The sequence below is a fragment of the Orbicella faveolata genome, unplaced genomic scaffold, assembly GCF_042242905.1.
Source record: "Orbicella faveolata isolate gen_17 unplaced genomic scaffold, um_ofav_v1 contig_1, whole genome shotgun sequence".
Classification (NCBI taxonomy): Eukaryota; Metazoa; Cnidaria; class Anthozoa; order Scleractinia; family Merulinidae; genus Orbicella; species Orbicella faveolata.
The window spans coordinates 6,357,010-6,428,513 of NW_028301536.1; the positions used below are offsets into that span (position 1 = coordinate 6,357,010).

At 38.7% G+C, this 71,504-nt stretch overlaps 4 protein-coding genes, 2 long non-coding RNA genes and 1 pseudogene across 8 annotated transcripts; 4 read left to right on the forward strand and 3 right to left on the reverse strand.

The window, feature by feature from the left end:
- Window positions 1–3,438: 3,438 nt before the first annotated feature.
- Window positions 3,439–22,367, forward strand: LOC149117857 (uncharacterized). The gene is made up of 3 exons (XR_016206411.1): window positions 3,439–3,667; window positions 21,360–21,419; window positions 21,735–22,367. It is a non-coding gene; the product is annotated as an uncharacterized LOC149117857 (long non-coding RNA).
- On the reverse strand, window positions 5,130–11,905 carry LOC149117858 (uncharacterized). 3 transcript variants are annotated; one of them, XR_016206405.1, is made up of 5 exons: window positions 11,511–11,905; window positions 9,269–9,353; window positions 6,831–8,871; window positions 6,187–6,390; window positions 5,130–5,864 (listed from the first exon to the last, which is right to left on the reverse strand). It is a non-coding gene; the product is annotated as an uncharacterized LOC149117858 (long non-coding RNA). The 3 variants fall into 3 exon arrangements; XR_016206406.1 differs by lacking the exon at window positions 11,511–11,905 and having other exon boundaries at window positions 6,831–6,951; window positions 8,748–8,871; window positions 9,269–10,895; XR_016206404.1 differs by lacking the exon at window positions 11,511–11,905 and having other exon boundaries at window positions 9,269–10,910.
- Window positions 18,008–19,774, forward strand: LOC149117859 (uncharacterized). The gene has a single exon (XM_089286707.1). The coding sequence runs from the start codon at window positions 18,484–18,486 to the stop codon at window positions 19,609–19,611; it is 1,128 nt and encodes a 375-aa protein (XP_089142833.1). The 5' UTR covers window positions 18,008–18,483; the 3' UTR covers window positions 19,612–19,774.
- A 6,449-nt stretch (window positions 22,368–28,816) lies between the features above and the next one.
- LOC149117860 (uncharacterized) lies at window positions 28,817–30,289 on the reverse strand (annotated as a pseudogene).
- Window positions 30,290–32,213: 1,924 nt separating this feature from the next.
- LOC110042359 (phosphatidylinositide 4-phosphatase SAC2-like) lies at window positions 32,214–54,649 on the forward strand. Its single transcript, XM_089286725.1, has 25 exons — window positions 32,214–32,420; window positions 32,548–32,628; window positions 36,123–36,259; window positions 36,933–37,079; window positions 37,477–37,533; window positions 38,402–38,524; window positions 38,928–38,984; window positions 40,232–40,409; window positions 40,725–40,792; window positions 41,830–41,941; window positions 43,027–43,094; window positions 43,598–43,636; window positions 43,942–44,027; window positions 44,592–44,669; window positions 45,321–45,441; window positions 46,343–46,471; window positions 46,760–46,830; window positions 46,990–47,036; window positions 48,122–48,317; window positions 49,267–49,338; window positions 49,447–49,520; window positions 50,043–50,165; window positions 50,666–50,753; window positions 51,535–51,871; window positions 52,851–54,649. Exons 1-25 carry the CDS (start codon window positions 32,324–32,326, stop codon window positions 53,799–53,801), a joined length of 3,537 nt encoding a protein of 1,178 aa, XP_089142851.1. The 5' UTR covers window positions 32,214–32,323; the 3' UTR covers window positions 53,802–54,649.
- A 5,544-nt stretch (window positions 54,650–60,193) lies between these two features.
- Window positions 60,194–63,157, forward strand: LOC110042368 (putative G protein-coupled receptor No18). Its single transcript, XM_020747731.2, has one exon. It carries the CDS (start codon window positions 60,370–60,372, stop codon window positions 61,447–61,449), a length of 1,080 nt encoding a protein of 359 aa, XP_020603390.2. The 5' UTR covers window positions 60,194–60,369; the 3' UTR covers window positions 61,450–63,157.
- Window positions 62,196–70,964, reverse strand: LOC149117861 (uncharacterized). The gene is made up of 7 exons (XM_089286735.1): window positions 70,890–70,964; window positions 69,434–69,587; window positions 68,902–68,929; window positions 67,700–68,240; window positions 66,255–67,175; window positions 64,795–65,566; window positions 62,196–64,604 (listed from the first exon to the last, which is right to left on the reverse strand). Exons 2-5 carry the CDS (start codon window positions 69,582–69,584, stop codon window positions 67,095–67,097), a joined length of 801 nt encoding a protein of 266 aa, XP_089142861.1. The 5' UTR covers window positions 69,585–69,587; window positions 70,890–70,964; the 3' UTR covers window positions 62,196–64,604; window positions 64,795–65,566; window positions 66,255–67,094.
- Between the last annotated feature and the right edge of the window lie 540 nt (window positions 70,965–71,504).

Below are 71,504 nucleotides of genomic sequence, written 5' to 3' on the forward strand. Positions count from 1 at the left end.
TTTCTTATGGGGCGAAGGGTAGCGAAAGAGGTTGAGTTTTAAGCTAAACAGGTAAGAAGAAAAACAAGTTAACCAAACAATGAAAAGCACCATTTAAAATATTACAAAATTCAATAACAACACGTAGAAGATTTTTAATTATTGGCATAGTGAATGAAGAACTCCCTTATATTTACGGCCTAGGCACAAGTTTTGCATGAAAATCATTAATTAAATCTTATTATTATTATTATTATTATCATTATTATTCATTATATGATAGTAGTATTGGTATTAGTTGTAGTAACCATGATATCATGATTAGATACGGAAACATGTTTTACAGGTTTAACAGACATCAAATTATGTAAATATTATAGCATTTTGTAAAGCTTAGCTGTAGTTTTTGTCACAATAAACACTCCTCTTTTTTATTATTACTATCATTATTATTATTATCCTCTTTAATTGATTTCAAAATACATTGTTTTGCAACATTGTTTTGCAAATTGATAGGACTGAATGTGTGAAATCAAAACACTGCCAAAACGGTAGCTATATAGGACATCGTAGAATTTTCTTAAGAATGTAATCTGTGGACGCAGTGTTCTGGGCACGAATATGCAGTATACGAGTGAGTATGCAGTACGGGAGTGAGCGTCCTGCATAGGAAAAAACAAAGCAAAATAAAACAAAACAAAAACACAATGCAGGTTAATTCCATCTCGAGTCTAATTCTGTTTTTCTTTAGCTGTGTTTCAGCGAAGAGTCCAAAATTTTAACCTCTGAAATTTTTGACAAAGTAGTTTGCTTTTGGTTTAACGAGAATCATTTGTAAACTGCGCGAAAAGAGAAGGAAAACTGAACATAATAATGAATCGCAATCGATCCCCTCTACTTTAATGTTTAAGGAAAAAAAGAAAACATCTTTGTCTTTAAACAAACTCAAGTAGTTTTATAAACACAACCATGAGCACTGTGCGCACTATTTTTTTTAAACGGCACTGTCGAGAAAAAAAAAAAGGTTTTCCTTTGACAAACAGCTCGGAATAAGAGACATTTTCAGCATTGAAACGCATCCATTGTTTAGCTTTAATTTTAATTAAGAGCAAACGTTCATAAGAATCAAAAATAGTTCGGTAAGGCTTTAAAAATAGAATTTACCCTACTGTTGCATATAAGTAGGCCTAAGTAAAAGTAAAAACGCTTTGTAGTTTTTTTTTCCTTCAAATATCTTGATATTTCCGAGAAAAAGGACATTATTGATTTCACGTCTAGGCATCAATCAAACGAGTTCTATCTGGGCTGAAAATTGACCATTTTCATTCAGTTCGCATTTCGCAACTATTGAGCACAGAAAAGTTGTAATACTACCAGCTTATAGCGGAACTATTCCTTGTCCAAAAAAGCCCAGTCTCAAGAATATTGGTTTAATCTAATTATTTCGCGGTAAACAAAACCAAGCTGTTTTCCAACGATGAGTTCGTCAGTCGGTGAAAACAATTGTCATTTTGACCATGTGCCATGTCTCGAAATTGCAAAAGATTTTAGATTCTAACTATACTAGGATAGGTCTTTCAATATATGTAAAGTTTAGTTTGGACACATGATTAGGCACTCGTCAAAACATTATTCAAATCATACACGACAAGGAGCTATTTCTCAGAAAGAAATAGTGTTTCGTTTCCAGAAAGATATTCAAAGTCTGAGAAAGGTTGGGGTTTCGATATAATAGGGAGAGGGGGATATGTGCTAATGCGCCGCTTTGCACCGCAATGATTTGCGCTCCCTTATATCGGCTATACAGATATGTCCAGCGTTAGCCCAGCTCCTGAACTCTCCTTTCTTCCCGCCCCGTATAGGGGCTGAACCTGTGCGGGCGAAAAGAAGTAAGTGTGATTCCAAATTAAGCCGTGAGATAAACCTGGTTTTCACTTGACGTCACTAAAATTCAAACTACAAAACTATTGATCTTCCTGAGATTTTACTTTAATGATGTATAAGAGTAGCTGAAAACTAATATTCATACAAATTTTCGCTCCGAATGGGTTCTTGGTTTTGTATTACACTACGCTTGAATTTCTAAGTTTTTGCGTGACGCGGTATTTACATGACGGCCTAGAGAGCTGTCATGATGGTTAAAAAAGTGACTTATTGCGGGGAATTTGGCTATCTGAACAGTTCATGTCTTAGAAAAAGTATTATTTTAATGTTTTAGTGTTCCTCGAGGGATAAATTCACGCCTTTGTAACAAAACTCAGTGCCAGATGTTTCTGATGGTTTCCGGCCGCCATGTTAGTGCCCATACGGATGGGCACCAACATGGCATCTCCATACAAATCTCTATAAATTTGGGTAAAAAAATTTATCCGCATATCTCGCGTAAGAAAAATTGCTGTGATCAGAATTTTGGCGAGAGTCTGCATGTTTATTTTCTTTCATTTCCCAGACTCTGGACTTTATCTATCGACCGGTTTTGATTTCTATTTTGATCTATTTTGAATTGCGTGACACTGAAAACCAGCAATTGGCCTAAACTGTTACAGTATGTGTTGTTGTGGTTCCCAATCCCGCCATTAGTTATTGGCCTGACGTAGTTAACGACATCTGCGGCGAAATCCGTAATCTGAAGATCCCGGTTTTTAGTTATAATTTTTAGTTACTAATGGCTTAATTTGGAACCACTCTCATCACATACTGTAACATTTTAGGCCAATAACTAATAGCTTAATTTGGAACCACTCTCATTACGTACTGTAGCATTTTAGGCCAATAACTAACGGCTTAATCTGGAACCACTCTCATTACGTATTGTAACATTTTAGGCCAATAACTAACGGCTTAATTGGAACCACTCTCATTATATACTGTAACATTTTAGACCAATAACTAACGGCTTAATTTGGAACCACACTTATTACATACTGTAACATTTTAGGCCAATAACTAAAGGCTTAATTTGGAACCACACTTATTACATACTGTAACATTTTAGGCCAATAACTAACGGCTTAGTTTGCTAGTCGGTAAATTTTTGACATTTTAGGCCAGTAAATACTGCACCGACCGTGGTTAGTGGCTTAAAATGTTACAGTATATACTGTGATAACAACATACTAAGCCGTTGTCTGAATGCCCATCTTCGATGGCTCTGCGTCTCTTATTTGCAAATTGTCCAGCAAAAGGACAATTGCACACAGGGTAAGGGTAGAGTGGGAATTATTTCCGAAAGAAAAAACGTTAGAATTTTTCCAATATCTCGATTTTAGTTCCAATTCAGGGCTTCCTTTCTTAGGTAAAGCGATTAAAATGCTACACACGAACCAGGTCTTTGTGGCTTAAAATTCAAACAAAGAAAAGTAACTCTGAAAGCTCTGAAATCCCGATCCGCACCCCCATGTGAAATATGTTGCAACGTACGGGTCTCGGATAACACATCTTCGGTCAAAATGGCGGACTTTCAAACGTCTTCAAAATGGAAACCCGGAAGTCGCATGTGGAATAACGCTTTAGCAGTTACTACTGGCTTAATCAAACGACACAAATAACACAGATAGATGATACATACAGGGGACTTGGCAGTAGCCGTTTTTCGTCAAAGTCGGATATGAGTACTGACAAGAACGCCGCTGAAAATTATATGCAGGGAAAGAATCAGTTTGCAAGATTCAGGATATTACAAACCGAGGTAGGTAAACATGTTATTGTTATGTGTATGTCATTTATACTGCTTGGTAGTGCTGACGTTTCGAATTGAAGTAATATACCGATACGATGATAATACATTTGGTCACGCACTCGGAAGCTGCTGGCGTGATTTACTGTCTTTTGTGAACGATTTTGAATAACTTTTTGACGAGTGCCTAATCATTTGCTCAAACTGAACTTTGTATGTTTTGAAAGACCTATCCTAGTATAATTAGAATCTAAAATCTTTTGGAATTCCGAGACATGGCACATGGTCAAAATGACAATTCTTTTCATCGACTGACTAACTCAATTTTGGAGAACACTGGTTTTGTTTACCGCGAAATAATTAGACTAATCCAATATTCTTGAAATCGTCCTTTTTGAGACAAGGAATAGTTCTGCAATAAGCTGGTTGTATTACAACTTTTCTGCGCTCAATAGTTGCGAAATGCAAATCGAATGAAAATGGTCGATTTTCAGCCCAGTTGGAACTCGCTAAGGCCCAGTTCAGACGTCGTGCTTCTGCCGTGACGAACTAAATTGGAATTGGGTTCGACTGTAGTACGGCAGGAAAACAACTTTGATTCAGACGTCGTGACAGAGTCGAACCAAATTCAGGATACACTGATTCCTCGTAACAATTCTCCTGCTAGCTCCCCGTGAGAACGCAATCTCGCCAAAATACGTTAATATATAGATTTAGGCCAGCCTAAAAGCGGAGCTCCTCAGTTATTTTTCGGAATGTTGTTACTAATGAAAATAATCCAACATGTATGACGTAAATTGCGAATGATTTAATAGTTTCAGCCGGAACTAGTATTACATCAGCAGATCGAGGTGTAAGATGGTGTGATTATGAAATATAGAGCAATGATTGCAAGGATTTCTTGGAAGCCACCAAAAATCTTGATCACAGAACAGAACTGTCTTCTGTGCTTTTTGGTGGCATTTCTTGTTCTTTCGTACCTTATTCAGAAAGACAAGGCATTGTTATTAATCATTATATTCTTCCTTAGTTAACATGGGGACTTCCACACAAAAGAAGTTTACACATTTTTTTTTCTTGTGGGGACTGATTGAAATGCAGTGGTTACAATATACTCAGTCCCTGAATCTCTACCAAGTGAAATCTCACAAGAATACCAAAACAGTATACATATGTGAAAAGTTGGAAAGTTTTGTTTTCTAACTTGTCCCCAAAGATACATGTAGCCATCTTCACTATTGTATGGAGTCTCCTCCTGCTGGAAGGGTTTGCAATAAGCAAAATCACCCTCGCATGAATGGTACTTACGATATTTTTTTTTTGCTGATCATGAATACTTGCATAGGCTTCTAATAATAATTTTATTATTCAATTTCAATGTGATTTGTTCTTTTTCTCGACTGGCATTGTGGACTACAACAGCTGTTATTGGGTTCCATTAATTAATTTTGCTATGATTAAATTATACCAAGAATTATCAGTAAGCTAAGAGGAAGTTATATTATGTACATGTATTTTGTCTGCACTACACAACCAAATGCACTCCAAGGTTATCAGGCATAGGTACATTTGTCAGAAGAGCCCAGCATATCCAAGATATGTTTTGATTGACACATCAGTTAAGATAATTTACAGCAAAATGGCTAAAAAATACATCAATATCCTACATGCACCAAAGCCAGACATGGTGTTATAGGGCAATCATTTAAACAACAGATTGAAATAATTTATAAATTAGAGAACACTATTTCTACAACAGAATGGAACAAATTAACCTTATCGGACATTGCGAATGGCAAGGCTGTCTGTAGAATGTCACAAATTTCTCAACCCTTTCTTTCTACAAAAATGCTAATCCTGCAACTTTGCTTAAGACCCAGTTCTCCATTTCGTGTTGGCAAAATATCAATTTATGCCATGTCCAATGCAGATTATCACAAAATTGATTTAAAAGCTCAATAAATATCATTTTAAAGCCAAAAAGCCAATTATTTAAACCATGAGTAAATTATCTCTAAGAAAAACTGATTAATTTAAAAGGCACTTAAAAATAATTAGTTAATATGTGTTTCTTAATAATGTAATGCAGTGTATCTGTCACAATGTTGCAGCTATGATATTACTACAAACAGGATGGGTTGCAGAACTGAACCTCCAAGTCAGTTTATTCAATAAACTTGGTGCAGAATCTATAATCCCATCAAGTTGTCTGTAAATACAGAGAAACCAAACAAAGCATTACAATCATAAGTAATGAATTACTGAACTCTTTTACGTATGAACAGTGTATGTTCCATTAATATTGGGGATCTCTCAGAAGCTGCATCCATGATAAATTAATTTGTTCCCAGATGCATTCATTTATAGAACATTTCACAAATTAATATCTCTGTAATAACAGTGATGTCTGTGTTCTACAACAATTAGTACACAAGAAAAATACACTCAGTAAGATATTGTTTACAATAAAAATCAATGCCTATAAGCAATCATAAGGACCTTAAATTTATATTTCCTCAGAAATAACTCACCAGGACATGGTTGCTTTGAAAATCTTTGATGTTTTAATACAGGCTCCCCATCTGTAAACTGTTCATATATTGACTGACAGGAACAGGCATGTAATTCCTTTCTTTGATATACAGTGTACTTCATTGTTAGTTGTTTACTGAGTGTTAGTAGTGAATCAAATGCTAGGGGTTGGTACTCCAACTTTCACTGTGGCAGGCTCTGCCCTGAAATACAAAGCAAACTTACATAACTGTTATGAACTTCGCCACTTGCTTTCAAGAGCAAATGCAATTTGCTTCAAACAAGAAACTGGAACATTGAGGGTTACAACAATGTGCACAGTCCCAATCACAGGGTCATCCAGGCTATTTGGTTGTACATATAACTGCACAACTGTATATGAGTTCAGCTTCCAGAAGAAAATCAGAGTTTGTCAGGATAAATACTGATGTTCTTGCTTACTCAATGAATGAATGTGCAGTTCCAGAAGATATTCACACCCAACACCCATTCATGGCCAGTCTTTAGAAATTCCAAATTGAAGTATTAGGAATCAAGAGCTCTAATAGAGAAAAAACCTCCATGTGGGGTATGAATCTTTTCTTGAAGAAAACAATGTCTGAGAAATCATTAATTACAAAATAATGTTTAAGAAACATCTTACCTTTCAGAGAATTTTTAATCTACACTGTCTGGCCAGTTCATATATTTGACAAGTTGACACTGGGTGTGTTTTTAAATTTGTGCCCTTCAACATCACATTACTATGTAGTAGCACTGGTCAACTAAAAACAGCATAATTTGGTTAATTAATATACACTGTACATTATTAGGTTGAAATATTGGTGTAGATTGTTGCACATCAACAGATACAGAAACTATTTGCACCTGAATCATAACGAGTGAAAAATCGTGCATGAGACATTTACATGTACATGTAACAGCCCTCCACCTCAGAACCATCACAGATATGATATGATATTTTTAAACTCTCTGAAATTTCAGATTATTCAAGATTAACATATGCACATACATCATCTGGGGCAACCCTAAAACACTGGATTCATTTGGAAACCGAAATCCAGAATCCAGAATCTGGAATCCGGAATCCGGAACAAAAAACCAGAATCTGGAATCCAGATATTATGAATGATGATAGAAATAATTCACTTCAGCAATGTCTAATAAATAAATATGAGCAAAAATTATTTTGTTGTTATTTATTTTCTTGGCTTTACTTCAGCCACAGACTGTAATTGCTAAAAAATTATTGACTAGTTCTGAACAACCCTTAGCTATATTTCTGGCCCAGTTGTTCAAAAGCTGCATAAAGCTATCCATTGGGTACATCACTATCCAGTCAGGGTTACTGTTTTTTTGGGTGGATAGAGTTACTCATAGCCTGCGAGCAGGCTCTGGTATCTGTCTCTAGTGTCTGAGCAGGCTAAATAGGTGTCTAGTGTTTTTCTGCATTGGCATGTCACCAAGAGTCTTCATGCGACTTTGCCACTCACGCCCCCAGCCCAAACACGAGAGCCTGCTCACAGGCTAAGTTACCCATCTTTTGTTCAAGCTGGTGCTGGTGAGAGCCTGCTTCTTGTCTAGATCAAATTGCTCTGAGAAGACTGGTGAGCAGCACATTAACAACGAACTATTATAGGCTATTGCAGTGAGTTTCTGGCAGTCTTTTAGCATCTTTTAACAACATGTGGTCTGATCTGTTAGCAAGTGAGAAGCAGACGGAAGTAAGTGTGCAACATTTCTACAAATTGTTTTAATATGATGGCCGCCAAGAATATGAAAGGCTGATTTGTCACAGTATCAGTGTGGAAATTGTGTTAATCTGGAATTGGTCTTGTATCTGTCGGAAAAATCAAATTTCATATTTAGACCAGATGGGTTAGCCTTTGGACTTCGAAAGTGGGTGGCGTGACTGTCAATGTACAGGGGGCTGCCACTGATGGATATCCTGTTCTCTATGACATTTTCTATCTTGTTCAGTATCTACTAGACATAAAGGATAAACTTATACTCCTGGTAAATTGAAGATCACTTATTAAACAAAATGGCAATTACCAGCAAGCTTATTTTAGACACTCTCAAGGTGCTTGGAATAAAATTAAGACGCACTTTACTGAGATTCTCATAATCATAGCCCTCACTAAAAATAACGGTTGCACAATTTCAACAGACGGGGAATTTTTGTTTCAAAAAAGGTTAAGTTTGAGGTCCTTTTTACTTCGCAGCTTACTTTTTACAGTCGAAAAGCTAAGCAGAGCAATTTTCATGTATTTGAAGAACTTATTTTCTTTGATTTGTGGATTCCGGTTTCCAGTTTCTGGATTCCAGTTTTTGGTTCCAGATTCCGGATTCCAGTTTCTTGGTTTTAGGGTTGCCCCATCTTTAACAGAGTGTTTGCTTCACATTCAGTTTACACATGGCTGTTATCCAGCGTAGGCAGACTTATAAGCTTTCCTTCAAAAATATATTGCAACAACTATTGCATCTTTCATTACCTATTCTTGTGATGAAATGACACAAAATCCAAGAACAAGAAGTCATAAGCATAAAACTAACTTACGTGGTAGTGTTTACAGTTCCTCTTACTGTCTGCATATGCCGTCCATAAACTGGTGCTGCCTGGACAATGTACTCATTATTTTTCTGATCACACCTTTTAAAATGTCACTGTTATATAATTTGTCCTGAAAAAGCAATACATGAAATGTTATGCCTTTGGCACTCACCAAGTACCTTTACATGATGTATAATGTACACCATATCAACATTCACAATTCTTTTTACTCTCATTCTAACTCTTTTGTGTCATTTTCCCTCACTTGAAGACAGGACTTCCACATTAGGTGATAATTTGCCTCTGGAATCTCTATGAATTCACAGGGAGTGATAACAATTAAATCGTGACTAATTTTAGCAAAGGAGGCGTTCAAATGTCAGATTTTAATGCTAAGTTTATACAGTAACTTTACATTACTCTTCGTATATATATATATATATATAACCTCTCAATTATTGCACTTATAGACAGAAGGTGTGCTGGGGGAAGAAATGTTCTAAACTCTCTGAACTTTTCTCCCTTACCTGTAATAGGATGACCATTATGAACTACGGTTTGTAACCAACACCAACATCAGGTTATGTATACACATGTATATTTTGTTGTCGTCTGTAATCATAAAAAAATAAAAATTTAAAATCCTCCATAAAGTTCATACTCAATAACACTGCTACATGTAGTGCTGTTACTGGAATTCAATTTAAGTGAAACTGTTGCAACAGCTCTGTCAAAATTGTTTGTAGCAGTTAAGGCAGGATAACAGAATGTACATGTTGCACACAGCAAAGGCTAGAGATACACACATGTTAGTTATCAGTTAGGATTTGGTGAGCTTCTGTGCTGTAGGTATGGTGGAAAATAATAGATTATCAGAAATGAAGGTTCCTGAGACATTTTGACAGCACTGAGAGGAATTAATGTCATATAAATTCACAAAAGAAGTTCTTGCCCTGTCCAGTTCTCTGTAATAAAAATACAATTTACATACAAGTCATTTATTATATATGGTTTGTGTTTAAAGCCGATATAATGCACACTCTGATTGGCCAATTCCAGTGCATTATTTACATTTACATGGTATACCTCAGTAAAATCATAAAACATTGTGTGCGACTAAAATAAAAAATATAAAAAATAAAAAATAAAAAGAAATGCCTAATTCATAACAATTTAAAATACTCAACACTAAAACGAATGTAATTCTTTACTTGAAAATTATTCTCCCATAATGCCCATGGGCCAATTACAGGCATGCTAAAAAGTCCTAACACAAAGTAAAAAGAAATTAAGAAAACTATTGCTTTTTTCCGGAAAATTGTAGCAACTGAAGACAATGATGGAACACTCTGAGAGTGCATTCTATCAACCTGATGAGATAAAATTTAAGGAGAATAGAGAATTCACAAAGTTATATCACAATCGAATTGGTACAGGACAGGAGAAAGGAAACTGTACAGCCAGGAAGAAACTGAAACTTTCTTCGACGAGCAAAAAAGTATGCATGCACAACAAAGAAAACAGTCAGTGACATTCATTTAATAAGTTAGTTAATAGAAAATTAGTGTGAAGAAGAGAGCAGAGAGAGAGAGAGAGAGAGAGTGGAGATAGGAGAATGCTCTCTCCAACTAAATTGTGTATATATGTATGTAAAAGTTATTCTTATTACCGAGAAATGGTCAGGGCAAGAACTTCTATTACACTGTTCAATTTACCGAGTTAATTAGTACCATGTCCCTTTTTAGGAACATTTCCATATTAAGTGTAAATACCGCATTGGGGAATAACCTCTTATTAACAAAATAGGGTCCATGTACCCCCAACCAAAAGCAATGGCACAAATAAAATGAAATAGCCAATCAAAATCAAAGCGGAGCTTTATTTGCAGACAGGACTGCCATGCATAATCGTCTACTCGACATTTTGGACTATATAAGCATTTCACCAAACCGAACTAATTGGACAGACAACAAAATAAAACGAGGAAATCTACATTATAAACACAAGATGCATATCACTACATCTGAGCTCGAGTATCAACAGCAAATCCCTTCTCAATGAAAGGTGACCGAATAAAAGAGAGGATAAAGAAAATTCATTTAAGCTTGCGGTGTTAAAGTTTAAAAATTATTCACGCTTAAATTTGAATATTACTGAGAGTCTGTATTTTTGCCGAGACTTAGTTTAGCTTTGCAGTCATTTTATTGACAGTAGCTTTACCAGTCTTCAACGAAATTAACCTCGGAATTCACAAAAGCATTTCGCCAAACCGAATAAATTGAACTAACAAAACGAGGAACTCTCCATACTTTGTAATCACAATATGCAAAAATTAAATTTAGCAAATCCTGTTCGCTTCGGCTTAAAATGGTTTGTAGACCTTCCTTGGTTTTCAACAAGAGAAGAAGAAATTTTAGCAGTCTACGAAGCGGCAGTGCTAACTAACTCAGAGAAAACTTCAAAACTCGCCCGGCCGTGTCTACAAGTACGGTTTTGGTTAAGCTTATTTTTAGACGTGAGGTTATAAGCTTAAGTTGACGACGAAAATCGACAGAAAACTTAATTTGTTTACAACTTACAGCAACCTCCAAAGCGACCCACGTGTTATTGTTTAGAGACGAGCGAAATTAAAACGATGCAATTTTTAAAATCTCTTACAGCATGGCTTCAAATAAGGAAGACTTTTAATGGCTCCAATTGAAAATAAGCTCATATCGCCGAGGCAACTTGTTAATTTTCATAGCAAAGGCAACAACAAAAGTCACTTACCGCAAGTTGGCAATTCAGTTCGGCCAGTGTAAATCTCCCGGGAAGAAACTTGCAGCAAAAGTTGTGAAGACTGAACTGAAGTTATATTTTCGATAGATCAACGAATCAACCACTTCTTTCCGCTACGTTTACTGTTTTGTAATTTCCCTAAAACACTCGGGCACGTTTGATTTCTCTTGTTCATCACCTGACCAAATCAGGTGACGTTTGAATTTTCTTGCACGGCTGCACAGCATCACGTTCGCGCGAATTTTGAACTTGGCCATGGGGAGTTCGGCAGTCTTCTGAATCAATTTGTCGGGTGCTTTCGCCTCCTTTCTATAGCCCTCGTTAGCTTTGGTTCACGGCATTGTTCGGCATTGTTTCACCTCCTTTCTCTAACCCTTGACTAGCTATAATTCACGGCATTGTTCAGTACTGTCTCGCTTCCTTCCTCAGCGCTGGCCCGCTCAGTCTTTTTCGCCATCTTCTTCGCTACTTCTTTGCCTGTTAATTCTTGCTTTCTGTTTTTTGCTTCAGTGCAACCCTGTCTTAAAAATATGAGATCAACCTCCGCTATCGTTTTTCTTTAAAAATCCCGCCAAGAAAAATGGCATTCTCCCGCTACAAACCGAGGGTGCATGTCTCTGTCAACCTATTAGCTGGAGTATGGCCGCCATCTTGCGCGACTCCGTCGTCGTCGTCGTCGCCGTCGTCGCCGTCGTCGCCGTCGTGCGTACGCGCCCACGAGCAATACCGCTAGCCATGATAACCATGAGAAAATCAATTCATGGGTTTCCTTTTCTTCCCTATATTGGTATGGGGCTCCGCTTGGCGGCCCTTCGGGCCGCCGGAGCTCCGCTATTACAATTTATGAATTTGTTTAGCGCGGCAGAAGGTCGACCTTTGAATCGCTGCCGTGCCAGAGTCGTGTAGCACGGCAGAGCTTGTCGAACTTAATTGCTTACCGAACTTAATTCAAAAGTTTGATTCAGACGCCGTGCTTCTGCCGTGCTTTTGTCGAACTTAATTCCTGAATTTAGTACGGCACGGCAGAAGCACGACGTCTGAACTGGGCCTAAATTGCATGAAATTTAGTCTGAAAGGTAAATCGTAAATGTCGCTTTTCTTGGAAAGACAAAACTATTTCAAGAAAAAAAACTACAGCCTGTTTGCACTTTTGCTAGGGGCTAGCTATATCAAAATGCGACCGAATTTGAGTTTTCTAGCGTTGCCGAAGAAATTTGATTTTGTTTGATTTTTGTGGGTGTTTGCTCTTAAAAAAAAAAAAAGAAAAAAAAAAAAAAAACGGTTTGAAATGATACCTTTAGTCTGGACGAAAACGGCAATAGTGATGATCCCGAACATAAAAATTGCCTGTTTGGCCATTACTTTCCCAGTGATGCATCTGAAGGCCTAAAAGAAAAAATAAAATTCATTACAGTCTAGGCCAGAGCACTGTAGTAAAGTGTAGTGTAGTGAAATTACGTATGGTAAAGTGCAGTGGTTAGTGTAGTGCAGTGCAGTACAGTGCAGTGTACGGCAGTGCCGTGCAGCGCAGTGAAGTATAATTTTCTTTTCTTGTTTTGTTTTTTTCCATTTATAAATATAATTACAACACAACAGTGTATGAGGCAAGGAAGCCCAGATAAGCTAAATCAATCAATCAGTCAAACTTTATTTAAAGAGGGTGACATTTTTAAGTGTCACCCTCTGTAAAATAGTTAAAACTAATGAACTTGTGGCCCTCGATAAACATTGTTACAATTTAAGGTGGCTGAACACAGTTTTTGATACCTGTGTTTCATTCACCTTTTTCTCTAAAACCCTTGATCTCTCGGTCGCCAAAAATGGCAGCAAGCAAGTTAACAACACAAACATTGGTTTTTTGATAGTTAAGCTGACGTATGTGCCGTTGCCATGACGACATGAATAAATATAGACAGGCCTTTAAAATCGGTTTTGTTTATTTGTAGAAAATCTAGTCATTAGATTTTCTTTATAATTTGCATGCAACAAGCTTGTAACGATTCTCACAAGTTAACACCATTTTGCCAATAATTTAACAGAGAGTTCTTTAATTATCCTTTGTTGAAGGTTCACTGGAATGTCTAGAATTTCCTTTGTTAAAGTTCAATTATTTTCAATACTCCAGTTACTTATTTTCTAAAGTATTTTCGTGCCAAATTTCGTGAAATTCTAATGAGTGGTTCTCGAGAAATAGGCGCATTTCCGAGAGTGCAATTTTTCATTCAGTCGCTCTTTTTTGACTCACTACGCATGCGCTGCATTTAACTGGGTTCTTTCGGTAACAAAGAAAAAGCTGAGAATCGCTGGGTTCTTTGCATTGTTACCTTTTCTAACATATCTTTGTAATAAACGACTAAAGCCATCAATACTCTGCGTTCAATTAAAGAGAAAAATAGCACAGATACTGCGTGTGTTGAGTAAATAAAATGATCGCTCTATTGACAGCATGTTTGTTTCTTTCCAATCCTTATGCGCGCGCTGAATTGCATCAGCAAAAGCGCGCGCGAAAACTGTGTTCGGCCACCTTAAATAAAACCTATTTTAATTAGTAACCTAATTAAGAATTTATTTAAAACCTAATTACAAAACACAATGTACAGCAGATTCAGATCTACAAGTCAAAGGTAAAACATATTGCTCATATTACGCGAACTAAAAATAAATTATCTAAAAAAAGAGTAAGAATCTTATCCCTAAGCTGACTTAATTTAAAATGTTTATACAAAGCATTCTTCAAAGTATATAAAGATTGACAAGCACGTAGCTTAAGTGGGAGGTGATTCCAACATCTTGAAGTTGTTGCAGAAAACGTGCGACCTCCCTCCTTGTCTCTAATATATCTCCTTGGTAAAATGGTTAAATTAGCACCTCGTGTATTTCTGCTGTGCTGGCTGTTGTTTAGTTCTAACAGTTCGTCTAGATAGGCAGGGCAAGTACCCATAATCCTCTTGTAGGCCACTAAGCATCTTTTGATGTCAGACTCGATGTTATATGGCATCCCCCTCCCCCCCAAAAAATCTTAATTTGGATAGGATACGATACAGTGTACTGGATGCACACAATAAAATACGATAACAATAAGTGAAGTCATCGTCTGTAAAATTTATATATATTTAATGGGGCATGTTTCGCCGAAAAACAGAATGCGATGAAGACTGATGTTTACTGGATCATTGATGTTGTTACAAAGAGCAGCAATGCACCTTTCCGGCATTTTTTTGTGGACTACGAAGGTAAATTTAAAGAGGTAAAACAAGGGAGATGAGTCAAGCCTGAAGGCAGGTGTTCCTGAACTACGTAAAATTTTATTCCAAACCGAGGGAAAACTGGTGCCAATGGTAGACCAAAAAATGGCGGCAAATTTGAACGTTTTTAAAAAATTATCAAAACAATTACGTTTTGTCCAATCGAAAAAATTTTTCGCAGAAGTTCATTTAGTGATATATGGAATCCGATGAGAAAATAAAAATTTTGACATTATGGGCACTTTAAGTTATGGCAGGAGCCATAATCGGGGACGGAGACCGTAAGCGCGCGCCATTTCAAGTATTGGGGCTGTCCCCATGATATGGGACAATAATTCTATTTTTAGAACAAATTGCGCCATCACCTGCGGCACACGCGCGTACATGTTGCGAGGATTTTTGCGGATGTCGCGCGGGGGAAATGGCGTCCGAAATTCCCGAAATTTTTCATGTTTTTGGCCCACAACTCAGCGCGTTTACGTCTGTTGGAATTTTGCTTAAGTATTTTCGTCGTAAGCTGCTGCAGTTTGAGTGAAGTAAGACAGTGACGAATTTAGGTATGTTCCGCTGTAAGCTTATATATATCGCTGACCAAGTTGTGTTCCGACGGATGCTTCTTTTACATGAGCTGTACATTACTCCACTTTAAATTTCACATATGTTGAAGATTAACAGCTTTTCCATTACACAGCAAAAAACTAGCTGGATATATTTAGATATAGCAGAGCTTCAAGACTTCATAGTTTCCTGGCTCCTTTTGCCATACGCTTGCGAGGAATTTGTCAGTCAGTCTATCGCGACCGAAAAGTAAAACAAAATAATTGCTAGTTTGAGTTTCGCTTGAATTGTAAGCAACGCTTGCTGTTTCATCAAGGCTTAATTAATAACTTTACGTCCGTAGATACTCCTCAGTTTTATTCGTGTAAAAATCCGGCAAATTCTCTGTTGTCGATGAACGAGAGCGCCCGCCGAGGCGTGTTTTGTACAGTCAGTAAACATGGCAAAGTGGACTTCTGCCGCACTTCCGTGTGAAAGCGTGCATCGAACTCAAACAATAGCTCTATAGTTTTTAAATATGTTTAAGATTGATAAATGTTTGAGAACATATAAAAAGCTTAGCTGAAAATATGTGAATAAAGGAAAATTATCAGCAAAGTTACGATGACGCTTTCTTTAAGCAACTTGGAATAACAATTTCGATTTTTTTGATCGAGTTATTAAAACTTCTTGTCTATTTTCATTTTCGCAGTGTAAAACTTCACTATGCTTATGTTGAAGAAACACACATGATGTTAGTAGCCTTTTATGCGTCCGTGAAATTTGTTGCAGCATCTCGGCACGAAAGATAACAAAAGAAATCTTTGTCAAGATTTGTTGACAGTTGAAAACACCGACTCGGACTTAAAAGTGCACGAGCTGCACTTTGCAAATGAGCTAATTGTAGGCGTCAGACTTTCCTTTCAAAAACTTTTGCAAACTCACCAAACAAGCGGAAACAATAAGAAACCATCAAAACAGGTATTGGTTATGATTAACCATTGTCTGAGAAACTCACAAATTAACTCGATACCAGAGTAGAGAGTTTTCTTGCTATATTCTTAAGTCAGAACAAACGCAAAAACATACGCGTAAGCTTACAACTAGCGTGAGCAGATCTTATTATTCATTCCCAACGTGAGATTGAAGTCTTGTTTTCGACCCTGAAAAACCCACCTTTTCCGTTAGCTCAGAGCATAAAACTACATATAAGCGCCCTGGTACGTATTCCCTGCCTTATTCCCTGTCATCGCTGTGAAAAATACGCAAGAGAATCTCTCAACTCTCACCATTTGATCACGCAATGTGACAACATCCACGCGAGAGCCCCCGACATGTGCGTGAATCCGCGCGGATATATGACGTCAGGATGGCGCAATTTGTTCTAAAAATAGAAAAATTGTCCCATATCATAGGTGCGCGCGAATCCCGAGACTTACAGTCTCCGTCCCCGATTATGGCTCCTGGTTATGGAGTTTGTTTAGGTGGGTGTTTTAATTGTGTTTACACATTTCGTGTGACCTTCCGAGGTCGCCGTTTTTCTCCAAATCTTTCACGATCATGAAAGGGACTGCTGTGGATAGTTAACAATTTTGCACATGCATTCCGCTTTTGCTGTTGAACATTTTTTTCGAATCAGTTTATGAGATATTGGCTTTGTGGATAAGGAAATTTTCGCGCTTGTTAATTAAAGGTAGCACTTTGCGCATGTGTGGAGGCGGTCCGCTGATCAGTAAAGCCCGCAATTCCACGCCAGTAGTGTTTACTTTTACCTTGTTATCTTTAGCAGCATAAGCGGTAGAAGAAGAGTACCATAAATACCCGAAGGTGAGACTGGCAAAGTAACAAGAACGAAGAAAAACTGAAATGTAGTTTTTTCATGGTGTCTTTTTTAGATTGATTGCTGGCGCGATCGATCGCAACATCACAATTTTAGCTTATGTTCCGGTGAAGCGGTTTAAAACAATGTCGTTACAGTCCAGTCATTTCACGGAAAAAAAAAAAATCGATCAACCAGCCACTAATTGCAACAGAAGGCATTTCATCGGTTTTAGACTATAAGCAATGTGTCCTTAATGACATATCAAAAGTCCCAAAAAACCCATTAAGGGAAGTTACCAAAAAAACGAGTTTTACTTTTAATGCTCTGAAACCCTTTTCATGACTGCATGGGAACGAGGCTGACTAAGACCTTTAACTTAGTATAATTCAATGAAATTTCAAGCGTACACATTCAGTGTTACTGTGTTCTTAATGCTTAAGTAGCAAAATATTTTATTTTGGTGAAAAAAAGCTGTATTTATAGCTGGGCGCATAATATATAGAGGATATTACACGGTGGCGAGAAGATATCAATTTTATGTTCAAGTGGCAAGAGCATTATCTATTAAGAGATATTGTTCTTCCCACGAGAACATAAAATTCATATCTTCGAGCTCACGTGTACTGTTCTTTTTATTATAAAATGTTCGAGTAATTGCGCGCGCTGTGATTGGTCAGTTCGAGTTCATTATAGCTCCATAAAGCACTCTGCTTACGTCACGCGCGTGCATTATAACTCAACATATGCACGCAAGCTACGTCACGAAAATTTTGCCCTGGACAAAATTTGAGAATCAGCTAGTCCGTCCGCCATTATGGCTGAAGAATTTCCACGGTTTCAACTCGGGTTCGAATTCCTGAACGCCGAGAAAAGTAGCTGCGTTAAGGAGTCTCAAAATGAGGCACCTGTTCCAAAGAAAAAACGGTTTGCAGAACTGACAGAAGCGGAGAGAAACCGGCTTTTGGTGGAAACGCAAGCAAAGTCTACGAAGAGCTCGACAAATTGGGCAGTAAACGCTTTCAAAGGTATGAATTTACGTAAACATGACTACAATCCAATACACATCTCAAACACTAAAACTTAAAACCTGTTTTAATTTAAAAGGCAGAATGACGAAAAAAGCATATTACAATGCTTCCTAAATAATGAGTTATACTGGCTTATCTACATCTTTGTCAACAAAAAGCAACATTTCACTTGTTTATACAATTAAATGTTTTCTAGCAGCTGTTGCGTATATCATTTAACAGTTAACCACTCGAAATACGCTTGCAACACTTAAAGGCTGAGTTGGAAAAAATGTTTTCTTTTCCTAGAATGGGGTGCACAAAAAGTTCCTGTGTTGCCAAAACTAGAGGAAATGAGCGACGAACAACTTGACAACAGTCTGTCACAGTTTCATACAGAAGCACGAAGCAAAACGGGTGAAGAGTACAGCAAGTCGTCCTTAATTACGTTCAGAAATGCAATAGAGAGGCATTTAAACAACCCACCTTATAACAGAAGTTTCAAGCTAAATTCTTCAACGTTTTCAAATTCCAACCGTATGCTGAACGCCAAAATTAAGAGCCTGAAACAGCAAGGGAAGGAAAATGTGCAGCACAAAGAGGCCATGCCAGTTGACGACTTGCAGAAATTGAAAGCTGGTCAAGTATTAAGCCTTGCAAATCCATGGTCCTTGCTGAGAAACGTGTGGTTCCATGTTGTTCTCTACTGGTGTAGAAGAGGTCGTGAAGGGCAGAGAAATTTGAAGCCGACAAGTTTTGCATTTGAAGTAGACGAGCAAGGCAAGCGCTACGTTACTATGACCCACGACGAGACCACCAAAAACCATCCCGGTGGACTTCAAGACCGATCCAGCTTTGAGAAGACGGCTCGTATGTACGAAACAGAGAGTGAGAACGACGGCTACCGAGCGCTGAGCTTGTATATCTCCAAGCTGAATCCGAAATGCGAAGCCTTATTTCAGCAACCTCGACGCGACTGGAATGAATCCGCCATCACATCCGAAATCTGGTACGAAAACCGCCCGCTTGGTGTCAACACTCTTAGAAACATGATGAAAGAAATAAGTACAAAGGCCAAGCTTTCCAAAGTTTACGCAAATCACTGTGTTCGGGCGACAGCGATAACCTTGTGGTCTCAAGCCGGTTTGTCAGATCGCCACATCTGCCACATTTCGGGACACAGAAACCCGAATAGTCTCCAGCATTACAATTCTCGTCCGTCGTCTATCCAGCTCAGGAAATGTAGTGATGTCTTGTCTACTGCTCTACAAGGGGCCGACCAGACAAAACAGAAATCTCCACAATGCGATGAGCCTTTTAGTCAGCCAAAAGCAGCAGAAGTATCAGGCAGAGTGGTTGAAACGCACCGCCGATCATCCACCACAACGATCCACAGCGAAATGCTTGGCGGCATGTTCAATTCTTGCACAATCGGTTCAATGCAGATCAATCTTTATCCTCCTCAGAGCAAAAGTCAGTGAACTGGGGAACTGCTTCAGCTTTCGAAGATTCTTTTTGCTGTAATAATTTCTTTAGAACCGTTCTGACTTTTTTTCGAAAACGTTTGTTTCTTGCCACAAAGGGAACGGTTTTACTTTTCATTCAGCATTTAAGCCAATAAAAAGAAAGCATGTACATGTAAGGAGAATACTTATTTTGATTAATTAAAATTCGCAATCCTTTTCTTGTTTAATATGTCTTTATGTTAATGTGGTGGTTTACATTTTATAAAAGAAATAAAAAAACTTGCCCTTCGTGCATTGTTGAGTTATATAAGCACTTGGGAATTTTTAAGAACACTCGAGAAGTGCGAGAAGCACTCGGCTGCGCCTCGTGCTTCTCTATGCACTTCTCTCGTGTTCTTAAAAATTCCCGCGTGCTTATATAACTCAACAATGCACTCGGGCGCGTTTTTTATTTCTATATTATATAGACATACTGATGACGGCGTTTTTGACGAATTTCCGAAAATTTCCGACCACTTTCCGAAGATTTCCGAAGATTCTCCAAAACTTGTCCGAAGGTCACACGAACGTTGCCGGCCATTTTCCGAAAATTTTTACTAATTCGTCTCGGTCCATAAACTCGCAAAAAAAAAACTTGACCAATATCCAGCCATCTTGACCTCACACTTGGTCAATAACCCATATAAACTGGCCTGTTAAGTTGGCTTTTTTTGCATAGACTGTTTTGTTTCATTTTTTTTTTTTTTCGTTTTCTGTTTTTATTTCTAAAAACATTCTATCCATGTGTTCCTCGCTCCATACCACATAGTGTCTTGTGGTTGACAGTGTTGGATCAACTACTTTTACGCATGCCTGGAGAAAGTCGTCAGAACACTTGATTCTTATAAACTGGCAAATCTTGGACATAGTTGTCATTGGGTTTTTAACCTGTTCAAGACCGTTTATGCCCAGCAACTTATCTCCAAGAATCTCCCTGGCAACTGCACTTCCTTCAGCCCGGCGGAAGAACCTCCCCATGCTGTGCTCCAGCAATTTTGGATCATCGACCTGAGGAAGTGAATCCGAAATTAAACGACATTTTTTCACTGATTGATTCCTAACTAGAGTAAAGAACCATTTTAGTCCATGCTCTGAAAATGTTACTTTGTAATATAGCTTCTTGGTCGGTTTAACCAGCTATCTGTTAACCTTGATCGTCAAGCCCTTCCTTGGGCTTTCTCATTAACTGAGTACGTAACGTTATGTATCAAACATGAAAGATCGTGTTTCACCACATTCCCAAACACAGAGAAGACAGTTGAAAATACGACACGCAGCGAAGTATTTCGACGAACTTCGAGGTGTTTAGAAATGTGGTCAAACACTGTCTCAGGTGTTTGATGTATCTTCTCAATATGTATAAATTAAGACTAAAAAGAAATTGGACAATTTAAATCGTAGAAATCTATGCTAATTAAGATCAAATATCCAAATACCGTCACGATCATGACTTCATTTTACGAAACTTAAAGAATTTTTATTGAGTTTGAGAAGTGTTGGTTGCGCGGGGGTTCACCTTCTTGTTGTGGTCTCTAAACCTGCCTCCTTCCTTCTTCCACCTAGCAACGCCATGCTGGGACGCAAGCGTTTCGGCCGCCATCTTGAAAATTGTAGCGTGGCGAAGCGACTTCGTAGGTTCTCTTTCAAAATATTGGCGATCTGCTCGACTTTGAGACACTTTTACCTTGATGAAACTATAACTAGGGTCTTTTTGTGACTTTCAGAGAAAAACACGAAACCGGGTGCACCGTGACGACCTCTTGACCTCATGGCGAGCAATGAAGGTAAGTAGCCGTTATCCGTTGTTTGGACTTTGTTTTGCTTTTTTGCGCGGGAAAAGATTTGAATATTTGCATATTAACTAAAGCAGCCGTATAATAGGCCTTATGCGTGGTAAGATTCGGCTCGTCTACGGTGTAAAACGGTCACCAGTGACGTCACAAAGAAAGAAATGTTCCCGCAGTAATTTTCACTTCAACTCTGGTAAATAATAGTTACAAAATGTACTGCAATGTCTAGCAAGATTGTGTTCGCTCCCATTGATTTCACGGCACACAATTCTGACTAGTGTTTGTTTGTTTTCGTATTTCGACTCGTAGTTGATAGTAGCCCGAGTTCCGCAGTCCGCAAGAAGAAAGCAAAGGGAGGGGATTATCATTGCTGTGTGCCGCAACGCACTAGTGACAGTTGCTATGACAGCTCATTGAGGTTCCACCTTATGCCTAAGGAAAAGCAAACTCGAAAGCAATGGATTGCTAAACTCCGGAGGGATGCTGTTGGCCCATATTTCAAGGTTACTGTTTTTTTTTTATTTTTTGTTTGTTTGTTTGTTGTTGTTGTTTTTTTTTTAACACCATTTCTGGCTTGGCTTTCATGCTTGTTATCTGCACGTTTCAATACTTACTTTGTTATTTATAACTATATATAGATAACGTCTAAGACAAAAGTTTTCAGTAAGCACTTCAAGGAAGAGGACTACCACTCTCCTGACCGTGCAGTCAGGCACCTGCTCAAAGAAGGAGCTACCCCCTCTGTTTTAATTGGGCAGCTGCCTCAAAACCCAGACGGGAGATAATCAGACACATTGAAAGTTGCGTTGAACATGAAAACTTGACAAAAGCAGTGTTGTAACTTTATAGCCCTGTTTCGAAATGCTGTCAACTTCATGCTGCACAAGCTGAGCTTGAAGAGCTAAGAAGAGAATCAGAAAGGACCAATAGAGAAGCAAATGCTGCACTTGTTCTTGTGCAGCAAGAACTTCAAAGACACAAGGAACAAGCTGCAGCTGAACTTAACATTTTCAAGTTTGGCATTGAGAGATTCTCTACAGATGATGATGCCATCAAATTTTACTCTGGATTCTGTTTATATAAACATTTTATACTTTTTTTATGATTTCATAAAGCCTGCAGCAGAAACAATGACATATTGTTATGCATCCGGTATCCTTGAAAACTGCCCAAATATCCGGGCTATGCACTTGATAGATGAATTGTTCATGTTTCTTGTTAGGATTAAACTAGGGCTTTTTCAGCAGGACCTCGCTCACCGCTTTAATTTACATATTTCATCTGTTAGCAGGAAAATTACCACATGGGCTAATTATTTATATTTTTGGGGGGGTTCACAAACCATTTGGCCTTCAAGGGCTGATGTGGGTGCCAAGATGCCAGGGGAATTTAAGAAACACTACCCAACTACACATGTTATCCTGGATTGCACAGAGATTTTTGCCGAGACACCATCATCTCTCCTTTTGCAATCTCAGCTGTATTCTTCATATAAGAGTAACACAACTCTCAAGGGTCTAATAGGTATTTCACCACATGGTGCCATTACTTTTGTTTCTTCTTTGTATACAGGGGCAATTTCAGATGAAGAAATTACAAGATGTTCAGGGATACGTGACCCAGTAGAGGCTGGAGATTCTGTGATGGCAGGCAAGGGATTTGATATAGAAGATCTGCTCAGAGAAAAAAAAATGTAAGCCTTAACCTTCCTCCTTTTTTGGAAAGTAGAAGCCAGTTTTCTGCAGCTGAGGTTCAGCAGACTAAAATGATTGCAAAAGACAGGATTCATGTAAAGAGGGCCATTAGGAGGATCAAAGAATATCACATTTTCGATTCAGATGTTCCATTGTCCATGTTAGGCTCTATCAATCAGCTATACACAGTTGAATGTTTATAGACAAATTTTCAAGGCCCCTTAATTTTAAATGGAGCAAAAGTACATCAAAAGCTTCCCACTAGTAGGGTAATAAAGTTTTTACAAGCTGTTTGCTTGTGATGTGGTTTTGTTTTTATCCTTTTCATACTTATTACATTTACACAGCTAGGAAATAGTCAAAAAAGAACATGTCCACCTTATCTTTACTGTTGTAAATGGTTTGAACCCAGGAGTATCAGTAGTTCGTATAGTGTGATCGTCCGGGTGAGTGTAGTTCTGAAAAGAACTGTTGTTGGTGACTGACGTTTCGACAACCTGAGCGGAAGTCATCTTCAGAGTCAAGTGAATAGTGTTTGTCAGTCGATGATCTTATAAGTCTGGTCCGTTGAACGTGATTGGTCAGTATAGCCATGATGGTATTGGCTGAAAGACTCGTGTAAAGTTTGTCATCAGTCATTGGTGGGTTTCGATCCGTCTATTGTTAGTCAAGTAGGTCGGTTTTGGTCCGTGTATTGTTAAGTCGGTCTGTTAGAAGTCCGTTTGTCAGTTTCGTTTCTGTCGTGGATAAGTCGTTTGTAAGGCGCCGGTAGTTGTTGACATCTGTTAAGAGGCGTTTGTTCTAGGTTAGTGTACCAGCTTTCCAGAGTCAGTCGTTGAAAATAGTTTGTACTGTAGGTTAAGCACTGAGCAGAGTCCCAGTCAATGTTGTGGTTTGTCAGTTGATGATGTACAGCAATGTGATTGTTGGCATCACCATTTCTCGTGGCTCGTTTGTGTTCAGTCAGTCTCGTGTTAAGGTTTCTGCCAGTCTCACCAATGTAGGAAGCCTGGCAGTCGGAGCATTTGATCTTGTAAACTGCTCCCTGTCTGTCGTTAGGTTCGTCTCTGTCTTTCACGTTGGTCAGTAAGTGTCGTAACGTAGTTGTTGGTTTGTGGGCTACACGAATGTTGTAGGGCTGTAGGATCCGCGAGATGGTCTCAGAAGTGCCCTTAATGTAAGGTATAGTCACTGTAGTAACAGGCGTAGGGTTCCTGTTCGTAGCGTCAGCTTCAGTAGGTCGGTAAATGTTTCGTCTAATAAAGTCAGCGTTGTAGTTGTTTTTGTGAAAAACACGTTCAAGGTATCTGTTTTCGTCACCTAAGCTGTCCGGTGTGTCACAAACTAGTTGCGCTCGTCTCGTCAAAGTCTTTATAGTCGTGGCTTTGTGTGAAGTCGGGTTGTAGGATGATTCGTCAAGTAATCTGTCGGTATGCGTCGGTTTTCTGTACACTGTCGTTCGTAGTTCAAGGTCAAGGTCAACTTTATTTAGGCAGGGTGGCCCAATCAGCACTTGGCTGGTATCAAAAGGGGCCCTGCGTAAATTAAGACTACATTAAATTTCTATACATAGAGATTAACGTTTACAATTATAAAAAATTAAAAATAAAAACTACTCTCTAAAATAAAGTCTAAGAAGATTTTTAAAAATGGGGAGCGATGTTGCTTCTTTTATTGTAGTAGGTAAATTATTAAAATGAAGCGCACCAGAGTATCTGAAAGTCCTTTTCCCTAGCGTTAACTTGGGTTTCGGCAAGTGCATGTCGTTCCTTTTCCTCGTGTTGTAAGAATGAACGTTGCAATTTCTAATAAAATAATCCGACAAATATGGAGGAGCTAAATTATTTAAACATTTAAAAACTAAAATGCATTTGTGGGCTTTTCTTTGGGTTTCCAAATCCACCCACCCTAACATTTTAAAAGATCCTTCGGTTGTTGCCCTCCTTTGTATAATGCGTGCTGTTCTGTTTTGCAGACGTTGCAAGCTGTTACTGCAACCGATTGACAGCCCATCCCATACCGTGTTAGTGTAATCAAAAATCGGCTGAACTAAACAATTATACACGCATTTAGCAGCTTTTAGAGTAAGGTAGGGTCGTATGCGTGACAGCAGGCCGAGACGTTTTCTTACTCTCTTACAAATCAATTCTACATGTTCGTTCCATGAAAGATTCTCATCTAGTGTTACCCCTAAATAACAGAAGCTTGATACTCTGTCAATGTTTTTTCCGTGAAGCTCTATTTTATAGTCTGGACAGTGTTCTAGTTTTTGCCTAGTTCCAAACAGCATCCATTTAGTTTTACTCTGATTGAGTATCAGCCTGTTGCTTACTAACCATTTCTCAACATTGGTAAGATCGTTTTGAAGAACCTGCTTGATGATATCTGGACAGGAATCAGAGAAATATATAACAGTATCGTCGGCATACATGCCTATTTGTGACTTCAGTAGACTTTGCGGGAGATCATTGATGTATATCACAAATAGTATCGGGCCCAGTATGGATCCTTGGGGAACCCCATAACTAATAGTTAAGCTCGATGATTCGTCTTGGTTGTATTTGACCTTCTGGGATCGAGCTGTAAGGTAGTCTTCGAACCATTTCAAACTTTTCCCTCTAATTCCATAATGTTCTAGTTTGTGGAGCAGGCAGAGGTGGTCAACGAGATCGAACGCTTTTTTTAGGTCTATAAAAATAGACCCGGTAATCATCTGTTTATCCATTTGTTCTAAAATGTGATCAACAAAGTGTACAGTGGCTGTTTCAGTGGAGTGTTTCTTACGGAATCCTGATTGATGCACTGACAAGGAATGGTTTCTGATTAGAAATGCTACAAGCTGTGATTGAATTGCTCGTTCCATTACTTTAGAAATCAACGGAAGGACTGAAATCGGACGATAATTATTTGGGTCGCTCTTATCACCCGATTTGTATATTGGAGTTACCTTCGCAGTTTTCCATTCAGATGGTATCATACAGGTAGAAATTGTTAAATTTATGAGGTAGGCGACTGGTCTAGATATTTCATTTGCTGCATCTTTCAGTAATCGAGCAGGAATTCCATCGAGGCCAGTAGCTTTAGTTGACTTCATTTTGAGCAATTCTTTTTGAACAAATCCGGATGACACTTCTTCAAGGACAAAGTCTTGTTCAACTCTAGTTGACATAACTTTTGGCAGAGTACAACGTTCAAAATGGCTGCTCAGAGAGTTTGCGATCGATGTAAAAAAGCCATTGAATCTTGAGGCTGTAAGACCATCACTGCTTGAAGGTACTGATTTGATTTTTTGGGGGACGATTTTATGCAAAGTTCGCCACATCACCTTTGGGTCTTTTTCATCCGCCAGTTGATTTGCATAATAGTCAATTTTTTCTTTACGCATTCTTGTGTTTATGGTGTTGCGTAACCGCTTATAATTGCTCCAATGTTGTTCTTTGTTTGTACTTAGGGCCTTTTTGTGGTGGTAATCACGCTCTTGCATAAGTTTCTTTAGATCGCTTGTTAACCACGGCACTGAATATCCACGGGCGCGACGCGTAACAATGGGTGCGTGTTTGTCGGCAGCTGTTAGAAAAAGGTCTTTAAAGGCGTTCCAACTTCCCTCTGGTGTTTCTTCGAGTTCGATGATTTCCCATGGGATGTGTTTTAGGTCGTCATGGAACAATGCTGGATTATAATGTTTATGATTTCTCGTTTCAATAATTTTTGGTGGAGGGCGTTTCATCCTGTGTAGCTTTCTTACCCCAAAAATAGCACTATGGTCAGAAAAACCAACTGGTACAACACCGGCGAAATAAAGTTCTGGCCTTGAGGTGAAAAATAAATCAATTAAAGTTCTGGTGTGCTGCGTTACTCTTGTAAATCCTTTGATTAACTGTTTTAGGCAAAATGACTTGGTTATCTGTTGAAGGTGTTTATAAGATGTTGTTGATTTGGAGAAATCAACATTTAAGTCCCCCATGAGTACCGTTTCCGCACCGATACTCTTAAGGTTGTTTAGGGTCTTCTCCAAACTCGAATTAAAAGCGGAAATATCCGAATTTGGTGATCTGTAAATAGAGCCAACCAACAGCTTCTTTGATTTCGGTTGAGACAATTCAAACCAAATTGCTTCTAAATCTGCACACATTAGTTCGGGATTTGCTTCGTCCAGTCGATTGAAGCTCAGGTGTTCAGCGATGTAAACTGCTAATCCACCCCCATGGCAATTTCTATCTTTCCTCAGTAAATTGAAGCCTGGAAGCCAAATTTCTTCGTCTGAAAATGACTCATCCAACCATGTTTCGTTTATCGATAGCACATGAGGTTTGTGTGTTTCGCAGAACAGTCGAAGCTCGTCCACCTTATTTCTTAGGCTGCAGATATTCAAATGGAATAGACGCAAGCCCCTCATTTCACGATGTTGAATAGGCCCAGGGCCTGGATTTAGTTGTATATCATTCGATAATAAAATGACATTTGCAATCATGGCTGTATTTAGAAGGCGTATAAAGCGAATCAGCTTCATGGTCTTCGTTGCGTTCGCCATGCTGGTTGCGAGGGATCTCGGAGTTGACTTTGCTGGATAAACGTTGAGCTTCACTTCATTTGCGTCTTTTGTAGCCATAAGAATTTGAAGGTTACTGTGTTGGGTTCCTTGAGGGCAAAACTTCGAGACTTGAGCAAGGAGTAAACATATTATTAAATAAAATGTAAGAGAGCTCGCAAAACTCGACCGACCCGCCATCTTGACCACGTGAGTTTTGTTTTGAGTTTTTGTCGCGGCTTACCAAACAGTCCAGAAAAGGAAGTTTTCCATTTTCTTCGATCTCTTTAGTAAACTGGATGTCAGCGTTCTGTTTGTTTAGGTGGTCGTGAAAATCGTCAATTTCGTCTTTGTGAACGGCGGTAAAGGTGTCGTCAACGTAGCGTAACCAAAGCGGTATCGTTTGTCGGCAAGTTGCAAGGGCGCGTTCCTCCACGTGTTGCATCACAATTTCTGCGACAACAACAGAAACAGGCGACCCCATTGCTGTTCCATGCAACTGTTTGTAGTGTTTACCGTTGTACTGAAAGTAAGTCGATGTAAGGCAAAGGTTCAGTAAGTCCATGATGTCTTCTGTAGGTAACGGCAGTTCAACAGTAGATTGTTGTATAGCGGTCTCGGTACACTGTAATGCCAATTGAAGTGGAATACTGGTGAACAGTGATTTCACATCAAAAGACACAAGTTTGTAGTCGTCAGGTATCTGTACTGTCTTAATAGCGTCAATAAAGTTCTCCGTAGATTGTAGTTTGCGTCTTGATTTGTCAGTAAGGGGTTGCAGTATGGTCGTCAAGTACTTAGATAGTTGATACGTAGGGGACCCACAGAATGACACTATAGGTCGCATCGGTATACCAGGTTTGTGCAGTTTCGGTAGTCCGTAAAGTTTCGGTGGTTGAGGTACTGAGCACCTCAGTCGATAGTAGCGTTGAGTGTCAATAGCGTCAGTCTTTTTAAGCGTAAGTATTTTGCTGTTAAGTTTACGTTGAAGTGCTGGCGTCGGGTCGCGTTTAAGTTCTTCGTAAGTTTGTTTGTCGTTAACAAGTGCGTCCATTTTGTCAAAGTAGTCAGTCTTGTCCATAACAACAGTGACACGTCCTTTGTCGGCTGGTAGTATGACAATGTTGTTGTCGTTTTTCAGTCGTTTCAGTGCTTGCTGTTTACACGAGTCTTTCAGCCAATACCATCATGGCTATACTGACCAATCACGTTCAACGGACCAGACTTATAAGATCATCGACTGACAAACACTATTCACTTGACTCTGAAGATGACTTCCGCTCAGGTTGTCGAAACGTCAGTCACCAACAACAGTTCTTTTCAGAACTACACTCACCCGGACGATCACACTATACGAATTATCTTTACTGTCCTGGAAAAAATTCTGATCAAAGAAAATTCGTTGACAAAAATACTTATGGTCATTCATGTAGCAGAAAAAAATCATTCCACTCTAACCCAGTCAATTCAAGCTGGCATTGCACCTGAAAATAGTGCTCATGATTTCTTTTTAATGTTATCTCATTGGAAACTGGATCAATTTCAAGATACCTGACATTTTTGAAATCTGTCTCTCCCTCTTTCACAACTTTGATTTCACATAAACCAAATGGATTAAGCCCTTCATTTGCTGCTTGAATGTCATACACCTTACAGTCACGACTACACACCAACCATGGGCACTTGGGATTGATGACTAACCCACATGGGTACACATTTACCAACCCAGCTTTAGCAACATTGGCATAAACTGCAGCTGCATGTGATTCCATTTCAATCCCCCTCCTCATAGTAGCTGTTACAACATGCCGTGAAGGGTTCATTTGCTTCATCAAGTTTTCAAAGTTTGACATGCGTTTTGCACAAGAACCAAACTTGCTGGCAGTAATTCGCTTTGAGCGCAGAAGCTGCCAAAGGTTACTTGCACTCTGTGTCACAGTCCTCTCTTCCAAATCTATTGCGACTGCTCGAGCAACAGACAGAGCATCTAGTGCAGCATTTTTTTCTTTGTTTGAACACACTTGAACATTGTTCCGAATTCTTTCTCCAGCATCCTCCAATGGTAGCTTGGGGAAACCATAGGCAAGGAAGTCATTAACGACATATTCCTGTGAGAGCTTTTGCTGGTAGGACAGAGGACTACCTTTAAGAGCATTTCCAAATTTTGTTGGCTTTAGTATTAAATTTGGCATTTCCTCCGCTGTGGGTGCAATGTCAGCTGCTAAGGACAATGGGTCCAACCCACTAAAATCACTCTTGCAAAGGATTCTGTAGGAAGTAGATGGTGAGTACAAAGTACTTTTGATGAACTTGTTATAGTTAGCACCCATTCTTGGCTTTTTTTACAAGTACTGATTGAATTTCTTTTGTTCCAATGCGTTTCTCCCTTGCTACACTCCAGCCCTGTGGCATACTGGTGCATGTTAGGTCATCTGGTAGGGATGCAAGTCCAAACATTTTACAACTAGACACTCCAAGAGCGTTTACTCGGGCTTCGTACCACAGTATCAAATCGTACTTTACGAAAACGCGTATTGGACACAATAAAAGCAAACTAAAGAGTCAGGATATTTTAGCACAAGAGTTCCGCTTAGATATTTACTATTCAAGTTGCTTCGTTTAGTATCCTCCTCATCCTATCGCAAGTTGTGAGTTTAAACCATTTTTGTTCAAGAATGAAGCACAGCTGTCTACGCATTGATGGAGAAGTTGTTTGCAAAGAATTTCGAGGTGCAGCAGATGCAGATGCAGATGTGCAGATGCAGCTATCTTGCCCGCTCGGGACTACCCGCCATGTCCCGTAAGAAAAACTTCCCCGAAAGCCATATAATAAATCCTTTATTGACCAAGTATGCTTGTCAAACAGGATCAAAATGTCGAAGAGTGATATTTATGTACCGAGTCGCCATATTTATGTCCAAATTACATTATATATATCCAAAGTGCAATATATATGTCCAAAACTGTGATATGTATATCCAAATCCGGCGACCTATTTTCGTTTTATATATAACAGTCAAATGATTTTACATATTTCAATACAGTTTCGATATAAATATTTCACGGACTTTTCGCGATATATATTTCATGCGGTCAGTATTTCATGTAAGTCTACATGACCTGTCCCGCATCTCGCGAGCATGACGTCGAGGCCGACATGTGAGTGGACGACTTTGCAAAACAGCAATATGGCGGCGGAAGAGGGGCGAATTCAGCGGATTGTTCGAGAGATCGTTAACTCGGAAATCGGCGAACCAAACCTACCCACAAATGTACAGATTTATTAAAGCAACAGAGAGGCACCCGTTAATACTGGTGGTGGTTTTCAAAACGTGAATGAAGAGCTGCGATGCAGGTTTCAGATTCCGAGACGTTTTCCCGCCAACGGGGACCGTGAATGTGCTCTCTCCCCGCTGCTCGCTCCTAACGCAGAAAGCCAAGCTCCTCAGCAGCAAATTGCTTCCAGTTTCAATCCATCATTCAATTATGGTGGAAGAATGAACCGGCGAAGACCACGTCGCCAGGGAACTCTTCCTTACTCACATGTCGGCCTCGACGTCATGCTCGCGAGATGCGGGACAGGTCATGTAGACTTACATGAAATATATATCGAGAAAAGTCCGTGAAATATTTATATCGAAACTGTATTGAAATATGTAAAATCATTTGACTGTTATATATAAAACGAAAACAGGTCGCCGAATTTGGATATACATATCGCAGTTTTGGACATATATATTGCACTTTGGATATATATAATGTAATTTGGACATAAATATGGCAACTCGGTACATAAATGTCACTCTTCGACATTTTGATCCTGTTTGACAAGCATAACCAAGCTTGGTCAGTCAAGATGGCTTGATATTGACCTCGTTCTTTTTTTTTCTTTTTTGCGAGTTTATGAACCTCGACTCCATCTTGGTCCATAAACACGCGAAAAAAGAACTTGGCCAATATCCAGCTATCTTGACCTCACACTGGGTCAATAACCCATACTTATTATACGGCTAGCTCCGTGAGCGGGCAAGATGAATCAAATCCTGCACTGTGATTGGCTACCCGAGCGGGCAAGATAGAACTATCTTGCCTGCTCGGGACTACCCGCCGCGTCCCGCAGGAATAATTTCCCCAAAAGCTACATAATAAATCCTTTATTGACCTAGCTTTTTCGGTCAAGATGCCTCAGGATATTGTCCTCGTTCTTTTTTTTGCGAGTTTATGGACCTCGACTCCGTCTCGGTCCATGAACACGCAAAAAAAGAACGACCAATATCCGGCCATCTTGACCTCATACTTGGTCAATAACCCATATATACTTTTTCACGAAAAATTACTGAAAACAAAAATTCACGAAAAATCTTACGGATTTACATAGAAAATGTCGAATTTAGCCAGGAGCCAGATTATGGCTTCTGATTTAGCACATTATTTGGCCGGAAGGATTTATTCGGAACACTCGACACCATCAGAAGCTACCGGAAAACGATCCTTCCTCACCCCTCCCTAGCGAATAGCATGCTAGAAGACTCTCGAAAGTTCGCTGGGAGTTATGGGTAACAAATACTTCGACTCAAAACACAACATGGCGGCAATGAAGTGTCGATAGAACCGGGAAGTCGGGGATAATGCGAGCAAATGGGATTCATCGGTCTTCCCTTGCTCCCGGCTAAGAGATGGAACTTTTCCAAGCCCAGGACAACTTCATAATTTTGAATGGACGAGACAGTTTATGGTGCAACCGGCAAGATGGCCGCCTGCAACCGCGATTCGGTAAAAAGTAGCGCATTGCGCGATCATAATTCAAAGTGTTGTGAACTGTAGATCAGCTGAAACCTTTCTATACTCTATTGTTAGCTTTTGTCTTTTGATAGATTTATTGTTTTGTTCGTCGTTGTAGGAGTTGATCTGGGCGAAGCTTGGTCCTTGAAATGCCGTGGAATTGTGTATGGAGTCATTGGAAAAATACAGTTTTTCCCTGGTAAGATGCCGGCACGCTCATTATGTGCGTGTAAAATTACTCCACCTTTTTAAATTTTCATTACGTGTTGAAAATTTTTCGTCTGCTTGTATTAACCGGCTATTGCATTTTCTTTGCATTTCAGTCTTTAATCAAATGAAATCGGCCTTACAAGAAATATAATTATATAGATTATACAGCCCGCCAAGTTTTACGGATTTAGTGGCCTTTTTAGGGGAGAAAGCTACATGAAGTTTAATTTGCGATCTTGCGAATTTAATTTCTAATACTATAGCTGATAGTGTTGTAGACAAATTTTAAGTCGTGTGGAATGAGAAAACAAATAGAAGCGTATTGGCGATCAGATCGTCTAATTATTTACTTATCTATCGATAAAATTAAATTCAGTCGAAACAAACCGGCGAACTGAGAGTGTTTATTTATCAACAACCGATCAGCCATTACGATTTTGTATTCAGAGTTCAGTTAAAGTTGCGACTCTTTATGGCAAATTCTATAACACATACCCGTGAAAAAATAATCGAATTGTACAAAAACTCAATTATAGTGCGAGTATTCGTCGAAACCGGCGTCTTGTCTCAGCAGTTCACAGTTTGCGGTCTATTTTCGTGGCATTTTGCACTTATAATTTTAAACGTGTTTTTAAAAATAATGCAAATCCACTTTCTCTTGTTGGGATTTCAAATTGCATGATCAAATTTGCACCATCTGTCTGACAAATAATTTAACGTTTCATAAACACGATCAGGTCTATGCAGTCATTTCGTCTGCGATGTTTGTACATGTATGAAGGATTACTTTCACGAGGCCTTATTTTAACACGACTTCGAAACGTGTATAAAATAACGTGAAAATCTAAATTAAATTTACCAGCAAGTCATTTAGATAAATATCAGTAGCTGAAATCAATTGACTCTAGATTATTCTCCCTATAACATTATTTTTTTCTGTGTAGTGCATTGAGTATTTAACAATTATTCACCGAAGTGGAGGTGAATGGTGGTGGATATTTACCGAGCCGCGAAGCAGCGAGGTAAATATCCGTCACTTTCATTGACACTGAGGTGAATAATTGTTTTAGAATATACCACACAAGCTGAATAATTAGCAGACCAAAACCTTATTTTATGTGTTGACTAGTGGTCAGAAATTTTAAAATCTCTCGTGCTGGCTGCTTGGAGGTGAATAGTACTTGCTAATCACCTCTGAGTTAACCAATCAGAGTGTGCGAAAAGCACTATTCACTTGTGTGGTATATACTAAAGCTAGTAATTATAGCTTTTCTTATGTGAAGGTTAAAAGTTGGGCAAAACCTAAATGACTGTTGTGTGACTGTTTTATGACTGTTGCGAATTGCATACATTGTGAACATGTATGACTCACCATTATTTTTAAGGCACCTGACAACAGTGGACATATTTTTGTCATGAGCAAAAACAGTGAAACCTCAAAAGTACATGTATGCATAGTTCCAAAAATGTTGCATAAAAGGAAGATAATTTATGTAAATTATGTCAGGAGCAAAACCATATACAGCTGTACACTATTATAATTTCCATTCACATGGATCCTACACTTGGAATTTGAAGAATTCAAATGAAGCAAAAACATATTTTGGACTTGTTACAATTTCTTTGACAGCAGGTTGTTAAATTCAGCGAAACAATAGAAGGCATTTCTTGGTTTTCGTGGTCACTTAGGAACATCCCTATGCGGTGGTGCACCAAGAAACTGGTTATGTGGTTAAATTTGTGTTTTGTTTGAAATTTTCAATCACACCATTTTCATTTAAATTTCTTTGGCCCTGCCTTCATCAGACACCAGCATCCAACCTCATCTACATGTATTGATGATAAGTTTCATAGTTAAATGAGATTTTACTGTCACACCAGTAAAATATAGTTAATGGAGCGTGACGTATGTTCTGAATGAGCCGTTCATGGCGGCATCACTTTCTATAGAGCTATTGAGCAGTTATATTACAAAGGTCAGCAAACTGTAAGCCTTATTGTAGCTAAACCTAAAACATTGTAGCTTTGTTACCTTCTGAACTTTTTAATGTACCGTAGCATTGGTGCAAAGCATTAAAGCACTATTCATGTTTAAGATGTTACATGTGTTAGGGTAAGCTGTTCGGTAGTACAGCCTTTTCTACTGGCTTACAAGCAGACGAACGTCTCCATATAAAAGCTTGGAAAACTGTTCAGAGTCCATTCTGAGTTCGTCTAAGCAACGTAGCTATTACTTATTGTAAATCTATCGTTTAATTTTCCCTCCCTCCCTCCCTTTGGAGACGAGGTTGGTCATGTATTCCAGCATAATAAACAAAGGGTCACTCCTGTGTGGTGCTGTTAAGTCTGCGCAGTGACTTCCCCCAAGCTTGTTGTTTTTTCATCGCCTTTGAACATCGCTTGCTAACCGATACTCTTGTCCGATCCAGCATGTGCTGTCTGTCATTCAGCTCGTAGTGTTGGGGAGATAAGTGAGATTGTTTTGTCACGCTATCGCCGGAAGTCGCATGGGCTAACCAAACGCAAGGCAGTGTTCCCCCATTGACGCCATCACGAGTTGTTTGTATTTGAGTAATAGCTCTGGTTCAATTACAAGTCGCCACGGTTAGCTTACTTTCGCTAGGAACAATGACATTCATCAAAATTAATTGAAAAATAATAAATCTAAGAAAAATAAGAAATGAATATTAAATAGATTAGACTTTCTAATATTTCAAGCTAAGAAACAAATGTAACCCACAGCCAAATGTAAAAGGAATGCATACATGTATGGGCGATGTGGCCTATTGGACCGGTGCTTATCTCCTGTTTCCTGAAACGAATAGAATTATTTCTACTCCCTCCTGGATCGATGGGATGCTTGTTCATCACAGGGTTTCATGTACCTCCAGCATTAAATTCAGGGTACCCATCTATTAAGTTAAACTGGATTCGTAGAGAGACACTGTGAGTAAAATATCTTGTGCAAGAACATAATGTGACCTTGGTCCCTGCCCTGGGCTCAAACCTGGACCGCTCAATCCAGACGCAAGCGCACTATCAGTGAGACTACCCTGCCTCCATAAACCAAATGTAATCATCTTTGTTTGTGCTTGCTTAGGAGATAGCATTCTTTCTTCAGCACGTTTGGTATCTTGTTAGTGTAAAAGAGCTCAGTCATGCCATTTTGAGTTATTTTGGCTGCATACAAAATCACTTATAATTTCAAGGAAACCTGAAAATGATAGTTACATGTACTAGTAGTTTACTTAGAAAAATACATAGAAAAACACCAAAGAGATAATAATAAGCCATAAAGGAACAAGGATGGTTAAGGATGACGGATTACCCATGTGGAACTTCAAAAATTTAGGCTAAACTTTTCAAGTTGCAGAAACCGTGACGAAGCTCCTTTAACGATAATTGAATTTTTAGTGGTTTGAGCAATATCTCAACAGTCAATGTTTCTTACTGTATGTGCACTAAGGACGTGATATTCTATAGGTGCTGACTGGAGGCTGTTGGTGATATCCAAGAGAACCCTCCTTGGTTCTTTGCCAGGAGGTCATGAAGTGTATAGAATTGACAGAGTGGCAGTGTTGACATTATCCTCCAATGAATCACCAGAATTTGAACTTGATGTAAGCTTTGAAACACACAGTTGCATGTATACGTACACAACCCCAGTTTGTTTGTGAGAAGATTTAAATACTCTGCTGTAATGTAAATCTAACTGAGAGAATGCTATTGAATTCAATCATGTCTCACTGTCGCTGTGCACAGTGTTCTTATTTGAATCTGTATCCCTTAACATGTGCCCACGAAGGGTGGTCACAAAGTTGAGACAAGACCATGAGTCATCTTGTTACATTTTATGCGTGTAAACTAAAATACAACATGCAGTGATCAGAAAAGTGCTTTCAGTAGCGAAAGATTTAAAGTAGTCTGCTCTAGCCTCCTACATGTATGCAGATGCTCTTTGGGCTCGTCACGCAATCTTTGTCTGCCACAAAGTCATAGCCAGGGGAAGAAGATTGCATGACAAGCCCAAACAGTGTCTGTGCAGAAGGGTATATCTGCCTTGGTGCAGTACCCATTAGAGAGCAATATCAGCACCCTGACTGTACACATGCCTTGTTTAATTTCAAATCTTCAAGTTCAAGTAAATTTAAGTAAAGTATTCTTTACATGTACTTAAAAAAAAAAAACTTGAATTTTAGAGAGCAGCTAGTTCCAGAATTGACAGTCTTATTAAAATCCAGTGTTGAAGACAACTTTGTCATGTATTAAATTCAAATTAAATTTCTGTTTCAGCCTTGTGAACTACATCAAAGTGGAGGCAGGGCTCGTAAAATCCTAGGTGTTGGAGGAGGGGGACTGGGAGGGATAGACAATCAGCAGAGAGTACTGGGACAGACATGGAGCAAAATCAAGACAGCAGCTTCGACCTTGAAGGAAAAGGTACCTGAACATAGATTTGAAATGCACACTTATGAGAGACATTTATGAAAGACATCAAGGGAAACAGTTGAATTCATTTCCCCTTATGCATCCAAGTGCTTTTTGTACATTCACATCTTGCCACTGATCATGAAAGCTCTAATTCTGCTACTGGAATGTAGTTTCAGTTCATGCAATACGCCAAGAAATTCACTCCAAAAAGCATGACCTGACCTAGGGAGGAGTTCTAGGCTTCAAGCTGTTGTTTCCACAAATAATGTTTGGACAAATTCTCTTTTTGTTATAGTGTGTTATTAACTTAAAATTAACTCTGTCAGTGAAAATATTATTTTACTTTAAGTTAAAACTGTGGAGCTGTGTTCCATTTTATTCATTTTCACAATATTCAACCCCTTAGAACATCAAAGACAGAGACCTGAAAGACAAAGAGAAATTAGAGAGAAGATTTGTTGAGGTTAGTATGGTACTTACAGTGAAGTCACATTTATTTTCAGTCAACCATAGTGAAAAAATGGGGCCTCTTTTTATATCTATAGAGGTACATGCATGTAAAGATTACAAGTACATTTGTGAGAATGCTGGTTTTTCTCTGACACCAAAGTGAACTGTCCAGTCATGTAACATACTGTAATCATCTAAGTGTGTATATACAAGTAAGACAAGGTTCAGCAACAGAGTCTCATACAAATTGCAAAAAAAAAGCAAAGCTTCGTTAAACCTCAGCTGGCTTGTACGTACATGTAGGTCTGCATGTAGGTGCTTAATTCCAGCTTCTACATGTGTAGCATGAAACAGCTATTAGTAAGAATATAATTACTCCCATCAAGTTGGAATGCTAACTATAGCTGTAGGACATCGCAAGGTACACTGTACTCCCTAGCATTCTGTCAGGTGGCCTCAACAATTTGCAGGGCCAGTACTTATTTATTCAATGTACTCCTACCTGTTGATAGAGAGAGGCATTGTGAGAGTAAAGTGCCTTACCCATGCAGCCCAACACAGTACAATAATGCCAGCCAGAGCTCAATGTCAGATCACATTAATCTACATGAAGAACACCAGCTGAGTCCAGTGCACCAACCATTAAACTGTCATGCCTCTGATTTGCATGCACATGACTGTACACATGGTGTACAGCACTATCAAAGTATGGCTCTACATGTACGCATAGAGCTCTTCCATTTTTGTTGTCTACAGTCAGTGATTCGCTGCCTGGCCCTTGAGATACATGTACAGGCAGCTTGCTGCCTATTGCAATACATTTTGTCGGGGTTGTATATATATCTCTTACATTTAAGATGTGACTCTCATAAAATTTTCAGGAGGTGCTGAAGATGTTTAATGACTCTGACTCATTCTTTTACTCACCCACTGGAGACCTGACCAACACACTGCAAAGACAGTTTAGTGGAAAATACAATACAGCTGATCCTCTTTGGAAGCGGGTGAGAAACTGTTCAATTTGTGATCCTGCAAAAATGCTATCATTCATACACCTGCTGGTTCCATACATGTTTCTATGAAATGTTGCTACACTGTTAGTAGTTATTTTTTTACAGGAATGTAATATTATTTGCTATGAATTAATACTGATAAATCCAAGCCTTAGCATTTCAAATGTTCTTGGTATTTTGTTTTTGGTAAAGTCAATCAGTTTCCAGTTTTATGTCAGGCGACTGTCAACAGAAATGTTTTTGCATCAAAATTTATATGCTTGCGTGATTTGGACACAAATCAAAAAACCAGCACTACACACTTGGTGACATGTGTCTAGTGCTTTTTTTGTCATTGTTCTTTCTTTGCTTTCTTTTGTCACTCACAGAAATATGTGATACTTTTTGTTTTTAGTGTGACAAGAGGTTCTTCTGGAATGAATTCATGGTGAAGGAGCTTTTGAATAGTGAGGTGGGCTTTTTACATGTATTTAATGTGTATGGCATGGCTCCAGTGCTTCTTATAGTTTGTTGTAATTACATGTATATGCCTACAGGCCAGTGGGGAATTCATCAATTCATTTACAACTACATGAACCTTGCCGTCTCAGGGAACTCCTTGCCATCTCCAATTCAAATCATACTACAGTGTACAGTATACAGCTGTTTCGACAAAGGTTGTCCTACTAACCTTAAGCGTATGCCACAATGCCGATTGATAGTGATAGAGTATCATTGCTTGATTGAGGTTCACGGTGTTTCAGCAAGAAGAAAAGGGAAGCATGAGTACACGTGTTTGTGCTATTTTCTTCTTTTGGCACTGAAACACTTTGCAGCTTCAATCAAGACACCTAAAACCATCATTACCCGTAGTACCTTTCAACATTATTGCGTACGCTTATACGCTTTTGTGGGACAACCTTTCTCAAAACAGCTGTTTCCAGTCATTACTAGCACCAGTTCATGATTAGTCCCTTATAATTTAGAACTACATGTTGGAACTTGTACACATGTACATGGAAATGCATGTGAACCCTAATTGGCCCTCATTTCCATTTGACGTAGGAGTGAATGTTTAACGTGTCCACTTGCCTGGCTGAGTTACTTGTACATATAATATCGCAGCTTGCAAAATCTACACAAACAATTTTTGTTTTATTATTTTTTTTTTTTTAATTTTTTGCCACACAAACAAAACTAATCTTACAATACAATGATTACTACATGTAAATTACAAAAAGATTACACGGTGTGACTGTACAAAACTACAATTTATTAAAAATGGTGAGGGAACCTAATAAAAACCACAGAGCTTGGGTTCCCTCTCAAGAAACACCAATGACTAATTGATAAATTACGTTATTAATGACAAACCTTATTTAATGGCAGAGTTTAAGTAAAGAATTTAAGTTGAGCAATCCCCAACTAGCAGACCCATAGTCACTATCAATCAACTAGTTAGTCAAATAAAGTTGAATGGAAAAGCAGCCATGCAATTAATTCATGAAATTCTAAAAAGAAAGGAAAGGAAAAATTCACTATTTACTCAAGTAGCGGAAAACATCCCCTAACAACCTGGCAACAAAATTCACTTTTTTCACCAAGGACATCAGTCTTTGTTTGAACAATGCTGTCCATGTAGAGCAGGGATTGGTCACTGCAGCTGCAGTACGTATACAGTTATATATGCAGTTAATGATTATTTTCATTGACAAATAGGATCCCCTTGCCTGCAAATGGATTACACCTATAATCCAAGGCTATTGCAAGATAGCTCACTGTGTTAACACATTTGAAGATGAGGATGCTGAGGAGGGGGAGGAGAGGAAAACAGTACCATTCCCCCCTGAAGAGTTTGAATTGGCACTCATATCCAGGAGGAGTGTGTATCGAGCTGGTGAGAATATCATGTGTCAAGTTTATAGAGCTGTACAATCTTTTAATTTTTTTGTTTTTTTGTTTTTTTGTTTTTACCTAACGGTTACATTATTTACTTGTGATGGTATGCTCGATGCATGTAATACACTGTACATTGTATGTATGTTTACATGTAATTTACAGTTTTAAATCCTAATCAGAATGAAGTTAATTAACTAAGTCCAGGTTGACTTAGAATCAGTGTATGACAATTTATCACGCTGATGATGCCGTGCATTCATGTAGTTATGCAAACGACTTCAGGGTTATTTTAATAATATGTTTTGATTTGTAGGGACACGTTACAGAAGGCGTGGTGTAGATGATAATGGAGATGTTGCAAATTATGTTGAAACAGAACAGGTACATTTGTTTGATGATTTACCGTAGCATATTACAAGAAGTCTATTAACATGCAAGTCTGCATACGTGCCAAGTGGTCCATCAGGCCGGCATTTACAGTATCTCCAGTTTCTGTAGCGTGAGGCGACTAGGAGTACTTTTACTCCCCCTTAGATGGAATGCTAGGCTAGTCCATCACAGGGTTACCCCCAGCATGATGCATCAAATTTGCCAGTACCCATTTTTATTATATGGACCAAATCCTGCGCTGTGATTGGCTACCCGAGCGGGCAAGACGAGGCTATCTTGTCTACCGTCATGTCCCGCAAGACCAATTTCCTCGAAAACCATATAATAAATCCTTTATTGATCAAGCTTGTTCAGTCAAGATGGCTGGATGTTCGCTTCGTTCTTTTTTTGCGGGTTTATGGACCTCGACTCTGCCTCAGTCCATAAACAAGCAAAAAAAGAACTTGACCAATATCCAGCCATCTTGACCTCGCACTTGGTCAATAACCCTTGCGCAAGAGCACAACAAAATGTCCCCGGCCAGGGCTTGAACCCAGACCACTCGATCCGGAGTTGAGTTCACTAACCATGAGGCCACGGCACCTCCCATGACAAGCATTACGTGTTGCCTGTATAATCAATTTGTACTTTCAGATGGACTTTGAACCATTTTTAATCCGCCGTAGGAAAAAATATGGCGGCTGTACATTTTACCACAATACCATGCGAACCTTACACGGCCCATAAAAAACCAGGAAAGCCATATTTTTGCGATATTTGTCTTTGTGCTAACGACATTGTGTATGCTAGGTTTAAGATTTTAGAACTTTTCTGTACGTTTTTATGAGCATTGTTAAAGTTTTCGTGGGCTAAAAATTATGGGTAAATGTATCAGTCGCCATCTTTTTTCTTACGGAGGATTGTGTTTTGCATAATCTACTGATTTTCTAGTTCTTAATCTCTGTGAATGCTATTAAAATCAGTTTTTGTTCTGGACTCTTGCAGTACTGAGAAAAAAGGCTTGCAATACTGTCATATTTGTTTTGCAGATTATTTGCACTTCCACACACAATGTGTCATTTGCACAAGTCCGAGGCTCTGTACCTGTGTACTGGAGTCAACCTGGTTACAAATACCGACCACCACCGCGATTAGACAGAGGTATTCATTTTATACTATGTTCAAGTAAACGCATCAGATATTATTCATTGGGTGATGCGTGTACAGGAAGTGTGGCATATTGCCCTGCATTTTGAGATGCAAGCTTCTTTCCTTGTTTTCGTTGTTGTGTTTTCTAAACTCGAAGAAGCTGTGGAAGCTGTGGAAGCTGTGGACTGTGGAAACACTCGCCTGCGGCTCGTGTTCCCACAGCTTTTCTCGTTCTCCCAAACTTCCACTCGTGTTTCTATAACTCGATAGAAACACTGTACATGTTTTCTATTTCTTAAGTGTAGCACATCAAGCACAAGAGATCAGGATGTGTTATAACATTCCCATACACCGAGAAAAGAGTTAAAAAAATAAATAAATAAATAAATATCTATCTATCTACCTACCTACCTACCTACCTACCTACCTACCTACCTACCTACCTACCTACCTACCTACCTACCTATCTATATCTATCTATATCTATCTATATCTATCTATATCTATCTATATCTATCTATATCTATCTATATCTATCTATATCTATCTATATCTATCTATATCTATCTATATCTATCTATATCTATCTATATCTATCTATATCTATCTATATCTATCTATATCTATCTATATCTATCTATCTATATCTATCTATCTATCTATCTATCTATATATATATGGCATGCTGACATGCGGTAGGGTATTTTTGATAAACTTAGAGGCACATTTGAAAATGCAATGCAACACGGGATCGGGTGATCGAGAATTACTCGTAACTGAAAATGAGAATCTAAGGAGAAACTTGAGATTGAAATTAAATCGTAAAATTTATGCCAAATCACAACCATTGCGTTCATGACATATTTTTGTTTTAACTTGTTGAATTACATGTGTTAAAGAGTTTGATTAGGGAACCATAATGGGAGAACAAACGTAAAACGGAGTGACGGCTGCGTCATTATTTTGGTCAATTAGTTTTAAGATGAGAAGGTTACGTTACCTGTCCGTCTATACTCCGCTCTTCAGTCGGTGCAGTTCCACACGGAAGCACATGACTGGTGTTTTGAAAATTAATTTTGTTGAGTATCTGTCTACAGATGAAAAGGAAACACAGTTGGCCTTCAGGAAGCATTTTGATCATCAACTAGAACTTTATAAGACTGTGGTTAGTAGACATAAACGTCTGATGGTACATGTAACAATGGCTATAATTATCTGCGATAGGATGGGATCCGATCCGATCTGATCGGATCCAGTACAATCTAATCCTACCCAGTCAAATCCGATAGCTAAGTGTCTGAGAAATAATCAATAACATAGACATCATTGATGTGTTTTTGCTTTGTTTTGTTTTGTTTGTTTGTTTGTTTGTTTGTTTGTTTGTTTGTTTATTTATTTATTTATTTTTTTGTGGCAGGGTTAGACTTTTGCTGAAAGATATATGTTTCTTGGGCTCCTTTTTTTTTTTTTTCAGTCTCACGAGATGTTTGCAAAAGAAATTTAGAAACTTTTCGGGTTACGCGCATTTGAACTTTGTACGAGTTCGCATTTGTACACCTAAAATTACCGCATGATAGAATTTGCAACTTATAAAGGACTAAAAGAACCTTTTGCTTCGAGAGTTTGCATTATTTTTAGTCAGATAGTTTTAATATTTTTATTTTCAAGGCCGTCATAAATTTAGTGGATCAATCAGGCAGGGAGAAGGTATGGTGACACGTTCATACTAATTAACTTTAAGCTGCCTTAATAAAATGTCAACCTGCAGTTAAAAATTGTAAACTTGCAATCTACACCTGGAACAAGAACATTTTAAACTCTCGTAGCTTTGTAATGGTTTGTTAGTTATGTACCGTACAATGCAGGTTTTTGGTTTGGTTTATATTCATACAGTGCGTAGTAAGGTTACTTGCTTTAGGAAAACGTAAAACGTTTATATGTTAATTTTGAACTCGTCATTTATTCTACTCTATTTTATTTACAGCTTTTTTTTTTTTTTTTTGTTCATGCAGATAATAAGTGACGTTTTCATAGATAATATCTTGGGCTACAACAGTCCTTTCCTTACGTACATCACCTTCGATTTCCATGAATACTGGTGAGTTTCCAAAAAAAATATACGCTTTCTTAATCTGTTACGTTGTGAAGTTTTATTGTAACAACTAAGCCACATGTAAATAAACTCGAGACAGCTTTTTGAAATAAATTCAGTTGTAGTTGTACCTTGCGTTTACGGAGATCTGCCGCAGGCCGCCATCTCCCATAAGTTTAAATGTGGTCCAGCTACGGGCAAACTACATTGTTATGTATACAATTTAACCTCGTGTAAGTCAAACCTATCTTAAAGCACGAGAAAGACTGCTCGCAGTCTAGGTTTTACGGCATTCAGTTGAAGACCGCTCTGAGAACAAAAACTGTGCAGCACAACTTGAATCAAGGGTTTGCTACAGACATCTTACAACTAATACCGTGTCTCTGGACTTTTCATTTAGCTTTAGGATCTTAAACGGTTTAACGAACTTGTTTGAAGAGGCGGAATTCAGTTTATCAGTTGTTAGTTAGCAGTTCAGGTTGTCCTGGTAATTAAACTAGACAAATAGCAAACCTAGAGTCTTTAAATCAGGTTTAATGATCCAAACTTCTTCCTTTCCTGTCGTTGCAGCCGTGGAATGAGATTTGAAAATGTTTCTGTGTTGGTGGAGAGTATCCTTGAGGTTATTAAGGATGTGAGATACTGTTGGTATGTGTATCACGTTTTCTTTGTGATTTCATAATTTAGTAATTTTACTGACGCCAGTCTAAACCAAAGTTATGTTGACTAGAAGTTCTTTCCAGAAGGATAGTAAAGTAGTGTATTAAAGGCTGGTTTTCAGTAGCGACGGAGTCTGAGTCGGCGTCGTCAGAGTGCTTATGACCCAGTGAAAATCGAAAATCCGAGTCATAAGCGGGGTTATTCGCTTGACGGAATCAGAGTCGGGAGATCAGAACGTTTCCTTTTTTTTATTCGATTACGCTTACGACTGTGGACTTCTTATTATGAATCCGACTCCGTTGTCAGTGGAAACTAGCCTTATGAAGCCAAGATTCCAGCTTCAAGTGTAAATTGTAAATTGTTTTATTGTTGTGGACTTGTAATTGGCAGCATCTTAAACTGTCAAAATGCTGAACGTGCATTTTGCACATGTGGCGAATGTTTGGTACTCTGCTTGGCGTAACAATAGTGCGGTGTTCGTGATCGTGTTTGTTATCGTGTTCATGGTCGTGATCGTGGTCGCGGTCTTGTTCGTGATCGTGTTCGTGGACGTGACCGTGTTCGTGGTCGTGTTCGTGTCCGTGGTTGTAATGTCTACCAGTACCCCGAAGTAAATGACTTTCTGTTGTTCTTTGGAAGGACTGATGATAGAGGAATCATTTGCGATCAGCGAGGTATATTCCGTGTCAACTGTATGGACTGCTTGGATCGGACGAATGTTGTGCAGGCAGCCTTAGCACGTCACATTATGGAACAACAGGTAAATTAATGTGAACAACAAGCAAACAGACAGACAAATACTTTGATGTGTGTGTGGCGCGCAACTGCCCTCCGGCAGTGAAATAAATAAATATTGGAGAGGAAGTTTAATAGAAAGTGGAAACGACCTCAGTAGACACACGGCGTGTTTTATTGGATTGTCTTTGCTGAGAGAACACGATTGCAGGCACGTCGTTTGTCTTTTCTTATGTTTCGCCTTAGAATACCTACAATGCACATGTTTGTTATCCGTTGTTAAAAGAGTCGCCTCCGTTTTTTCAGAATGATTATCAACTCAGCTCCACCTCGTTGACAGATTTTTTGATTTGTACGCCCAGAATCTACTGATCGACCCTTTGCACGATCCGGTCACATGGTACGGAATTAATTATGCTGGAACGCAAGTTACACAGTGGGACTTCCAAATCAAAGGAAAGTCGGGCTGGACTGGTTCGAGTTCCTTCGTTTTGGAAGTCCCACTGTAACTTGCGTCCCAGCATAATTAATTCCGTACTATGTGACCGGATAGTGGAAAGGGTCTATTAGCAGCTACATGTACAATCCCGGCCAAACTTCCTTGAAACGCGTGACAAAATAGCAATTCATGACACATGATCTTAACCCGTATGGTAACAAACATTCTATTGGGGGTGGAGATGGGGAGGTGAAGACGAAGACCATTTGCTGGTAAATAGGTGGTGTCCCAAGACGTTTAGCCAGGATTGCAGATTATGAGCACAAAATTTCTTGGAGATGATTGTTGAGGGGTCGAAAAAATAATCAGCCACACCTCATAGAAATCTCGAGCTGACAATCTAACTGGAATTGTTTCCGAAGAGGTGACACGGTTGTTTGAGCCTTAAATGTAGAACACAATGAATCTCATTGACTGTTTTTTTTAGCTGAAGAAACTAGGCAAGCAGCTTCCAGACCAGGTCTTGCCTTCCTCTATAAGGACAGCTTTTCAAGAGATGTGGGCTAGTAATGGTGATGCAATTAGTCGGCAGTATGCTGGTACGGCTGCCATGAAGGTACGGTGTATCACACACGTATAACTGTGTACCTTTTGATCAGTTTGTATGTGACTTGTATTAATTATGATGTAGACTGCAGACTCAGCGTGGAGAAGGGGGGAGGTGGAGGGGGTTTGGAGGAGTTAGCTAGTGCACTCACGAAGAGCTATCGCTCAAAACGTCATCGTCGCATACTCGCTTTGGCGGTTAATTAACCTTTATTAACCATACTTTGGTAAATCGCCAAGTGTTTTACTTGAGATTTTTATTCCAGAACAACTTCCCAATGTATTTCATCTCTTTCAGGGAGACTTTACCAGGACCGGAGAGAGAAGATTTACTGGCGTTATGAAAGATGGTTATAATTCCGCCAACAGGTTTGTTTTGATCGCGATCTGTTGGCAAAGGCATTAATAAGTGTGGGTAACCTTGTATTGTCGAGTTACGCTTTTTTTGTCTTGTATGACTCTCCTTCCCTTACTTGTAGGAAGACTTAATACTCAGACTACAAATTAAGTGGTTCTGCCTTCTTTTAGGTATTACCTGAACAGGTTTAAGGCGGCTTACAGGCAAACATTGATTGGTATGTATTTTGAAACTTGTAAGATCAAATCACGCACATAATTATGTGAAAAGGTCTTAAAATATCGTGAACTGGACAAGGTTTGAGTTATGACCTGTTATCGTGTCAAATCATAAAATTTACAGTCTGATCTTTTCAACTTTTCTCGTGATGTCTAACGATGTGTACTGACAGGGTTCTAAAGCGACGAGGTAAAAGGGAACTGGAAAATATGGTTGGAACAATCCACCGTAGGAAAAAAAGATGGCGGCTGTACATTTAGCACAATACTTTGCGAACGTAACACAGCCTATGAGGCACAAAGAAAGCCATATTTTTACAATGTTTGTTTCTGTACCAAGGACATTGTGTAGCTTAGGTTTGAAGATTTTGTAACTTTTCTGTACATTTTTATGAACGTTACTGAGGTTTCCGTTCCATGGGTAAATGTACCAGTCGCCATCTTCTTTCCTACGGAGGGTTCCTATTCTATTCTTGCTGTATATAATTAGCAAGTTCCTTCATGCCGTAGTCCTGTTCCCATTTTTTTTTTTTTTACGTATCGAACTTAAATGCACATTTAAAGTCTGTCAATCGAAATTGAATATAGAGAAACTCTGAAGAACTCCAAAAACGTGATCTTAGCTTCTTTTCAACTGAAATATGTCATCTTTCAGGTGCTGGCCTGGCTACGCGGCTGAAGTTTTTCCTCATTTTATTTTTCACTTTTCTAAGGGTAAACTGTATCCTCGAAGGCGGGTCAAACGCTCCCAACATTTCAACAAGGCATGTTGCAACATATTGTTACGCATGACAAGTTTCACTCGTCTAGCCACTCTTTAGCACGTTTGTGGCAAACTTTTCCAGCATGTTTAGACAACAATATTGTAATGTGCTGTGTCGAAATATTGACCTCGTTAAGCCGAGCCTTCACACCCTCAAAAAAAAAAAAAAAAAAAAAAAATGATCAAAACAACCCATTTAGTATTATCTCATATAAAATGCACCAGTACACTAATAATGTCTTTACGTCTTTCTCCAATCTCTTCGTGTACTTCTTATATTCGTCCTGGCTTAAAATCGCATTTTCCTTTTTTGGCTCATAGATGTAATGCTTGGGAACCCTGTGACAGAAGACATCGCGGCACTGATAGCTGCCATGAGGAACGGTCCGGAGGAGGAGCAGTGGACGATGGAGAGAGAGGAGTGTGTGGCGCAGTTAGTACAGCACTGTAAACAGCTGCTGCTTACAGATGAAGAAGAGTGTATGTGTGGCTGGGCCTTGGTGGACCCTTTTTACAGGTACTGCAGGACTTCAAATAATTTCCCGGCTGGCGCCGGTCAAATTGTCCGGTCAAACCTATTTTTGCTCGGACATATCCCATTTTTGGCCGGAAAAACATCGATTACGTCTTATCGCTATAAAAGTGCCTCGTCCCCCCTTCACGTGATTTTTAAATATGAAACAAGTACATTTTCAAAGCATTTATTGTACATGAGCATCAATCTCAATGCAGGAAAAGTGGAACGCATGGTACAGCAGAATCAGTATCACATATGTGCGAAAATTTGCAACGATAGCCGGAAATTTTATGACTATTACGAATCATGTATTAAAAGTTCTTCGTCTGGTAGTTAAGTATCAGCCTTTTTTCCCTCCTTTTTCACAAACGTCAATGATATTGAACCTTTAAATGTTTAAACTTGAAACTCTAAATTTTTCCGTACCAGCGTAAACGACCGGACAAATTGTCCGGCCATCTAGGGATTTGACCGGACATTGTACGTTGACCGGCCGTTATTTGAAGCCCTGTGCTGGCATTGCCCGCGTCCTGATTGTAATGTTTATAGAGTTTGAAGTCTAAAAGCATTGTATTTTAATACTCATAAGCAGCCTTTTGTTGTCAGTGTTTGGGTCAGTATTTGTTTACTTTGCTTTCTATGTTTTATTTTATTGTATACTCAGTCTACATTTAGCAACGTTCAAGTTTCATTATCCAGCGCGTGCAATTTGTAACCGTTTTAATCGTTGTTGCTATACAGTGTTTCACCACATAATTTATTAATAGTTTGTTGGCTGCAAGACCGCTAAATTCGTCAACTTCGTGGCCAGGATGTTATTTATTGTCCTTGCCTTGCCACTGTAGCTAAACACTTTCACTCTTCGTGAACTCTGTCCTTATCATTAAAGCATGCCGTTTGTGGTTTTCTGGAGTTATTTTACTCAGTATATTAATGTGTTTCTCTGCAGCACGGATGGTGAAGTGACACAGGACCAGGATGTCATTCTCTTGCTCACTTATCAGGCGTACTATGTGGCCAGGTAAACCGAAGATTAGTTAACTGTTTATTATGGCGCAAGCTATTTGAAGCTTAAATTACTCAGCGGAATGAACGTTTAACTCCGTTTTTTATTTCAATCATTTCTCAGCTACGATGACGAGGCGGAGAGGATAACCCAGTACGAACGCATCGCGCTTGAAGACTTAGAAAAGATTGAGATTGGTGAGCCATTTCAAAGTCATCTTTTGTCAGTTGGCATCTTGTTTCAGCAGACATCCAGCACATGTACACACAGCCAAAAGTGATTTCTGAATATACGCAGTTTCAACTATGGGAGCGTTCGCTTTTATATGGGATAGAAATTTTACCTTATCTCCCTCCCCCTCACCCTCCACCGCCCGCCCTCGTGATGCTAAAATTTTGAGATGCCCCCCCCCCCCCCCCCCAAACCCCCTCTGAAACTTCTCAAGCTAAACTTAAGAATATCAGATGAAATTCCTTTTGCAAAATGGTAGGTTGGGTTGAGTTGATGCTGTTCGCAACATACATGTAATAAAGGATATGATCTGGGGGATCAGGGGGATTTTTAGCCTCTTCAGAAAGGCTACAAGCAAAAAGCAAAATAACAATAACTTGCTTTTCAGTGTACAATGTAAACTTTTTCTCCAACAATCCCACTGGTTATTTTCCATCACTGTATGATTTTTCAGTTCTAAAAAGTCGTCTCATTGTCTTCTTTTTTAGGTTTTGAAACCAGTTTCAAATTCAAGTATCTTTTCATTCGCATATATTGGCGACACGAGGGGAACTCGGGTTATTTTCACACCTTGCGCACGATTCAGCACCGTACAGCGGAGGACGCCAGAAGTAAGGAAGCCGCCGTGTTTTTGTGTCAGCGTGATATTTCGACATAATTTATGCGCAATGTATAATGTGATATCTACGATGCTTTACGTACCGAATGTTGAAGGAGAGACGATGAGGTTGCAGAGTAGGTGTGGGACGCTTGGATCGAGGCAGATTTTAGCTAGCTTAAACAAATAGTCCAATAGAAACTTATAGCTGTTATAGTTTGAAGGAGCTCAGTCACGGTTTGCGCATATTGAAAAGTTTAGCCTCAATTTTTCAAATTCGTCGTTTGTAATCCGTGTTAATCTTCTCCATCCTGAGCCATTCTTCTTCTTCCTGAGCCGCTCGTTATTTTAGATAGATTCGAATAACACGTTTGATAAGTGTTCATTTCCTCCTAACATGTCTATGCTTGGTGTGAAATCATTCAGTTTTCCGCCGGCACTCAGGCTCTCTAATGTCAGCGTTAAGGATGAGTGTGACCATTTTTGCACTGACATCTAATTCCTCTTGTCCAGGTGTACTGCTGTGTATTGCGGACGCATTTGCCTCAGCAAGGGCAACATTAGAGCTAGGATTGAAAGTCACGGAGTGCCGATTGGACAGGTAGGTTATTGTATCAGTGTGTCATGCAATGGTCTTTTCTATCCTCGCTGATTAGGTGAAAAGTAGTCGAACAACACTGTAGAATTTACTTCAGACCTGACATAGGTCATCATTTTCTGTTCCTCGTAAGATATAGGAAGAGATCTTTATGTTCTTGTTTGTTGGTTGGTTGGTTTTTTCTTTCGCTCGTTTGTTTGTTTGTTTGTTTGTTTGTTTGTTTGTTTGTTTGTATGGGAACGCAACGGCTTTGCTGGAAAAGTCAATTATTCATATATTTTGTGAATAAAGTCTACTTACCCTCTTGCCTTGTTGTATTCTTTGCTGCTTGCCAGCTCCTCAGGCCGATCTAACGCGATTTCGGCGAGTTATCGTTCGGTGGTTTTCCAGCAAAGCCGTTGCGTTCCCATACAAACCTTTATAAATTCAAACCGTTGTAACACAGCACCTCCATATGCTGCAAGGCGAGAGTCACGTTTTGCGTAATCAAATTCTGTTGTTATGTAATAGCATATGCCACCTGTCACGTTTCACTGAAGGCTCGCATAAAAGTAAAAAAAAAAAAACATGTAACTCCTCGCATTGTGAGCTTGGGCCGCCTGCGATTGGTCTTACAGTCAATTAGTTTCCCACTAACACATGTCATTGCCAAGACCGGTTTGCCTCACGACACTCTTGCTCGGACTGATCTACCGAATACAGCGAGAGTTGGCAATGTAAGAGACGTGCCGAGATAATTATTGGCGTTATTTGCATTCTTTTTCTTCTTCACTTTACCATTCAGAAAGAAAACCAAGGTTGCTCCAAGTGTTATTCAAATCTCTTCCAAGTCACGCCTCAGCAGCTGGTCTAGTTTGGACACTAAGCTTCGAAGCAATTCCGTCGTTGAACGCAACTTAAGCGTATCGTCCTTTACGTCCCTTCGCCGCTCCGATCTCGGCGACCTACCCAGGTCTTTCTCGGACTCTTGTCTCGCGAAGAGACGCCTGGAGGACAATGTGGATGAATTCAAAAATCCCAGTTCCAGTGCTCCGCAGAGCTGTTCTGGCAGTTCTGGGAGTGATGAAGACGAAGATGAGGGGTCTGGGGAAACTGAGGACATGGATCGCTTTGAACCATCGGTAAATAATACTTCTTGAATTCTTTCAATATACGAATTCTCCTTATCGATACCGCTATTACGATTTAACTCTAGTTGGAAGAAGTTGATCGAGAATCGAGATTCTCATTAATCCAGGCGAGACTTTATATTGAGAATGGCCATTAAGGTGGCTCAAATCAGTTTCCAGCACTCTCCAAGACTTAAATTTTGATGCGTCATTATAACTACTCTTTATCAGTTGATGCTACCATCATGGTGTCAAAAAACTGTCCAATCATTGCTCAACAAGTTGTTGTCATTGTCGTGTCACAGTAGGTTACCATAGCAACAGTATGACCTGCCAAAAACACCGTCGATTTTAGCTAGAAGTGCTTGTAATTCAAAAACGACAGGGTGAAACCCATTTTTTGTTATCGAATTTTGATTGGCAGGATGAGTCGCAACTTTTGGCAAATTTTAAAAGCTTATTGAGAATTGTCTACAATGGGTATTCATCACCTCGAGTTTCGAACTGAAAATGTTAGAACGGAAGTTTTAAAATCTTAAGGGGTGACTTTTAGCCGAATAAAACTGAAATTTTTCCGTGTTACATACATGTAAGAACTGTTTCAACTCCTGCAGTCCTGTAAAATGATCATAAACTGGATCAGTGAAAACGGGCTTAGCTTCATGATCGATTATTCCACGAATATGTTGATAAATTACTTCATTTAATCACTGATGTCGCTATTCTAGAATCAATGTAGTGTTTCTTGTGGCAACAACTGCTCTTGTCGACCCGTTCAAATACTACGATCATTTTTGTTTTTCTGTTTTGTTTTGTTTTGTTTTGTTTGTTTGTTTGTTTGTTTGTTTGTTTTTTGCAAGGTGAACACGAATTTGCGAGTCAATAACTAAAACCCACTTATTTGAATGGATTTTTGACAGACTAGCATTTCATAAGTCTTGTTGGCCCGGGTAATTTTTTTGCCTGACTTATTAAACGTCTCTGTTTGTAGGTCAGCAATGGTGAAAGGATAAGTACTGCTGGCCTGGAGGTCAAAGACGATGCGGAAGAAAGCGAAGTGGAGTTATTGCCTGAAGATAAAGCCGAGAATGACGAAGCAGAGAATGAAAACGACGAATCGTGTGCGTTAGATAAAGCCCTTCAAAGTGAAGACCTCACTGAGGAGGGCGTTTCTACCCAGCCATGTGCATTTGTTGTAGGTGATGAGGCAGGCGCTGAAGAAGGGGACGAAGAGAGTAGCAATGAACGCGAAGCCATCGTGGAGGGAGAAAACAGCTCCAGAAAAGCGTCTTCTGATTCTGATTCTAACAAGGAAGAAGCGGAGAGTCAAGTCAATCACTGGGTACATGAGAAGGTTAGTGAGTCAAACGAAGGAAATGATGACGAGGGTCAGAATAGGAGAATTGAAGAAAATGAAATAACTGGTGACCAACCAGCACAGGAGAAAAGTGAACTTACAGAACACAATGGTAGTTCTGAGTTAAGCACTACTGAAGACAAAGCCACGTCACAGTTTAAACAGGAAAATGGAGAAATCAAATTAAAAGACCTAGAAGGTGAAGCGAAAACCCAAGATCCGCAGATAAGTTTCCACGGAGCGACTGCGTCGATGCGAATCAGTCATTCCAACGTGGAGCTGGGCAGCATGGCGTCCTCTGGGACACTGAGCAATGGCGAACGAAGCCCGGAAAGACGACGAATCTCTCGATTTCTGAATCGTTCCACCGGAAACCGAACCCCGAAGTTGAACATTTTTGCCACTGCGCAGGCGCGTGGGCGTACTCTTCTTCCGGAACTGCGCAGTAAGTTGTCTTCGTTTTCCCAGCAGGTTCGCTCCAGGTCACCGCGGTTAAACACCAAACGACCGAGCTTGCACGGGGAAACTAACAGTCAACAGAAACAACGTAGAAGAACTTGTCGCACTAAAATTATTGAATTATGATATGCGGGTTACTCTTCTGTTTGGTACTGGGATAGATTATAGTGGCCTTTGATTCCTTTACTGCATTTTGTTGTTGTTGTTAGTAGGTCAATAAATCACAAAAGACACTTATAAGAACATTGAATTAATTGATAATGACAGTTTGACAAGACTTGCGGAGCGTATGACGGAAAGGGGGCTTGGGGGGGAGCCGAGGATTGGACACAAATAAGTATCAATAGAATTTTGTTGCTATATTTCACGTTAAAAACCATTGCTTTGCTCTTGCCGTCTCGCACAATAATTAGTACAGCAATCTCTAAGGTAATTGTACAGAATGCTTTAAATATTATTTAAAATTTTATTGTTACTGTATTTTTGTCTTGTACGACCAAAGTTTACATGTAACTGAATATAATTAAAACAAGATTAGATTAAGTGATAAATGATACTTAGGCGAAGTACATACATAACAACAGTTAGTGAAATTAGACGTTTAAATGTGATATGTAGTTTCCTGACCAACAATTGAAGACTCTACTGTAAATGATATTCTTATTTAAAGCCAGATACCTCAGTTCTGGATGGCTTGTTAAAAAAAAAAAGTGTTTTACTGATCTGCGTAAGCATTTTAAATGTAGGTAAATTTTAAAAAGTTCGCTTTTTATAGTTTTGTATTGTTTGTGTTTTTAAAGATAATTTTCAAAGTTGAGTTTTCGATTTAATGTATGTAAAGTCGACTTAGGCAATTTAACGGATAAAAAGGCTGTGCCTCTTTGTTAGGGTAGAGATAATACCTAACTGCAATGACAAATGTCGAATTGCTTAATTATGCTGTTGAAAATAAATTAAGCGAAATATTGTCTGAATGACTATTGAAACGCCACTCAGCTTTTCTGCTCTACGCTGGAGCCCTATGTTGGTTCAACTGGGAAATCTATAATTTTCGAAGCCCTCCTTATTCAGAAGTGCGCATGGCGCCAAGGGCACCATTGCCGTCGAAACTTGCTATGGTTTCTGTAGCTTATAATCTCTAGGAACATTTCTACGTGATGGGATGCTACTACAATCAAACCTCCCGTAAGCGACCACCCAAAATGTCAAGCCGAGGTGGTCACTTACAGGAGGTGGTCGCTTATGAGAGCTTAGACCATAGTGGATCAAAATTTTGCCTCATTAGCAGTTATAACCGCAGAGACTTACCCCATGCTTTAAACTTTTTATTCATGTAAAAAATCAATTTCGAGAAAAATCCGGTTTCCCATTGAAATATTTTCGTCCTTTGTACTACCTAGGAATACGATAATGTTACAACACCTTATTATCCAATATCCTCTCTATTATCTGTCGAGTGGACGCTTATGGAAGTTTAAAAACAAAAGAAAATTTGGAACTTTTAGCTATAAAAGTGGTCGCGGTCGCTAACGAGAGGTGGTAGCATAAAAAGGTTCCAAATATAGCGATTTGACTTGGAAACGTTTCGTATTTTGAAAAAATGGTCGCTGAGGAGCGGTGGTCGCTTACGAGAGATACTAGTCGATCGCGTTTGTACGCATGGACGGAGGCAGACACTGCGAGAGTAACTTAATCTACCTGAGAAGATAACGCAATCACTAAACAAGTCTAGCACGATAACCATTTGGCCACCTGGTACTTCATTCGTTCAGATTTCGTTATCTAAAACCTAAGTTTGAAAATCACGAAATGTCCAGGTGGCAGGAGGTTTCTTCGTTTGTATTGATATCGGAATGTTGATGCAGATGGTATGTTTCATCAAGTCGACCTTCGACTTTCACTCGTGTTACTGGCAGTCTCCGAGAGACGGAAGTAGCACGAGGTACAGAAATCCATCACATCGCAGAAACTAATGCTCAGAAAGTGACGTGAAAGTTGGTGACATTCCGTCGACGAGAATTGACATTTAAGGCAGACACTGCTGAACCCCCTCCCCCCTCCCCCTATTCTCCCTCCCCCCCCCCCCTTCGTGGGGGGACTCCCACATAAAAAAGGGCACGAATGCTCGTCGGAAATTTTGAAACGAGCCTCTAAGTGGTACTAAGAGCTCTTTTGTGGGTGTGGCTTGGAATTCTTTCACTTCTACGAAGTACCAATTGTAAAACAACGCACTAACTGACATCATAATTTCAATAGCGATAAAGACGATTGTTTCCAATACCTTCAGCTCATAAAGTTTATAGAAGTATTGTCATAAATTTATATCCTGTTTTTCGGCTCAAAACCCTAAAATGTACCGTGAAAGCTCCTGCTGTGGACCTTTTGAAGCTGAACACCCTGAGAGGAGGGTCTCAATGGGGTAGTAGTTTTTACAGCTAACGGTTAAATGTTAAACAATGTAAGGCCTCACGGTTAAACTTTTGGCCCGTTTACGGCTAACGGTTATTTTGTGTTGCTGTTTTTTTTTTTTTTTTTTTCTCGGTTTTTTGGGGTTTTTTTTTTCCGTTACGTTTAACTGAAATGTTAATAATTAATTACCATTGTGTAACATTATAAAATAATAATTAACTGGAAATATAACTAGGTCGGAAAATAGCGAGAGCTGTCGAAACGTCAAGGCGGCTGTCAAAGTGCGGTATTTCCGGTGCGTTGTGCGTTATGGAATGACAACAATTAGCCGAATTAGTTAAGGTGATTCCTTAGTATTGCATTGCGCATCCCTGCTGCGCACGTTTTTCGTGTCATTAGCGCGCACATGAGCGCGTGCACTTACAAAACGTAAGAGATTTCCCTCAAACTAAGCTCGATAGCGAAATAAATGCTCCTTTTCTCTTCAATGCACACGGTGACCCCCACGTTTTATTTCATAATTTCAATGAGGACAATATCCCCAATAACTGAGAAAAAAAAAAAAATAGCAGAAATCTATGGCTACTTTTTTGGCAAATGAAATAAATACTACACAGCGAGACATAACGGGCCCAACAGCGCATGTCCAAATTATGTTTCCTTTAAAGGACAAAAAAGATACAGGGTATTTGAAGACATTTTTTTTCTGGGACGTAGATGAATAAACAATCAAAGAAAGTCACACTATGTGATATTGTGATATAACACGCTGCATTAAAAAATAATCGAGCGTATTTTTTTGCGCACGAAGATTACCAAAAGTCACCTAAATAACCGTATTTGTCAGCATTGTGGCGTGAAAACAAGCGCGGTGACTCCCTCTTTTTACTACGTTTTTAATATTTCCTTGTCCTGTAACAACAGCATACCAAGTTTTATCGGAAATCTATGGCGGGTTCTTTTACTAGGGAATCACCTTAAACGATACGCAAATGCATTTGGAGTTCTTTACTTAGCTCTTATTAACCGAGCTGAAGGTCTGTATGGGAGAATCTTGACCAAGGTCGTGAGTACAGACCGAACGCAGTGAGGTCTGTACACACGACCAAGGTCAAGATTCTCCCATACAGACCGACTTAGCTCGGTTAATAAGATGTTTATTACATGGCAAAGAAGAAAACGTAAATTCGTTTAATGTAACTGGTTTGCTAATATTTTGCTTGCGAACGTCATCAGGCTTTTTGGCACTTCCATAAATGATTGAGAAGAAAATAAAAGAAAATGGTGAACATTTTTGTGTTTTAGTTTGCTACTTTTTCAACGCAAAATGAAACCGGTCTAGATGGCGGTCTAGATGGGAAAATCTAGACCGCGGTCAATATCGATTTCAGCCAATCAAATTCGTGAATTCGGTAGTTCCCAGTTCTTGTGAGACACAGCCATATAATAAAACACAATTCAGACCTTCAATTTGCGCTAATATATATATATATATATATTTTTTTTTTTTTTTTTTTTTTTTTTTTTTTTTACCGTTAATTGTTTTCGATTTGTTTGGCGGCTAACAGTTAAATTTTAAGCTTTTTTACGCCTAACGGTTAAATTTTTGGCCCTTTTACAGCTAACGGTTAAACTCCATTGAGACCCCCTGAGAAGAACCAAAACCCGCTCTTAACCCCTAAAAGGTACGACGAGTGCCCCTGTCATTTTCATTTGACTCCCCCCACCCCACTCCCCCGAGTACTGAGAAACGCACTGTTCTCATCTGCTCAAGCTATCTTTTGTTTTGTTTTGTTTTGTTTCGTTTTGTTTTTTTTTTTTTTCTTGTGTAGATGTACCTCTGTTCCAGTAAAATTGTCAAAGCTACTGTTCCAGTAATGTCGACATCGTAAGGTGGATTGGCTGAACAAATGTCGCTTGGTGTATGTAAATTCGAGAGAATAAAAAAGTGGAATTGAAGTGGCATCATCGTTCAATGTTACGTAGCCTTTGAGACAGATCTACAGTAAATGAAAATTTGATTCCGATCTTGCAATTAAGGATGCTATAGGTAGTTCGAATGTAAACATTTTTAGTAAGTAGGCGGAGCTTAGGTCCAAGGTCATTTATTTTGCTGTAATGCGAAAAAATACAGATCGAATACAGATAGGGGGCAAAGTCTTCTCTGAAGAGAGGCGAGTTGATATGTCAAAACTTCGGCGAAAGTAATATAATTTTCTGAGCCCAACACATGTGAAACTTGCGAGCCCTGTTCAGTTTTCTATAACCTTTTTTGTAGACAAGTGACGTTCCCAAGTTTAGCAGGCCATTAACCGGTTTGTTTGAACAAGGCTTTGAAGTTGTTTAAACTCAGTATTTACCTGTCAGGAAATATCTTTTAATTTCAAGTTCCATGGATATGTCAGCCGTGTTTGTTGAAATACTGCAGTTTGAACGAAGTTATTAAGGCGGCCCGACGCTTCAATATGGAGTGTCGAGTTTCGGTGTCCGGCTAAACAGCTAAAAAACGGAGGAAATGAGACTTTTTCAGAGGAAAAGACAAGTGCTAACTTTAATTTAAATTCAGATGCGAAAACGAATAGGAAGGGGGAAAAAACACGAGTCGGTAGATTATTTTGAAAACATAATGTCTTCGCTTCAAAGTCATCAATCGTAGAGGTGATGAAACAGCACACAAATAGGAACGACGACTAAAATATAAAGAGCTTTAACGTTAGGCGGACATGTTTTCTCGAAACCCGAGATTTAGGGAAACAGGTTGCTAAGTGACAACCCGTGATGGCCACGAACTGACATGACGAACAACAGACACTGGTTGGACAAGAACGAAGCGAACACTTGGGAAAATCAACTACTTAAGACATAATACTTGGGTCTTAAAGAAATATTGATATTTCCTCGCAGTATACTCCGCTGGGCTTCATTTACAGATAAACATTCCTTTTTAACATAGCTACTTCGAGGAAATAATTCAAATTTGCCGGTTCTCCAGTAACAATCGCTTCTGACCAACACAACTTCATTTCTAACCGTTTCTATCAATGGACTCGTCGTCTTTCAATTTTAACTTACCTATACCGTCTTAAGTCACAGAATTTCACAACTTTGTAACTGTGAAATTCTGTTATTTTTCTGTTTTTCCAAAATTAAACCGGGCAACTTTCTACTTTCTTGTTCATTCAAAATAGATGGAATGTTAGTATTTTTAGTTTACTTTTATAATAATAATAATTTTTTTTTTTTTTTTTGTACTAGCGGTCATCTAGTTTTCATTCGACCAGTTCGAGAAAAACAGAAGTGAGTGAAAAACTATTACTTGCCATTTCGGCATCATCAAAGCAGATTTGTCATGGACACTTTGCATTTCAAACAGTTTTCTTCAAATGAATGGTAAATATTAGTTTCGCGCTCGAAATAGAAGGTTTGACATGCCCCAATTCACTTTTTAATTACTTTTTTTTTTTTTTGAGTCAAAGCTTGCGAAATGTTTGTCTTGTAAACGTGAAGAGATTTTTAATGCTAAGCTCAGTTTGGACTCTGGTGTAGACTGGCAAGCTATTTGTCTTATCAGACAAAACATATTACGAGAACAATAATCCATGTTAGTTCAACTTATAGGGACTGTTCAAAGAATGTTTTATACGCTGAAAAAAATTCAATTCTTCCAGATATTACGGATTTAATTTACCTCAAAGAAATGATATCGTGATTGCTTTGAGAGATTGACCATTGGTCAAAATATTTCTGCTGTCGTTAATGGTTTACAAAGTTCAGAAAAAGAAATCAATATTCCGAGAGGAAATGTATTTTTATATTTATCTTGTAAAATACGATTCAAAAGATAATGGTTGAGTCGTATCATCAAAAGAAGCAACATTTAATGGCTTGATAGTGATAAAAGCAAACCCTCGAATGATTTTCGCTTCCCATTAACGACCTCTTTTTTAATTCCACCAGAGTGGATGATTGCGGATGTGCGATCCCAGCATTTGACATTTGCGGCTCACAATTGACAACTTAGCGAAAGACTAGTTGTCTTGCGAAAGCTTTTTCTCTGGCAAACATTCAGCTGGTCAAACAAAGTTAGTCTTCCATTAATTATTTTGATAGATCTGCCGTGCGATAACTGGGTTTAAAGCCCCGCTGAAAGCCAGTAAGCTTCGCACACTATTTAGAATATCGCCTGCTTGCCGACTCGCCTGAAAGTAATAAGCAAGTTGCTTATTAGTAATATTGCGAACCGTTAGAAAACTGCCTGCCGCTTTTTGCGATTCTACGAAAGACCATGGGCGACGACTCAAGTATCATCTGCCAGACGGCTTACAACGATTGCCTGCGGCACGATATTGAGAACAATATCACGGATCCTGATTTCGACCATGGTTGCTGGAAGGCCTTTTTTGACCTGTGCCTTCCAACAGAGCGTCCAACCCAAGTCGACTCCAACAAGGCGGCTTTAGCTTTCGACATACCGCTTATTTTGATCGCGGCGTTGTCGATTGGCACCAATTCTCTCGTATGCATCGTGTTCTGCCTTTACAGACAGCTTCGGTTGATAAGGCATTACTTCGTGATCAATCTCGCAGTTGCCGACATCTTGATTGCCGCCATTCTGATACCGCTTTTTGTCGCAGCCCAGTTAACAACTGACAATATTGCTTTATGTCGTTGTCAGATCGTGTTGGACATCGCATGCGGCACGGCATCCCTTCTGTGTCTTGCGTTTATCAGCCTAGAGAGATACGTCGCCGTCAAATACTCGCTTCACTATCACTCAATAGTTTCTCAGCGTAAAGCCATATTTTGCATGGCATTCATCTGGATATATTCCATCATTGCCTCTTGTGCGGCCTTCTTGTCCCTGCTGAAAGACTCCGATAACGAGTCGTGCTTATTCTTTGGACGCGAGTACGTTACGTTCATCACAGTAGCAAGTTTTGTTACCCCGGTCGGCGTTATGGCTATTTCTTACTGGAACATATTCCTCGTTGCTCGCGGTCACGCTCGCAGAATAGACTCATTGTCCATGCAAGGGTATTCTGAGAGATCAGGCGAGTCAAAACGCAGGATGAAGCGCGAACTCAAAGGAGCGAAGATTTTAACCATCATAATGGGAACTCACTTTGTTTGTTGGTGCCCGTTGTTTGTTTTCTTTCTTGTTTACACATACTGTCCCTCTTGCCGAGGGGACACCATGCGGGTTGTGAACTACGTCATACTGTTCCTCCGACATTTCAACTCGTTCTGTAATCCACTTATTTACAGTGGGATAAACAAGCAGTTCAGAGCCGCTATCAAAAGATTTGTGCTGCATAGAAACGAAAGCATTGAAGAACTACAAACAACGGCTGCTACAAGATCTTGACTGACATTTTCTGACGCTGGTATTTGTTCCATATTACTGTAGTTTAAACTGACATCTTCTTTTACTTCATATATAATATCAGCTTAACATCTTATTCAAAGTCAGTCTTGCCAAAAGTGTATGCACGTGTACCCAGAATTATTCTTCTTTCCTCTTCATCGGGAGTAAAACACCATGCTAAAGCGGTTTTTCAATTGAGTGTCGTAAAACAACGACCAAAGTGAGGATAAACAATCCCAATAACCATTCTAATCGCAGTAAGTCCATGTAGCTGACGCAGAGAGCGGGAAAACGTGAGTGAGCGAGTCTGGTTTTGGTTTAATTTCTAATTGGATGAAAAAGTGACGCGAGTTTTTTAAGCCAATCATGTAACGCAGAAATCCAAAGTCAATTACTTTTCGACGCTCAAGTGGAAACTGCTACGGGTAATATATTAAAGAATTATTTGTACTCGCTAAACAGTGACCTTCCTTTATATTTGGGATTGCACAATTCAATTACAATACAATAGTAAACGTTTTGACCTCACGTTTTTCTCGTTAAGGTGTCCATTCGTTTCTTTTTCTGTTACTTGAGATTTTATTTTCAAAAACAGTAAAAACCACCCTTGTTTTTCTTTGTTTTTAGTTTTTGTACTGTTTTCCTCGCGACCCATGGCTGACCCAGTTTGGCCACATGGTTGTTATGGTGTCTTGCGTGCTCGTTGGTATTCTAAGAATAGTACGAAAATTGATAGCAGTGAGCAGTGTGTATGTATTAGCTAATTTAAAACCTTTTCCGCAAAGCACGTTTTCTCGGACATTAGAGAGATAAAGCATGACGTTACGTCAAACGGCAAAAATTTTCATTTTTGCCGTCTGTCTTCAGCTGTCTATACAGTAGAGTGAAAATATTTGTATTTGCGGTGAATAGTAGAAAAAATTTGCTAATTTTGGTGTGACGTAGTTAAGGATTAGAAGAAAAGAACACAAATTCAGAGATAATCTTTGCCGTTTGCCGTCTACGGTAAACGTCATGCTTTAACTCTCTCTATTAATTAAATTCCAGGTGAGAGTAAAATACGACATCTAAATTAGACCTGCAATTTATTATTTTGGCGAAATGAGGCCATTTAATGACTCTACTATCTTAGTTTCAGACATCATGCCATAACCAAAGCAATCTTCGTGTATATTCTGTAGTTTTATTATATCTTGTTTAGTTTCTCGCAGTATATGCCATAAATAGAAACCTTCAATTAAAGAAGAGCGTGCTCTTTAATTAGATTTGAATGACAACGGATTTGGTGGCGTAATTGTATTAGATTGCAAAGAAAATCATCGGATGGCGGTTTTAGCACATTGAGATTTTTGACCAAAATTTCACTTTATGAATTTTACTTTCATGTTGAGACTTTATATTTGCTCAAGGTTTTATTACTATTATTATTGTTATTATTATTATCATTATTATTATTATTTCTCTATTTATTTATTTATTTATTTTTGTTGCTGTGTGTCTGTGTGTATTTTTCACAAAGGAAGAACTGCATTGCATCTCGTCTCTCAAAATTAGTCCCGCCATTATTCCTAGAGATGTTCCTAACTCATGTTTTGACCCTTGAGATGCAATAGTGTCTTTCCAAAATAATAAACATACTTAGTTGTCTACTTTAACTTTAGTTTGCTTATGTGAAGAAAGAATTAATAAATAAACAATGAAGGTGTAAGGTTAGGGTTAAACAGAAACTGCCACCGCGGACAGTGTTTAGCTTTTCTTATAAGAGCATTTGTGTGTCACCTTTTCCAACGTAGAAATGTATGAGATTAAGGTCCAGTCCACAATACGCCGGTGGAATTTGAAAACGGGGGTTTAACTCTGAAAACGCATCAAATGTTTTCCGGCCACATTAAGCCGCAGGAATTAAAAACGCAACAATCATTGGTATTTTGGATTTTTGTTTGAGGAAAACTCGCTCAGAAAGATCACACGATGCTCGTGACGCCATCGTTTTCGAAAAGCTCCGTTTTCAAAATGTTTCCGCACACACGAAAACGAAAAGCATGCGTTTTCAAATTCCCGCGTTTTTAAAAAGCTCCGTTTTCATGGAGAATTAGTTGGGACTGTAAGCCTAGCCAGAGAAATAAAGCTGCGTTTTCAAATTCTCTGGCCTATTGTGGACGGAGCCTAAGCCACCCGTTTTGCCTTTCATTTTGATGTCTGTTGAACAAACAACTGAAAGAACAAACAAACTAGCTAACAAACGATATATATGGCAACAATATAACAGCTTTTGTTACAGCCGCCCTTTCCGAAAGTAAACTCCCGAACAAGCTTGGTTAATAAGAGATTTGTTACACGAATAAAAATGAATACAAAATGCCACGATCACGGGCTGAAGAAACATCGCAATTAGTCTTTAGGTGCGTTGTTCTGATTGACAGTCGAATAGCGTATACTCACGTGTTATCTTAAGCAAAACAGAAGGGAAAGAAGGTTGAAAGAAAAAGAAAAGAAGTATTTTACGTTAAAGCAAGTTCTTTCAGAAACATAAGCTATAAAACTACAAAAAATCTTCAAAACTGATTGCGCGGGATCATTACGGACAGTGGACCAGCAATGGAACAATCTGATTGGTCGATTTTAGTTTACATATTAGCCCTGTGAACAAAATTAGTCATGTAATAAAATAGAGTATTACATACATGTTACCTTTGTCATTCGAATTAGCTAGATGGCTAATTGCAGTCATTGCAACTAGCTAACAGCGGTTTGACACACCGCATGTAACAACGAGGCGAAAGGGCCAATGCTATCTACTTCGTATGGACCCTCTAACCTCGTCTGTGCAATAACAGGGATACGTATTCGGGATAAGGGCAACCAATCCTGTCCAAGGATTTGATTTTACGTTTGTAAACACTCTTTGTCGCTAAGGCCAAGAGTCCAGGAGCACCAACCACTCCCCCACCCGTCAGTGTTCTTCATCAACCAATATGGCACTCAGTCAAAACATCGCCTAGGAATTTGTTTACTGAAGTTTGAATTGATTTTTTTTTTTCTCTGTGGGTTGGAAGAAGTGTAAAAATACCCTGTTACTTTATTTGGCATGCGGCGGTTATATAAAAACCTCTGAATATTTTTCTTTGAGAAGATTTTTCCATTCTTAGTTGATACTGAAAATAAATAATAAATAAGAAATGATTACAGGTGAGTTTTATTACTATTTAAATACTTTAAAATGATGTATCTTTCACAAAAAGAAGCTCTTTTTTTTTACAAGAATTTGAAGTATATTTCGATGAAAAATCCCTTCAACAATGCAGTGAAGGGCTACCTAACATAAAAATATAAGATGTTTATTACCCCATCCAATCGATATGTAGGTCAGATATTTTTGGTCCGTTGTGAAGACTTCGACTACTTTCAAATAAAGGTTGATTCCTTCCACTAGCATCGAAGTATAAAGACTGGTGTGAAGATAGTATATGATTACTGTAATTGAGCTACGGACCACCTATAAAGAAAAACAAAAATATACATTCGATGGTACGTTGATTTTGTATATGCACTCTGTGTGGATGTGTCTATCTTGTCTTGATTAATGGTGGATTCAGTTCAACGAACTGATTTTGCTCAGAAAAAGACAACAGTGACTTCAAACACCCCAGCAAATTCCATCCCAGCGAAACCGTTCACTTAGTTATGTATGTTCTTTTGTTTTCCACACCTCATTTTATACTAATGCAATTTCACATTTTCATTTTTACAACGTTAAAATAGTACCAATCTTGTAATTATCTGACTTTGATAATGGTGACATGTCGTCGCAGAAACATTCATGTTTTTATGTCGCTTCTGTTTATTCTAAGACAACAGCTTTTATTTAAAAAAAAAAAAGCATGATAAATGGATAAACAAGTAAAATGAAGCTCTTTGATCTCGTCACGTAATCTTAGGAAGGAATGCATGACGAACCTAAGATTGTCTGCGTCGTGGGACGAACTAAATGCATGTACTCACAGAGTGTTCATGTCTTAAGTTGAAGAGCTTCCTGTCCAAAACAAACACCAGATCTCCGAGAGCCAGTGAAAGAAGAAGGTTCTTGTGTACAAATATTTTCATGGACTTTTTAACCCTTTAAAATTGATGACTAATTTTAGTTCAAAAGAGATCAAATTTCAATCGACTTCGATGCTACTTAGACTATTAAATTTAAATGTTGAAAGTCCTAAGTGGTATCCGAGTGCAGACTCAGCTCTGGCGATTGTTCGAAAAACACCTGAAGAAAGACTATTCATCTGCAACAGCGAGATCCCGGGATCCCTCAGGGAATCTAAAGAAAATTTTACGTAATATTTCACCATATTTCCAAACACTGAGAAGAGAAGAGATAATACGTTGCCCAAACAGAGTATTTCTGACGAGCTTTGAGGTGTTTTGGAAATGTGCAGAAACATGCAATGCCTCAAGTGTCTGTTATATCTGCTCAAAAGAATCTAGAACTAAGGAGAAGTCGTAAAATTGTGCTAGTTATGATCAGATATCCAAACGCTGTATGCATGATTCCCTTCGTCTAAACTTGATTAATTATTAATGAATGCGAGAAGTGTAGGTGAATCGTGTTGATCAAGATTTGGAGAAATATCAGTGAACATTGAATTTCTAATCTTTAGTCGACTTTTTTCTGGATAGGCAGAATTGCTATGACGGTAATCGCCATTCGTCAATCTATTTGAACTAAATGCTGTCAATTTCAATAGCTGCATCTAATATAGATGTACCACTAACAGTTTAGAAGAAGTCCTTTGTAACACATTCCTTACCTCAAGAATGTCAGTAATATAAGGGAAACTACTTCCGCCATTATTGAGATGCAGAGAAGCACTATCTCCATGTGTTCCTGGATGTTATGGTGCCTTTGAAGTTTCACACTAAGATGGTTTTTGAACGTTATCGTTTCTTAGCAAGCATATAATAAGCAAAAATAATTCTGTTGAATTTTAAACACTTAAAAGTGATAATTAGACAAGAAGGACATTCATCATTGTTGTCCTAACTACATGTCCTATCTAAAACGGCAACGAGGACCTCATCAGTGAATTTGGAAGATATATTTTAAGTTTTCTGTGTCGAAATGACCAGTGTCTTACATATTTAGTGTTATGAAAGCGCTGCCTGAGTTAATCTAGACTCTTACAGCTTTCAAAGATGAATAAAATCAATCAAATTTGTCCTCTGGTCAGCCGCCCTTTTTGGTTTTTCCTACTTCTGAATTATTTTGAGGGTAAACTCCACCGTAAGGGAACAAAGATTAGTGTGTGTTTGATATATAGAACATTGACATTGTAAGCTTGAAATTATACATATCGCAGGGGCTAAATTTGGCCAATCGTTGCCAGCTCCTTGTCCCAAGTGTTGGTGACATTAAAAGATCAACTGGATCGTCGCTCTTTCAGAACGAAGCACTGTAACAATGCTATTTGTTAAGTTGCTTCAACAATTAATCTTGTGTCGCCTACATCACACCTAGCCTGTATGGGCCGGGTGGTGTCAATGCTGGGGTGTCCTTACCCTAATCTAGCACACTTATGCTTGATATTAGCTCACTGCATATCCATTTAAGCGAAACAATAACCATTGATATATTAGAATCTAACCCATATTCAGAGTACCTCATCTACTTTAAAGGACATCGCAAAGCAGTTATGTGACTCAAGAAATTCTTTCACCTCTTCATCGGTCAACTATTGGAAAGATAGTGATATGTCATTAAGCCCATAGTTCATAAAAACGTACCCACTGAGCGGAAAATTGGTGAATGCACGAAATGCGGTAATTCCTTTTCTTCTTCAGTTACAGGAAATTTTGTAACAAAAATGCTAATTTGCGGTGAAATATTCAAATTCAAGGCATTTTACGAGAACTTTCCGCAAGGTTAGTTTTAAGTTGCCAACTTTTCACTCAGTTTACCTTTGTGAAGCATCAAATCTGCAATTATCAACCGTGATCATGGGCAAACATGGTTTAATTAGTTTCAATCACGCAATGTCAGCTAAAACCGACCTTGATCTAGTAGCGCGAACTTTTTTAGTTGAACAATCGCTTATTTCATCAGTATGCCCTAACGAAGCCTGATTCAAATATTGATTTTCCTTTTAGCATGTAAGTTTAGCCTATGGTTCAGTCCTGGCAGTAAATCATAACATCGTACGTATGGGAGAAGTAATTATAGCGTATTGGACTTACGTGTGATGTTATGGGAACTTACTGTAGTTTCGTAGTAACTGGTAGGCTTGACCTGAGAACTTGTAGAATTGCTAACATGTCTGGTTGGAAGAGGAGTTCTTTTAATAACTTTAGTACTGAAAGAAGTGCTGTAGGTATGTATTCCAGTTTTTGATGGTTGAGTCGTAGCAGCTGTGTTATAGGAACTTACTGCAGTTTCGAAGTAACTGATAGGCTTGACGTGAGAACTTGTGGTATTGCTAACATCTTTGGTTGGAAGAGCAGTCCTTTTAATAACTTTATGATCACTGACAGGAGTGCTGTAGGTATGTATTCTAGGTTTTGGTGGTCGAGTCGTAGCAGCTGTGCACGTTGGACGGCTGCTTTTCACGTATTTGAACTTGGTAGTGCCAGTGTTGCTGCCTGGATTTGTGTTCGGCCTCAGCACAGCAGTAGTTCCAGGATTAATAAACGGTCTAGGTGAGGATGTTGTTGACATCTTTTCGCGTAATTTGCTTTTGGGTATGTTGAATGTTGACCATTTTCCGTGGATAAAGTTAAAGATTGATGCACCTGTAAAACAGCTGAAATAATTCAAAAAAAGGGGGGGCCTCAAACGGTTAACTAAGAGAAGGAAACGAGAAATAATACCTTTAGAACGCATTTCGTTTTATTTTAAGAGGACCCAGTCCAGCTTTTATTTCATTTTATATGAAAAGTTGAATCTACATAATGCTGCGCACTCGTTGAATATGCCGGATGTCACTTGGTGGAAATTAATGGAATATTGTGTACATATACTTAATTCTTTTTATCAATGATTTCATTACGGGTTAGTTTCTCGGTAAGCGACTGATATAGGTGATGAAAGGATCCAATAAAGCGCTATTTACTTGAGTGTTGATAGCAGTCCGCTATTGACTGGAAATCTTGCGCCACTATCTGATCCTATGAGTTGAAAAACCAAAGCCAACAGCAATTCATCCATGCACTATTTCCCGCGCTTTGGGTTGGCTATATGTATTTGATTCTAACTTTCATTGGTTCACCAGATTGTCTGTTGCCAGACTTATTTCTTTGGTTGTGTTATTTAGAAACTCAATTGGAAATCGCTCTACAGTTAACAAGACAAAAGAACCCGTTCCAAAATATTATCAAGCTTAATAATTAATATTATCTAGAGGCGATGTGCATTGTCCAAGCTAAGACTTATCACATCTATTACTTTGTGCTCAGTATACTTACTTTACCTCCGTAACAGATGAATGAATAACTAGAAAGAAAGCCAAACAACAAGAAGAGTATATAGTGACTTTAGGATATCATTATGCTACATATTTATAAGATAGTTTCACAAAGCTGATGTACGATATTAACAGGACAAAATAAAATGAATAAAAATAATTTTTAAAAAAAGGGGAACAATTCTCCTGTCAAGTTAGTGCGCTTATTCTTGGTTTTCACGTGACTTCATTGCCGCCTTATTGGATGAAATCAAAATATTTCTAACGGGCTTCTTTTATTTGCTTCATCCAGCATTTCCGTCACCCCCTTGTCATTTGACTCTCTCGGGATTGGTCGTTGGTTTACGATCCAAGGGTTGGCCTTATACATTGCATAATAATTTCAGACCACAAATACACGTACATGTAGTCACGAATTAATGAAAATAGAAATTGACACTCCTATATGAATAGCCTGTAAATGGCAAGTCTGACGCGGCGTTTAAATGAGTTTAATAAATTTATTCATTTGTTAAAGAATTAGATGGTCTTACCCAAACCCGCAACAATATAAGCCCACAAGTACTGGTTCTTTATGGAATAAACTTTCACAGACTTGAAGAGAAGAAAGACTGCATCCAGAGACATCCATATTTGAACGGCAGTTGAAATAAAACCCTTAATTAACACCTCAAGGACTAACATGACCTAAAAATACATACAATGGCTTTAAACTGGTGCGACAAATTTCCTCATGCACTTAAATTGGATTAAACTGGTCGATAGGAAAAAAAGTAAAAAATTCGACCTCAACCGTAGATAAAACGTAACTTTCAGTTTTTTGATTTACAGCGAAAAAAGCCAATTAAGTGGAATTAATACATGACAATGATATAGTGTGAACTGACAATCGACTGCTTAATAAAGAGTCTTGTCTGAATTAATAACTTTTAGATTATAAGATAAATCAAGGCTTAATTTTAGGCCTTTTTGCTATTCAAAAATATTTGCTGGGGCTTTTTTCATGATAAAACAAAAAATATGCCGTCCGACAAATTGTTTACTTCGACGTCTTGATTCCAGGGATATATGCGAATTCGGTTGTGCCGGATGTCCTTTTAGCTGTTTTTTAGTTAAAACTTGGGAAATGTGAAAAAATTTTCCAAGTAGTACTAAAAGTTAATGATAAAAACGAGAATTAAACAGTAAAATCGGTTCGCGATCTTAAGGAGGAGTCTCGTAAACGCACCAAAATTAAACAAGAAAGCTCAACACGAAATGGCAAGCTAAACTTCCGTGATTACGAGATACTGAAAACGTATGGTGGGGGCAGAGGAAAGGCATCTTTCTGGGCGAGTGAAAATTATACCAGGAGAGTGCAATGTTGAAAGCACTCGCCCGAATGGCGAGTGCCGTCAAAATTTGGTTTCTAACACTGTGATATTTTTTGTTTATAAGTAAACTAGGCTGAATTAACGGCCTCTGTACATGTTTGGGAAAAGAAGCCATGCTGAAAGAAGGCAACAATTGAAGAGAAAGTGATAAATTAAACGGCAAAATGCAAAGTAGAGAAAATATGTCATCTCGTGAAAACATACATCGGAGAAAGATCTGTATGTGTATTGTGGAATTCCGATTTTTCGAGTCACCCACTTATTTGAGACAAGTTTTTTTTCCTTAGCAAAAAGGTCTCTTCTTTGGTCCTCGCACCATTGTTTTTGCGCGTTATCTAGAGGCTTGACTGTGCTCACCCTTCCCCTTTGAGGTTCGAAAAATCGCAAATCATCTTCAAAATCTGAATCATATATTTTCAAGTCGCAAATGAACTAGCATATTCTTAATCTGACTGAAGCACGTTGGGTTTATTACAATGAGAATAGTTGAAAACTGTATTTGTTATGAACCCACCTTTATGGTTGACACATTCATGAATCTTATATGCAGACGATTGCTTATTTGAGATATTTAGGAGGAATCGATGCAGAATTAATGAATTTTACGGGTACTTACGAGTTAGCTTCTGTTCATTTCACTATGCTTGCAGTTTCAGATTATATCGAATAATACTCTTTCCTTTTTTGCCGTCTTCTCATACCGTTGGGTTTTCGATCCATGACGTAAAATAAATAAAAGCTTGCCTCATACTTCACACGCCATTTCATCAAATCAGACTAAGGCTCAAAACTGTCAAATTTAATTCTGCATCCTTGATCATTGCTACCGGAGTCGGAAATACTTTCCTTTCCAAAGCAAACTCAGTGAGCGGTCGCATTCAAAATTAAATTGATTTTATCATTAAAGGTTTCATCGCATTTCAACTGTCAAATAGACGAGAAAATTCAATCAAGAACCAACAAAACATCTGCAGATTGCGAAAGTGGACAATTGCAGCGCCGGCGAACCGGTCATTCCTTTAAATTATTTTTTTATGAAAATGTATCATTTCGAGTAAGTGGAGTGGAAATAATATTCGCTCCTCAGCCTTAAAAAGAAATTTACTAAACCTGAGCTCATGAAATCCAACTTTCGGGAACGAATTTAAGCGTTTCATCTTTCGTTTCGCCAGTATTTGTTTGGAGGAAGTGAATTCTCTGTGACCAGAAAGCGTGGCAAATCATAACTTTA

Excerpts from the sequence above, each read along its gene's own strand:
- LOC149117859 (XM_089286707.1), top strand. The coding sequence starts at position 18,484 with ATGAGCGACGAACAACTTGACAACAGTCTGTCACAGTTTCATACAGAA.
- LOC110042359 (XM_089286725.1), top strand. The coding sequence starts at position 32,324 with ATGGAACTTTTCCAAGCCCAGGACAACTTCATAATTTTGAATGGACGA. Across the intron at positions 41,942-43,026 it reads ACCACCGCGATTAGACAGAG|ATGAAAAGGAAACACAGTTG; the intron begins GTATTCATTTTA and ends ATCTGTCTACAG. Across the intron at positions 47,037-48,121 it reads TTACAGGCAAACATTGATTG|ATGTAATGCTTGGGAACCCT; the intron begins GTATGTATTTTG and ends TTTGGCTCATAG.
- LOC149117861 (XM_089286735.1), bottom strand. The coding sequence starts at position 69,584 with ATGTTAGTCCTTGAGGTGTTAATTAAGGGTTTTATTTCAACTGCCGTT. Across the intron at positions 68,930-69,433 it reads TTATATTGTTGCGGGTTTGG|TTATTCATTCATCTGTTACG; the intron begins GTAAGACCATCT and ends CTTTCTTTCTAG. Across the intron at positions 67,176-67,699 it reads CCAGTTACTACGAAACTACA|TTGACCGATGAAGAGGTGAA; the intron begins GTAAGTTCCCAT and ends TCTTTCCAATAG.
- LOC110042368 (XM_020747731.2), top strand. The coding sequence starts at position 60,370 with ATGGGCGACGACTCAAGTATCATCTGCCAGACGGCTTACAACGATTGC.